At 44.6% G+C, this 72,089-nt stretch overlaps 1 protein-coding gene across 3 annotated transcripts; it reads left to right on the top strand.

The window, feature by feature from the left end:
• The first annotated feature begins 35,094 nt into the window (after positions 1 to 35,094).
• LOC125518663 (protein SHORT ROOT IN SALT MEDIUM 1) lies at positions 35,095 to 47,787 on the top strand. Of its 3 annotated transcripts, XM_048683488.1 has the most exons (24): positions 35,095 to 35,261; positions 35,387 to 35,538; positions 35,661 to 35,768; positions 37,718 to 37,739; positions 37,824 to 38,014; positions 38,108 to 38,128; positions 38,220 to 38,281; positions 38,552 to 39,313; positions 39,401 to 39,446; positions 39,938 to 40,030; positions 40,136 to 40,191; positions 40,311 to 40,419; positions 41,203 to 41,417; positions 41,485 to 41,548; positions 42,050 to 42,223; positions 42,306 to 42,336; positions 42,420 to 43,582; positions 43,696 to 43,770; positions 43,989 to 44,063; positions 44,442 to 44,897; positions 46,320 to 46,559; positions 46,676 to 46,717; positions 46,809 to 46,871; positions 47,428 to 47,787. In XM_048683488.1, the coding sequence occupies exons 2-24, from the start codon at positions 35,461 to 35,463 to the stop codon at positions 47,515 to 47,517; spliced, it is 4,236 nt and encodes a 1,411-aa protein (XP_048539445.1). In that variant the 5' UTR covers positions 35,095 to 35,261; positions 35,387 to 35,460; the 3' UTR covers positions 47,518 to 47,787. The 3 variants fall into 3 exon arrangements, with proteins under 3 accessions (XP_048539445.1, XP_048539442.1, XP_048539443.1); XM_048683485.1 differs by having other exon boundaries at positions 37,718 to 38,014; XM_048683486.1 differs by lacking the exon at positions 38,108 to 38,128 and having other exon boundaries at positions 37,718 to 38,014.
• The last annotated feature ends 24,302 nt before the right edge of the window (positions 47,788 to 72,089 follow it).

Here is a 72,089-nt window from a genome sequence, read left to right as displayed (position 1 = left end):
GAACTCCTTGCTCTTGTGCTTCAAATGATAGTCTCCCCAACACTCAACTCTCTCTCTCAGGTTTGGATTTGGTGGAAAGATGATTTGAGTGGAAAGCAACTTGGGGAAGGCTAGAGATCAAGATTCTTGTGGTTGGAATGGAATATCTTGGTCTCAACACATGAGTAGGTGGTTCTCTCTCAGAAAATGAATGCTGGAAGTGTAGGCACGTTCTGATTGCTCTCTCCACTAATGGAGGATGGGTGGAGGGGTAAATATAGCCTCCACACAAAATCTAACCGTTACACACAATTCACCAAATTCGGTGAGACCGAATCATGAAACTCGGTCAGACCGATTTAGTTCAAAATGTGAACATTAGGATTTCCGGTGGGACCGATATGATCAACTCGGTGGGACCGATGTGCTAGGGTTAGGGTAAAAACTCAACTCGGTTTGACCGATTACACAAACTCGGTGAGACCGATTTTTGTAATAAGCAAAACAAGGAGTTGGGCAAGCGAACTCGATGGGACCGATTGCTTATCTCGGCGAGACCAAAATAATTGCAACATGCAACAGAGAGTTTGCAAGCCCATCTCGGTGAGACTGAAATGATTAGGGTTTCTGGCAGTGGCTATGTCAAGTGAACTCGATGGCGCCGGATAGATCAAATTGATGGGGCCGAGTTTGACTTTTGGTTTGGGACATATGTGGATATGAGAAAGTGGTTGAGGGCTTTCGGAGCATATCACTAAGCATTTTGAGCAAGCAAGCCATTAAGCAACACCCCATCCCATTTTAATAGTATTGGCTTTCCTATGGACTCAATGTGATATTGGATCACTAAAATCAAAATGTAGAGTCTTGAGCTTTTGCCAATCCTTGTCCTTAGCTTCTTGAAGGGGTTCCACATCCTCTTGTCCAAGCCACTCCACTGTTGAACTTATCCGAAATATACTAGGTAAAGGTATTAGTCCAACAAGAGATATGTTGACATTACTTACCAAAATCACTCAGGGAGCACTTGTGCTTTCAGTTAGCTTACCGTAATGATCATTCAATTTATTGCTATTGCTTTCTTCATGTCAAATACTTATTCCTTCGACTATGAGATTATGCAACTCCCGGATACCGGAGGAATGCCTTGTGTGCTATCAAACGTCACAACGTAACTGGGTGATTATAAATATGCTCTACAGGTATCTCCGAAGGTGTTTGTTGAGTTGGCATAGATCGAGATTAGGATTTGTCACTCCGAGTATCGAAGAGGTATCTCTGGGCCCTCTCGATAATACACATCATAAGCTTGCAAGAAAACGACTAAGGAGTTGGTCACAAGGTGATGTATTACGGACGAGTAAAGAGACTTGCCGGTAACGAGATTGAACTAGGTATGAAGATACGACGATTGAATCTCGGGCAAGTAACATACCGATAGACAAAGGAAATTACGTATGTTGTCATAATGGTTCGACTGATAAAGATCTCTGTAGAATATGTAGGAGTCAATATGGGCATCCAGGTTCCGCTATTGGTTATTTACCGAAGAGGTGTCTCGGTCATGTCTACATAGTTCTCGAACCCGTAGGGTCCGCACGCTTAACGTTCGTTGACGATGTAGTATTGTATGAGTTACGTGATTTGGTGACCGAATGTTGTTCGGAGTCCCAGATGAGATCACGGACATGACGAGGAGTCTCGAAATGGTCTAGAGGTAAAGATTGATATATAGGACGATGGTATTCGGACACCAGAAGTGTTTCAGAGGGTACCGAGTACTTATCGGGTCTGCGGAAAGGAGTTTCGGGCACCACCGGCAAAGATATGCGCCTTCTGGGCCAAGAGAGGGAACACACCAGCTCACAAGGAGCTGGTGCGCCCCTATACAGGCCGGCCCTATGAGGAGGAGAAGGAAAGAGGGGAGGGAAAGGAAAGTGTGGAGTAGGACCCCCCCCTTCCTTCCCTCCCCCCCCCCCCCTCTTTCCTTCCACATTCTTCTTACAAGGAATGGGGGCGCAGGGCAAGGAAGCAGCCCTTGGGCTGCCGCCAGGTCTCTTGGGGCGCCCTAGGGGCTGCCTCCTCCCCTCCCACCTATATATACATGGGTAGGGGGTGCCACACAAAGCTAGAACATTGTCTTAGCCTTGTGCGGCGGCCCCGTCCACAGTTTACTCCCTCGGTCATATTTTCATAGTGCTTAGGTGAAGCCCTGCGGAGATTACATCACCATCACCGTCACCACGCCCTCGTGCTGCCGGAACTCATCTACTACCTCGCCGTCTTGGTGGATCAAGAAGGCGGAGGACGTCAACGAGTTGAACGTGTGCAGAACACGGAGGTGTCGTAAGTTCGGTACTAGATCGGTTGGAGCGCGAAGAAAGTTCGACTACATCAACCGCGTTGTGAAACGCTTCCGCTTACGGTCTACGAGGGTATGTAGACACACTCTCCCCCTCATTGTTATGCATCTCCATGGATAGATCATTGCGTGTGCGTAGAAAATTTTTGTTTTCCATGCAACGTTTCCCAACATGATCCACATGACTTTTGTCTCGAATTTCAGCTATGAGTTTGATAACATTCATAGTGGCAACACTACATCAAATAATATTTAGTTTTCTCCTGAAGAGTGTGTATGTGTGGTAATAATTGGGTACATTTCGCAAGTGCTCGAAAGATACAACATATTGGTCCATAGTATTCAAACTTAAGCCGCAACAATAACCCATGCATGTATCATTTCTTTGGCACAATCTCGTCACTTGACAACAAAAGTTTTAGCAAGCAATGACTGGAAGAAAGTGCTTTAGAGCCTTGATGAAGAGACACCCGTGCGCTTTAGTGAGTTACTATAGTATCATGTTGTCTTTAAATACCTTTCACTCCCGTAATTCGTGTTTTCATTTCTCAAGAAAGAAAATCTTTTCCGCGCGTTCCCCGACAAGCACGTGTTAACTAGAGTAAATAGAGTAAGAGTTACTCTATTTTTTTCTAGTTGAGCAAGAGCTTTGTGTTGATTATCTTTGCTTCACTAACACTTGCATAATAACCATGCCATCGCTACAATTATACTAAGTTTTAACATACAAGAAGCGGAGGGCTATCTAGGCATACCAATCGTAAATAAACTAAAACCTTCTCGTTATTTCAAGGACGATTAAGGTTTAATCCTGGGGAGTTGATGAGTGTTTTTTACGCTCATCACACCGTAGTTTAAACCAGTTTATTTCACAAATTCTGAGATATTTCCTCCAATATTGGCACTACGACTAACAAATGCAACATATTGTGAAATCCTCTCTTTATTGTTTTCACGGAAAAAGGCTATATGTGGTGTCAATCATATACAAGGAAAGAAGCAAAATGGAGATAGAAAAAAATCAAGTGGGAGGCGCACCAGGACCAATAGAGCGCAAGGCGGCGTCTGGTATGAGCACACACCCCCATACCATCGCTTATACCAAGTGCACACGACACCGTGGCATCCACCCCAACAAATTTTATAAAGGGATCTTGTTGACACCAGATTTTGGCATGGTCACGAATCCAGGTTTGTATGCAAAAGTTAGAGGCAGCACTTCGCGGGCCGGCCCTGAGTGAGAAAGTATTTGGCCTTTGCTGGCTGAATGAAACCTTGCCGGGGTAAAACCTTGCCGATGTGAGGGCTTGCCGGCGTGGAAAGCTTGCCGGCGGAGAAGCTTGCCGGCGTGGAAAGCTTGCCGGCGGAGAAGCTTGCCGGTGTGAAATCTTGCCGAGGGAGAAACCTTGCCGAGGAGGAACTCTTGCCGGGGTAGAAACCTTGCCGAGCTAGGGAGGAACCCTTGCCGGTGTAAAAACCTTGCCGGGGTGAAACCTTGTCGGTGCGGAAAGTTTACCCGGGTGGAAGGCCTGCCGAGGTGGAGGTTGTGATAGTCAAGCCGACGAGAAGTTGAAGATGGGCTCAGAAGCTAATTCAGATGATCTTGGATGGAGAAATGTCCTACATGGAAGTTGTGCGTCTCGTCGAAACGATTGATTTTGATATAAAGATCGTCTCAATCCGAGGTCGTATGCAAAAGTTAGAGCCCGCTTTTGAGCTCGTTTCCATCCGAGGTTGTTTGTCACCATGAAAAGGACCCTCAAAGTACAGCCAGTTTAAACCGAGCAGTTTTGGAAAGTTCGGATAAATTCAGTCCGAATTTGACTAGGGTTTTGAACGTGAATTGATGTAATTTTCTTGTAAGGAAAGCCTAGATAAATCCTTTGCTTGTACGGGAAGTCCAGCCGCCTCTTATATATGTTGGGGGTGATGGCCGATTGAAACAGCACACAATCAAACAAATCAATATACTACTTTTTCATCTACGTTTTATCTCTCCATCGTTTTTCTTTCTCGTTCTTCACTGTTCTTCGTGTTTGAGAGCTGCGAATTCCGAGGCTCTAGGGGCGAGCGAATCGACCTAGGGCAGCCCATAGCCGCTGCACTCCCTGACGGGGTCCCTCCCGGGGGTGTGGGGTTTTCAGGTCTGCAAAAGTGCCCGTCGACTGTCTTGCGTATCGCACTGTCGGTCGGGTCTCCTTCGACTTGAGTTGCGGTGCATCACCCCCGGCGTCGAGGGTACACGTGACGTGTTCATGTGTCAACACACTTTTTGGTGACTCCGCTGGGGAAAAGATCAATCATCATCATCCACCATGTCCGATCTTCCCAAGCCATCTGAGGTAGACGCTGATAACATCATTAAGCCCAGTCTTGATGAGATATCGGCCGATCATCGCCAAGTCTATGAGGAGTACAAGAAGGCGCACGAGGAGAAGGAATTGCAGGAGTTCCTTGCAAAGTTCAAGAAGGATCGCCAAGGCAACATCACTCCGATTGAAGAAATCAAGTTCCCTCCTCTTCAAGCCGAGCAGGTTAAACCCTCTATAAGTACTGCCTTTTCTCCTGAGTAGTGGGCTGAGATTGAAAGTCGTATTGCTGATGGTAACAATCTAGTCTACCAAACTTTCATAGAAAATACTAATGCTCAGAAGAATACATCTCAATCGTCTAGTGGTAATGATGGTGTAGCTGCTAGTGTGCAAAACCCTAATCTGGCTTTACCTATTGCATCGGCGCCTCCCGTGCCGATGGCTTATTATCCTACCCAAACAATTCAGATTGTGACTGCACCCATCAACCCTATTATGAGCATGCCAGGTTCGGTGGCAACGCCGAACCAAATCATACCTACAGCTACAACCACTCGGCCATTACCGAACTATAGTTCGGCATACATGCCACAGTTCATACCTACTGCTAGTAGTCCTACTCCTCCTATGCCGCTGCCACAAGTTGCATCATCCACTGTGGATGATGGTCTAGCTAATCTTAGAGAGGAGATGGCTAAGATGCTTCGAGAGAATTTTGGAGTTGAGTTACCTCGGAATAGGATTTACCAAAAGCCGTACCCCGAGTACTTTGATGCCATCCAGTGCCCTCCGGGATATAAGATTCCAGATTTTGTTAAGTTCAATGGTGAGGGCACAAAAACCACATGGGAGCATGTTAGTCAATATTTAGCACAATTGGGTGAGGCAGGATCATTGAATGAATTGAAAGTGCGTTTGTTTCCTTTATCATTAACCGGTACCGCATTTTCATGGTTTTCTTCTTTACCACATGGTTCCATTCGGGTTTGGTCGCAGCTAGACCAGAAGTTTCATGATCACTTTTATAGCGGCGACAATGAACTCAAATTGTCACATCTAACATTTGTTAAACAGAAGCATGATGAATCGGTCTCCGATTACGTCAAGAGATTCAGAGAAACAAAAAACCGGTGTTTTAGTTTGGTGATAACCGAGAGGGACTTGGCGGACCTAGTGCTGAGTGGTTTGAGAACTCCCATTAGAGAAAATCTAGAAGGCTATGAGTTCTTAAATATCAACCAGGTCTTACAAAGGGCTTTGGCTCAGGAAAGCCGAAGCAAAGACCTCAAAGAAGTGCATAGATACAAAGCCGATCGTCCAAAGATGAATATGGTGGAATATGATAGTGATCACTCGGACGATGAGGGTGATGTTTTTTCTACTGAATTTGTTTGGCCATCTAAGGCTAAACCCTTTACTTGTAATGATCTGAAACCGATTCATAAGAATCGTGATGAAGAGATGAAGTTTACTTTTAACATTGCTAAGTGTGGTAGAATATTTGATGCTTTGCTGCAGGCTAAGATTATTAGAATATCTCATACTTTACCGCCGTTTGAAGAGCTAAAACGGCGCACTTATTACAAGTATCGTAATTCTTTTTCTCATGCTACTAATGATTGCAATGTTTTTCGACGACAGATACAATCGGCCATTAATGACGGACGATTGAACTTTTCTGAGATGCAAGTTGATAAACAACCTTTTCCAATGAATACCATGGATTTGGAGGGAAAGAAGCTACTCATTCGGCCGGAGGTAGCCGAATCTGCTAAAAAAACTAATGTCATTATTGGTGAGCCCAGGAAAGACAAGGAGGGCAGCAAGGTCTTGGGGAGACATGTTGTGCTTGACAAGCAACCCGGTGGCAAGGAGATAATCAAAATCACCATCATGAATCCTACACTCGGGGGGCAACCGCAAGCGCAAGAAAATACTCGTGTTAAATTTGTCAAGCCCAAAAGTCCAGAAGTCGGCAAGTGGAAGACGAATGAAGCTAAAGTGCAGCGCAAGAAAATCAAGCCAACTTTTGATATGTTGCTGTCCAAGTATGCCAATCATGCAGCCGGTTCTAGCTCTAACCGGTCACCAAATTTGAAGCGCTCAAGGTCACCTCCTCGGGAAGAATTTCAGCATCATGCAAGGCCATATGGGTCGTGGGCGCTGGGACCATGGGTACCACCTCTCCCCTATGTACCATATTACATGGGAGACTTCAATGGAGGATGGTGGCAGCCCCCAATGGCCCCTTATGCTTTTCATCCGGGTTGGGCAGAACAAAGGAGGCCCGTTCATGAGAGACTTTCTTATCCCACACGAGGTCGTTTGAACAATAGTGTCAATCGGCCAGTGCAAGATAATCAAAAAAAGGTCGGCAAACAAGAATGGCGTGTTAAGTCGCCAAGTGCTGCAACACTCGAGTCAAGAAAAGGCAAGGAACAAACCGATGCCGACTCACTCATCTTGGGCACCGAAACATTCACCATACAACAGCCGATTATGCATAGTAATCCGACTGAGCTGATACTTGCTATCGCGCCAAAGCACTCGGCTAATGGCCTTGAAGGAAACACCAACCAAGTAAAGATGAGAGATCCTAAATACACTCAGCCAAAGTGGTGTCCTCCAGGGCTGACAAAAACACAAAAGAGGAAATTACAGAGGTTAAGGAGTCAAAAGATGATAGAACAAGAAGCCGAGAAGCAAAGGGATAAGTTGTTCAATGACACTCGGCCCATGGTGCCTACAAAACAAGTGTGGAGGCCTAAGCAAATACAAGATGCAGTTGCTTCTACACCTATCACAGCAGCACCTGCGCCACCAAAGGAGGACGATGCGACATCTATTACATCGTCTGCGACACTTCTTACTTCTCCTTCACTTGGACAAATTTCAGAATCGGTGGATGCACTTGAAGAAGAGGATGACATGTTGGACTATGAGTCTACGCCGGTTCATGAAGGTATGGATATCAATATGGTATATTACTTACCTGCTGAGTTTTGTGCTGTCAATGAGGAAGGGGAGGTGGCTCAGCTGGATTTTGGCCCTAAAAATGCAATATTCGAGAAGCCAAAAGACCCAGTAACGCATCTGAAACTGTTGTATCTTAGAGGTCATATCAATGGATCACTGCTCACTCGGATGCTTGTTGATGGTGGTGCTGTGGTGAATCTTATGCCGTATTCGGTCTTCAAAAAATTGGGGCTGCATGATGAAGAGTTGATAAAGACCAATATGGTGCTCAATGGATTTGAAGGCAAAGAGAAAACTTAAGCCAAAGGTGTGATGTATGTGGAGCTCACGGTGGGAAGTAAAACTTTGGCTACCGCATTCTTTGTCGCTGAAGTGCAAGGTGACTACAATGTCATACTAGGCCGTGATTGGGTTCATGCAAACCAGTGCGTGCCATCCACTATGCACCAGTTTTTGATCCAGTGGGTTGATGGTGAAGTGGAAGTCATTCACGCGGATAACTCGGCTTGTGTTGCTTTGGCCGAGGCATCGGTGGATTGGCAACACCCAAATGCTACTTGCTTGGCGGGACGTGACTTGTCAGAATTCGATTTTCTCAGCGCAACCAAGAATGGTTTCGTGCCCGTCTCTTTAAAGCCGACTGAATGCAATCGGCTCCAAGGTATGATATGTTTAAATGGATCCTAACTCAGAGTGGTTACAAAAGCGACTTGTAGAATATCGGTCCAATGAGAACGATATGTATGAGTCCATAGAAGAGTTAGATGATATGGATAAATTAGGACAAGGTTTTACATCGGTCGATCCATTAGAAGGGATAGATATAGGAGATGGTTCAACTCCTAGGCCGACATTTGTAAATGCAAATTTGAGAGCCGATCATAAAGCTAAGTTGATCGAGCTATTGAAAGAATATGTCTGTTGCTTTGCGTGGGAATATCATGAGATGCCAGGTTTAAGCCGAGAGCTAGTGGAGCATCGGTTACCTATAAAGGCTGGTTTTAGACCATATAAACAATCGGCCAGAAAGTTTAATCCAAAAACATATGACCGGATCAAGGAAGAGATCGGTCGTTTGCTTAAAGCTAATTTTATTAGACCTTGCAGGTATGCCGAGTGGATTTCTAACATTGTCCCAGTGGAAAAGAAAGGATCCGGCAAGTTGAGGGTGTGCATTGACTTCAGAGATCTGAATAGGGCTACACCCAAAGATGAGTATCCCATGCCAATAGCCGATATGCTTATTAATGATGCTTCTGGACATAAAGTTATTAGCTTTCTAGATGGTAATGCCGGATACAATCAAATTTTTATGGCCGAAGAGGACATGTCCAAGACAGCTTTTCGTTGCCCTGGTTTTCTTGGTTTATTCGAATGGACAGTGATGACATTCGAATTAAAAAATGCTGGCGCCACATATCAAAGGGCTATGAATTTGATTCTTCATGATTTACTCGATGTCATACTTGAAGTCTATATTGATGATATTATTGTCAAATCGGATGCTTTTGAATCTCACTTGGCCGATTTGCGTTTAGCTTTTGAAAGAATGAAAAACTATGGACTAAAGATGAATCCTTTGAAGTGTGCATTCGGTGTGTCAGCTGGTAAGTTTTTGGGCTTCATTATCCATGAAGATGGCATAGAGATTGATCCCAAAAAGATAGAGGCCATATAGAAAGTGGAAGCTCCAACATGCAAGAGAGATATGCAAAAGTTCCTTGGCAAGGTCAATTACTTGAGGAGGTTCATAGCTAATTTGTCAGGGAAGGTTGATGCGTTTACTCCTATCCTTCGGTTAAAGAATGATGTTGATTTCACTTGGGGGGGCAAAACAGCAAGAAGCATTTGATATGATCAGGAATTATTTGTGCACTCCTCCGGTGATGAAAGCACCCAAGCATAGGGAACCCTTCAGGCTTTACATTGCAGTAGAGGAAGGAGTTATTGGTGCTGTTTTGACTCAAGAAACCGAAAGAAAAGAGCATGCTATTACATATTTGAGCAGGCGCTTATTGGACGCCGAGACAAGGTATACATTTATTGAAAAATTATGTCTATGCTTATATTATGCTTGCACAAAATTTAGACATTATTTAGTACCGAGTGCTTGCATAGTAGCTTGTCAGACCGATGTCATTAAATACATGTTGCATAGGCCAATTCTTAGTGGTAGAATTGGCAAGTGGGCTTATGCTTTGATTGAATATGATTTGGTGTATGAATCTCTAAAATCAATGAAAGGCCAAATTGTTGCTAATTTCATTGTTGAACATCGGATTAATGACAAGCATGATATTGATATGAACCTTGTTTCAGTAGTACCATGGAGATTATACTTTGATGGTTCAGTTTGTAGCAATGGCCAAGGTGTTGGTATTGTTTATATATCTCCTCATGGTGCTGTTTTTGAAGCCTCGTGTCGCCTAGAATATTTTTGCACAAACAATCAAGCCGAATATGAAGCATTGTTATTCGGCCTAGAGATGTTACTTGCTATAGGTGTTACACATATTGAGGCTTACGGTGATTCGTTACTAGTAGTGCAGCAAGTATCCAAAGTCTTTCAGTGTTTGGACGAATCACTTAATGTTTATCTTGATAAATGTCTAGATATAATTTTTACATTGGATTGTTTTAGCATTACTCATATATCTAGGCATGACAATTGGAGAGCAAATGAGTTGGCACAACAAGCATCCGGCTATCATGTTGATCATGGCATGTTTCATATTTCTCAAAGACCGATGTCTTGTCTTGCCAATTTAGGAGAGGCCGAACCAGAACCCACTGATTCGGCCCTTAACAAAAAATCTAGTGCAGGTGACAATACCGACTGGAGGAAGCCCATTGTTGATTACTTGTGCAATCCGAGTGAAAGGGTGGACAGGTCTGTTCGGCGTATGGCTTTCAAGTATATAGTGAGAGATGACGGTCTTTATCGCCGAACAGTCGATGATGTTCTTCTAAAGTGCTTGGACGAGGACCAGGCAAGAGTTGCTATGGGAGAGGTACATGAGGGCATTTGTGGCACTCATCAGTCGGCTCCCAAGATGAAATGGTTATTGCGACGTGCTGGGTTTTATTGGCCGACTATGATTAATGATTGCTTCAGATATTATAAGGGGTGTGAAGCTTGTCAAAATTTTGGTGATATTCAATTGGCTCCTGCTGCTATGTTACATCCTATTATCAAGCCGTGGCCTTTCAGAGGTTGGGGTTTAGACTTCATTGGACAAATCCATCCATCTTCCTCAAAAGGGCATCGGTTCGTATTAGTGGTAACTGATTATTTCACTAAATGGTCTGAAGCAGTACCTCTCAAGAACATGACACATACGGAGGTAATTTAATTCATAACTGAGCACATTATTCATAGATTCGGTATTCCTCAAACATTAACTACAGATCAAGGTTCATCTTTTATGTCACACCAAGTCAGAGAGTTTGCCGAATCTTATAATATAAAGTTGCTCAATTCCTCTCCGTATTATGCCCAAGCTAATGGACAAGCCAAGTCTAGCAATAAAATTTTAATCAAGCTCATCAAGAAGAAGATTGAGGATAATCCGAGGAGATGGCATGAGTTGTTGTCTGAAGCTTTATGGGCACATAGAATTTCAAGGCATGGTGCTACAAAGGTGACTCCATATGAGCTAGTATATGGTCAAGAGGCTGTTTTACTGGTGGAAGTAAATTTGAATGCTTTGAGAATAGCCAAACAAAATGATTTATCGGTAGTAGACTTTTATAACTTGATGATGGACAATATTGATGAGGTTGCTGATAAACGTTTGGCTGCTTTGAAGGCCATAGAGAAGGACAAGTTGAGGGTAGCAAGGGCTTACAATAAGAAAGTTAAGTTGAAGAATTTTCAAGTTGGCGATCTCGTCTGGAAAGTAATTCTTCTGATTGGTTCGAGAGACATAAAATTCGGGAAGTGGTCTCCAAGTTGGGAAGGTCCTTTTAGAATTGCAAGAATAGTTCCCAGAAACTCTTATTTGGTGGAATCCGTACAAGGGGCACTGTTACCTCGAGCTCTCAATGGAAAGTACTTGAAGAAATACCACCCAAGTGTGTGGCAAGAAGCCTAAGTGGGCAATGGCCGATATATGATTATCGCCCTTAGCACAAACATGGCCGATACCTGACTATCGTCCTGAGGAAAATAAATGGCCGATGGAGTGTTGACATCGTCCTTAGAACAAACACAATACAAGTTATTTTTCGGCACACAAGCTTTGCCGAAAAACAGGGGGGCATGTGTTGACACCAAATTTTGGCATGGTCACGAATCCGGGTTTGTATGCAAAAGTTAGAGGCAGCACTTCGCGGGCCGGCCCTGAGTGAGAAAGTATTTGGCCTTTGCCGGCTGAATGAAACCTTGCCGGGGTAAAACCTTGCCGATGTGAGGGCTTGCCGGTGTGGAAAGCTTGCCGGCGGAGAAGCTTGCCGGCGTGGAAAGCTTGCCGGCGGAGAAGCTTGCCGATGTGAAATCTTGCCGAGGGAGAAACCTTGCCGAGGAGGAACTCTTGCCGGGGTAGAAACCTTGCCGAGCTAGGGAGGAACCCTTGCCGGTGTAAAAACCTTGCCAGGGTGAAACCTTGTCGGTGCAGAAAGTTTACCCGGGTGGAAGGCCTGCCGAGGTGGAGGTTGTGATAGTCAAGCCGACGAGAAGTTGAATATGGGCTCAGAAGCTAATTCAGATGATCTTGGATGGAGAAATGTCCTACACGGAAGTTGTGCGTCTCGTCGAAACGATCAATTTTGATATAAAGATCGTCTCAATCCGAGGTCGTATGCAAAAGTTAGAGCCCGCTTTTGAGCTCGTTTCCATCCGAGGTTGTTTGTCACCATGAAAAGGACCCTCAAAGTACAGCCAGTTTAAACCGAGCAGTTTTGGAAAGTTCAGATAAATTCAGTCCGAATTTGACTAGGGTTTTGAACGTGAATTGATGTAATTTTCTTGTAAGGAAAGCCTAGATAAATCCTTTGCTTATATGGGAAGTCCAGCCGCCTCTTATATATGTTGGGGGTGACGGCCGATTGAAACAGCACACAATCGAACAAATCAATATACTACTTTTTCATCTACGTTTTATCTCTCCACCGTTTTTCTTTCTCGTTCTTCGCTGTTCTTTGTGTTTGAGAGCTGCGAATTCCGAGGCTCTAGGGGTGAGAGAATCGACCTAGGGCAGCCCATAGCCGCCGCACTCCTTGACGGGGTCCCTCCCGGGGTGTGGGGTTTTCGGGTCTGCAAAAGCGCCTGTCGACGGTCTTGCGTATCGCATTGTCGGTCGGGTCTCCTTCGACGTGAGCTGCGGTGCATCACCCCCGGCATCGAGGGTACACGTGACGTGTTCGTGTGTCAACAGATCTGTATCAGATTCGCAAAGAGCAGACGCCAGAACCTCCATCCTTGCATCAGAAGCCAAGCACAAACCCTAGGCCACCATTTCACACCCCATCTTCATACCCACCACCATCTTCACCATCGCAGCAATCCACCTCCAAGTTATCCACCTTAATAAGCCTTCATGTTGATATCTTCTTCAATGATTTATTCATGTGATTCAATCGCTATGTGTGAGTAATTTGGTAAGGCAATGGGTTGAGGCATAGCCTTGCAACCCGATGTGTTTGTATGAGGGGTCAATGGAATGACTTTGAATGAACATCATGTATGTGTGAAAAAAAATTGCATTGTAGTTGTCTCTTGCCTCTCTCTCATTCTTTGCCCTTGCAGGTACCCGAGATCATGGAGTTTGAGCCAAGAGGAGGTCAGGAGCAAGGAGGACGTGGAATGCTATTCTAAACATCAGTGACATAAAGGTTTAGTATGATAGCATGAAGCCAATCCTTGGGGATACATGAGGTGTGGTCATTAAACACCCAATGCTTTTGTCTGGTTTTATTTTAATTACCGAGGTAATGCCGCTTGACGGATAGGGCATATGGTTGGACAACTGACTCTTGATGCGGGGCTCATTCCATTCAAGACATAATTTGGACACTGTTGGGAAACATAGTAGAAAACAAAAAAATCGCACCTACACTACGCTCACCCAAGATCAATATGAAGATGCATAACGGGTTGGGATCATGGTCGTTACTGTCAGCGAGTTGCAGCGGAAGAAGATCGTGTCGGTGTAGACATACTTGGAGTCCCTCTAAATGTCGATGAACAATCCTTCGAACCGCGCATGAATAGTCTCTCGAGCTGAAGACCGAAAGCACGACCTCTCTACTTGGTTGCAAGCGTGCAACCTTCACGATTTGACAGCACTACGTCGTCCAGAGCTAATCATCATTGGAGAATTAGAGGGAGGAGATTATAACCACACTGGGTTTCTAATTATGAGGATTAGAGGAACTAGGTCTAGTTCTAATTAGATCAGCTAGGATCAGCTAGAACTAGAACTAGATGGGACTATACGAGGCTCCAAAAGTTATGTGTTCTATAGAGCAAAAAACCCTAGTATATATAGGTTGGGAGGAGAGGGAGGGGCGGCCACAAGGGGGAAGGTTTCCCTTCCCCTTCACGCTGGCCAAGGAGGGGGAAACCCCCTCCAATTCGGCCTCCCCTCATCTCTTTCCATGGGAAAGGGGGCGCCACCCATATTGGCCCCTTGCGGCCCAATATGCCTTCCACCGTTTGGCCTTTTAAGGCTTGTTGATATTAAATTAAATATAAACGCCCTCTAAAAATTACTAGATCATATTATATATAATTTAACAGCCTGGGAACACTTACCAACTATATATTAATTATCGGCAATACCCAATATTACCCGATACTCTCCAAAACCCTTCTGGTGACCCCTAAACGCTTCAAGATCCTCTCGAAACTATTTTGAATATTTATGAAATAATTTCACAAATATATTCTCATAACTACCATCCTACTAATACTCAGCATATCATGATTGCCTTAAGCTTGTGACACGTAGGTTCGGTAACTCATAGACATGAACAAAACCCCTTCGTTCAATGAGCGATAGCGGAACCGTGGACGTCCATATCGATCCCTATGAGCACACGAATGATATTCGAGTGAGCCTTTGGTTATCATGTGATGTTCCCTTTGCTTCGCGATACTTCACAAAACCATCGGTATCTTCATGAGTCATCACATGCTCACTATACCGCTATCCTCGTTACCTGTTTTGTTCTTCTTCCTTGTTGTCGTGTTTCGGCATCCCCGTGACGTAGTCACCTATGTTTGCCCAGACAGTGATGGATGCCATCACGCCGAGAGGGCCCTAAGAATATATCTCCACCGTTGGAGGAGCAGATACCACTCTCGAGCTATCTAGTCCCTTGTTAAACTTTCCGATGAACCTGTAAGTTATCTTTATGATCGCCATGTTATAGGAGACGTTTGAGCAACCCTAAAGTCCACCATATGATAAGAAGTGACTACGATACTCTCATGGTCTAGGGAGCAAAAATCACATGTTAACACTCCATGTTATTAAAATTGATTATAGACGATATTATCTCAATTCATAACAAACAAGTTTGGGTCGACTCAATATGATTGTTCTTCCAACGCCATAATCTCAATGTTGTTTTATGACTACCGTTACACTTAATGATATCCTAAGATCTGGAAAACATGATCACCAACAACACTTGAGCTAGTCTTAGAGGCGAGACTATGAATCTTTGTTTTATCTGTTTATCATTTCACACGTGCATATGAGTTTTTTACGGAATCGCATATTCCAGGATCATAACAGTTATAGCATGAAATATAAACATTTAATCATGAATATGGAAATATAATAATACAATATTATTGCCTCTAGGGCATAGTCTCAACAGACACATCCCCCGCTTTGAGTTGTCATAAGCTCATCTTAATGGGTGTCTTCCATAAAACAAAATAGGATCATAACGGTTATAGCATGAAATATAAACACTTAATTATGAATATCAAAATATAATAATACAATATTATTGTCTCTAGGGCGGATTTCTAGCAGACACATCCCCCTATTTGAGTCGTGATAAGCACATTTTAATGGGTGTCTTCCAGAAAACAAATTAAGATCATGATGATTCCGATCACAAACATATGGTTGTAAGAATCAAGTCCTCATACCCATGCCTGTTTTTATTATAAGTGTTAAGGTAACAACAGTGATTATGATCCGGTCTAAAAATTGGAAATTAATACTCTCACAAAAGTTTGGTAGAAACCCTTGCCACAAGTGCACGTCTTCTCGTGGGTTCGATAACTTAGGGTCACTCCTTGAGGAAAGAGGTTGGGAACATTTCTGCTATATGTTACCAGATCACCAAAAGGACTCATCAATTTCATTGTGGTGAAGCTTCATGGTGGGGTTGGGAGCTGAGGGAGTCCTGGATTAGGGGGTCTCCGGACAATCGGACTATATCCTTTGGTTGGACTGTTGGACTATGAAGACACAAGATTGAAGACTTCGTCCCGTGTCCGGATGGGACTCTACTTGGCGTGGAAGGCAATCTAGGCAATACGGATATGTATATCTCCTCCTTTGTAATCGACCTTGCGTAACCCTAGCCCCCTCCGGTGTCTATATAAACCGGATGGTTTTAGTCCATAGGACAACAGATAATCATACCATAGGCTAGCTTCTAGGGTTTAGCCTCTCTGATCTCGTGGTAGATCAACTCTTGTACTACTCATATTATCAAGAATAATCAAGCAGGACGTAGGGTTTTACCTCCATCAAGAGGGCCCGAACCTGGGTAAAACATCGTGTACCCTGCCTCCTGTTACCATCCGCCTTAGACGCACAGTTCGGGACCCCCTACCCGAGATCCGCCGGTTTGGACACCGACATTGGTGCTTTCATTGAGAGTTCCTCTGTGTCGTCATCATTAGGCTTGATGGCTCCTTCAATCATTGATAGCGATGCAGTTCAGGGTGAGACTTTTCTCCCCGGATAGATCTTTGTGTTCGGCGGCTTCGCACTACGGGCCAACTCGCTTGGCCATCTGGAGCAGATTGAGAGTTACGCCCCTGGCCACCAGGTCAGGTTTGGAAGCTTAAACTACACGGCCGATATCCGTGGAGACTTGATCTTCGACGGATTCGAGCCCCTGCTTAGTGCGCCACACGGTCACGATGAGCATGATTTAGCTCTGCCATCGGACAGTGTCCAGGAGATCACGCCGGCAACCGCTCCGACCCTCAATTTGGGGCCAGTTGTGCCATCCATGGACGGGTGGATAGACCCCGCCACGGAGGCAACACTCTCATTGGCGATCGAGCCGAGTATCAACCTTACCCTTCACGGGAGCCGTGATGCCGAACTACCGGATTCCTCCCCGGCCACGGACTCCGAACCGCCTGTGCCCGTGCCTATCGAATCCGACTGGGCGCCGATCATGGAGTTTACCTCTATGGATATTTTTCAGCACTCGCCCTTCGGCAACATACTGAACTCATTAAGGTCTCTCTCCTTGTCAGGAGAGTCCTAGCCGAACTATGTCCGGCAGGATTGGGATGCGGATGACGAAGAAATTCGCCGCCCACCCACCACCCACTTAGTAGCCACGGTCGACGACTTAACCGACATGCTCGACTTCGACTCCGAAGACATCGACGGTATGGACGACGATGCGGGAGACGAAGAGGAACCACTGCCCATAGGGCACTGGACAACCACCTCATCATATGATATATACATGGTGGACACACCCAAAGAAGGCAATGGTGACGAGACAGCGGAGGATGACCCCTCCAAGAAGCAACCCAAGCGCCGACGTCAGCGGCGCCGCTCTAAGTTTCGCCAAAGCAAAAGCGGTGACACCGGCACAGGAGATAATAGCACTCCGGACAGTGCCGAAGACGACAACAATCCCCTCCAGCAAGATTTAGAGTAGAAGGATGGAGAAGCCAACCCTCCCGAGAGAGCGGCAGATGCAGAGGCGGAGGATGATAAGTACATGCCTCCCTCCGAAGACGAGGCAAGCCTCGACGATGACGAATTCGTCGTGCCCGAGGATCCCGTCGAACAAGAGCGCTTCAAGCACCGGCTTATAGCCACGGCAAATAGCCTTAAGAAAAAGCAACAATAGCTTCAAGTTGATCAAGATTTGCTAGCTGACAGATGGACCGAAGTCCTTGCGGCCGAGGAATATAAACTCGAACGCCCCTCCAAGTGTTACCCAAAGTGCAGGTTGCTACCCTGACTGGAGGAGGAAGCACCAAACCCTACATCTCCAGTGTATGACGCGGCTGATCAGCCACCTCGTGGCTGGGACAGAGAGGCATTTCAGCCAAAAGCTCAGCCCGCACCCCGACGTCACTCAAATAAAAATGTCAGGACATGGGGAAATACGCCAGACTTACGTGACGTATTGGAGGACAAAGCAAAACACGCAAGATCGATCTACGGATCGCGAGGGCGCGCCACTATGTGAGACGATAACCGTCACGCCGGATACAGTAAAAGTAAGTCCGTCCGGGCCGAACACAGCGGACAAGACTCATTTGAGCTGCATCGCGATATAGCCCAGTACAGAGGCGCTGCACACCCCCTATGCTTCACAGACGAAGTAATGGATCACCAAATCCCAGAGGGTTTCAAACCCGTAAATATCAAATCATACGACGGCACAACAGATCCTGCGGTATGGATCGAGGACTTCCTCCTGCACATCCACATGGCCTGTGGTGACGATCTACACGCCATCAAATACCTCCCACTCAAACTCAAAGGACCAGCTCGGCATTGGCTCAACAGCCTGCCAGCAGAATCCATTGGTTGTTGGGAAGATCTGGAAGCCACATTCCTCGACAACTTCCAGGGTACTTATGTGCGACCACCAGATGCCGATGACTTGAGCCACATAATCCAACAGCCAGAAGAATCGGCCAGGCAATTCTGGACACGGTTCCTAACAAAGAAAAATCAAATCGTCGACTGTCCGGATGCAGAGGCCCTAGCAGCTTTTAAGCACAATATCCGCAGCGAGTGGCTCGCCTGGCACCTTGGCCAGGAAAAGCCGAAATCTATGGCAGCCCTCACGACGCTCATGACCCGCTTTTGCGCGGGAGAAGACAGCTGGCTCGCTCGCAGCAATAACATATCAAAGAACCATGGTACTTCGGATACCAAGGATGGCAATGGCAGGTCACGTCGCAACAAACACAAGCGCCGCATCAACAACGACAATACCAAGGATACGACAGTCAATGCCGGATTCAAAGGCTCTAAACCCGGTCAGCGAAAAAAGCCATTCAAAAGAAGCACTCCGGGTCCGTCCAGTTTGGACCGTATACTCGACCGCTTGTGTCAAATACACGGCACCCCCGACAAGCCAGCCAACCACACCAACAGGGATTGTTGGGTGTTCAAGCAGGCCGGCAAGTTAAATGCCGAAAACAAAGATAAGGGGTCACATAGCGATGACGAGGAGGATCCCCGGCAGCCGAACACCGGAGGACAGAAGAGGTTCCCCCCACAAGTGCGGACGGTGAACATGATATACGCAACCCACATCCCCAAGAGGGAGCGGAAGCGTGCGCTAAGGGACGTATATGCGTTGGAGCCAGTCACCCCAAAGTTCAACCCATGGTCCTCTTGGCCGATCACCTTCGATCGTAGGGACCACCCCACTAGTATCCGTCATGGCGGATTCGCCGCACTGGTCCTAGACCCAATCATTGACGAATTTCACCTCACTCGAGTCCTTATGGATGGCGGCAGCAGCCTGAACCTGCTTTATCAGGACACAGTGCGCAAAATGGGTATAGACCCCTCAAGGATCAAACCCACAAAAACGACCTTCAAAGGTGTCATACCAGGTGTAGAGGCCCATTGCACAAGCTCAGTCACACTGGAAGTGGTCTTGGGATCCCCGGATAACTTCCGAAACGAGGAGTTAATCTTCGATATAGTCCCGTTCCGCAGCGGCTATCATGCACTGCTCGGGCGAACCACATTTGCAAGATTCAATGCGGTACCGCATTATGCATACCTCAAGCTCAAGATGTCAGGACCTCGGGGGGTCATCACAGTCAATGGAAACACATATCGCTCTCTCCGCACGGAGGAGCACACTGCGGCCCTCGCAACAGAAGCGCAAAGCAGCCTCTTAAGGCAATCCACCAGTTCGGCGATTAAAGACCCGGACACCTTCAAGCGCGCCCGAAGTAATTGGCAACAAGACCGCCTGGCATGTTCCGAACTCGCATAGCAATGCAGCCCCCGCCCCAGCCCCAGCCAAACGGCGAAATCCGTGCCACGCGTACACAATTACGCATTGAAAATACCATGGGCACAGGTGGGGAGGGGGGCATGACTATGGCACGCCCCCAAGACGCGGCTCAACTGCACTAGGGGCTTCCCGCTTTGTTATTTTTCTCTCTTTCAGTACTTTAATCTCTGGAAACCCTGTCCGGAAGTATGATTGCCGGACACATGATGCAGCAACCAAGGAGGCAGGAAGCTACATCGCACCACTGAACTCCCAGGTGGATTCCGATAATGAGTGAAATACTTGCTTTAAATACCATTCCTCAACTTGCCCTTGAAGGGGACATGTCAAATAGTCCTACTTTCTGCTTATCGCACTACTTGTATCATTCTGCTTTAACGCACCTTTTTGAATAAACAATGCATAGCACTAGACTATTATCCCATTCTCTATTCTTCTTTCTCTCTCTATATATATATGTGTGTGTGTGTGTGTGTTCATTCATGACATCCAGCACCCGTACACTCTAGTACGGCCAGTACGCTAGGGGCTTAAGCATACCCCATAATACGGCGTGAGAAGTCCGAACACTTTCGACAGTGCAGCACCCCGAACTTATAGCATTATATGCATCAGCTCCGAATCATGTCTTGGGTCGATTTGCCCGGCTCCCATGTTTTGGTACCTTACGTTCCGCTATATCGGCTAACGTAGCACTGGGAGAACTAGTGCGATTGTGCCCCGGTTCAGCTGGGCTAAGCACCTCAGTAGAGAAAGCTAAAACTGACTGTCATGATAAGGCAAGAGCTGGTCGCTGTTCGAGAGGTTTCAAGTCCCTAAAGACTTATGCCGCTTAGAGTGAGGAGTCTGCTTTGTCCGGCTTAAGGCGTGTATAGCGCCCCGAATTCGGCCTTCCGAATACTAGGGGCTTCGCCAAAATTTAAAATTATAGAATTCTATGGCTAAGTGAGAGTGATAAAGCATTATAGTCCGATTTGCCTTGTTCGTTGTGCTGAGCACCTCCCTCGAAGGACCCAAAAATGGGAAAAAGAGTGCTCAGGTTTATCCCGAACACCCCAGCACTCGTGGCATGGGGGCAGAAGCCGACGACTAGCCATCTCTCAGATTTGATAAACAGCCGAACAGAAGGTAATATTTTAAATTCAAACAAGCGTTGCATAGCGCATATGAACAAGTTTTCATAATACAGGATCACACGAGCAAGTTCATTCAAATATTACATCTTTCGCACACTCGTTCGCTACAAGACGGGCACCCTTCAGGACACCCTCATAATACATCTCGGGGTGGCGATGCTCCTTGCCCTGCGGCGGCCCCTCCTTCACCAGCTTCTCGGTGTCCATCTTGGCCCAGTGCACCTTTGCACGGGCAAAAGCCCGGCGGGCACCTTCGATACAGACGGATCGCTTGAAGACTTCCAGCCGTGGGCAGGCATCCACAAGCCGCCTCACCAGGTCGAAGTAGCTGTTGGGAAGGGAGTCGCCAGGCCACATCCGGACTATAAAGCCCTTCATGGCCTGTTCGGCCGCCTTGTGCAGCTCGACCAGTTGCTTCAGCTGGTCGCTCATAGGCATCGGGTGTTCGCTCATAGGCCTGGTAATACTTCGCGGCATCCGACACGCTGCGGGGCAAATCTGCGAATGCTCCTGGAGAGCTCCGGACTTGGGTAAGTAACAAGTAATTCACTTTCACATACTTGCTTTGCATATTGAATGCCTTACCCGCCGCTATCTTCCTCATCGCCTCAATTTCCTGGAGGGCCTTTTGGACTTCGGCCTTGGCATGCTTTGTGCTCTCGAGGGTCGCGACAAGCTCGGACTCTCGTGTTTTCGAGTCAAGCTCCAAAGCCTCGTGCTTCTTCACGAGAGCCTGGAGCTCTTGCTGCACCTCGCCCACCCGTGCTTCTTGCCTTTCCTGCTCGGTGCGCTCCTTGGCCGCTTTGTCTTCGGCCTTGGACAAGCTTGCTTCAGGGTCGCCACTTCGGTCGTGGCCCCTGGCACATTCATGATGATCCTGTCATTTCGCAACCACATTTTCTTTTATATATAGACAAGGTATTACTTACCTTTGTTCTCCTCGAGCTGCCTCTTGGCAAGGCCGAGCTCTTTCTCGGACCCCTCGAGGTCCTGCTTCAGTGCGGCAACCTCCGCAGTCAGTGCGGCAAAGGTCAGCAGCGAAGCCTGCGTACGCATACAGACATACTTATATTAGACTCCTGCAGATATTATTGATCCTTTATTCGGCTTTTCTTTGTGAACACCAAACAGAGCATCAGGGGCTACTGTCTATGCGGTAATATTTTTCCTATATTTTAAATACTTGCCTCAAAGCCTGTTAGAAGGCTGGCACAGGCTTCAGTCAGTCCGCTCTTGGCGGACTGAACCTTCTTGATCACCGCACTCATAATAGTGCGGTGCTCTTCATCAATGGAAGCGCCGCGAAGCGCTCCCAGCAGGTTGTCCGGTGCCTCTAGATGGACAGAGGTCACCGGCACGGGTGTCTCGCCCCTTTTGGAAGGGGGCCGCCTGCCCGAGTCCAGAACCACTGGAGGTTCCAGCGCGGTGTTCGGTTGAGGGCCGAACTGGGAGCCCCCGGGAGCCTTGCTCCCTTTACTCCTGGAGTCCGGAAGGTCGCCTTGAGGCGCCTCCGGGACTGTCTCCCCCCGGCTCGGTGCCCCTTGAGACAATACCTCGGCATTGTCCGTAGGGAAAGGGGAGGAGGCGGTTGGAAGTGTATCACTATTCATGTCCGACGAGTCCAAGGAACCGTCCGACGATGATACATCGATACAGGCTTGGGGCAGACTGCATAATCATATTCGACGTTAGGAGAAGTAGTGCGACAAAGGTATACTATGAGTTACTCCGGTATCCGAATACTTACGACTTCGCCAGGGGCTTGGCCCTGAGTAGCCACTCGTCTTCATCGTCGGCGGCGGTGGTGAAGCAGTCCGGAAGGAGAGTCCTTCCCTTCTTGGACCCTTCGGCCTCCCCGGTTGGGGCGGCCTTCCTTTTCTTGTCTCCCCCGGCTGAAGGGGGAGAATCTTCATCATCCTTCTCCTCGTTTTCATTGGAGGAGGGTGTCTCAGTGTTATCGGACGATGAGTCCGATACCACCTGGCGCCGGGAACTCTTTCGGGTTCCCTTGGCCTTCTTCTTGGTCTTGTCCGGCACCTCATAAGGAGCCGGAGTCTGCATCTCCGCCGGGATAGCATCCGCAGGGTCTTCGGGCAGAGGGGCCGGATAGTTGATCTGCTCCGATGTCTCCACCCAGTCCTGTAAAAGGCATGGGAGCTCAGACCCCACACATGGTTAAGCTATGGGAAATAAATACCCTGCCAGATGTACAGAACTTACCGGATTCGCATGGCGCTTTGCGCTTAGCCCGCGGTCCTCGGTAAGAGAAGGAGGGACCTCGGCGCCCTTGAACAGCACCCTCCAGACGTCTTTATGCGTCGTGTCGAAGAGCTCGCTGAGAGTCTGGTGCTGGTCCGGGTCGAACTCCCATAAGTTGAAGTCCCGTTGTTGACACGGGAGGATCCGGCGGAAGAGCATGACCTGGACTATGTTGACAAGTTTAAGTTTCTTGCTTCTCATGTTCCAGATACACTTCTGGAGTCCGTCCAGCTCCACCGATGAACCCTAGGACAGGCCCTTCTCCTTCCAGGAAGTGAGGCGCGTGGGGATTCCGGATCGAAACTCGGGGGCCGCCACCCAGTTGGTGTCGCGCGGCTCGGTGATGTAGAACCACCCCGATTGCCACCCCTTTATGGTCTCCATGAAGGAGCCCTCGAGCCATATAACGTTGGGCATCTTGCCCACCATGGCTCCGCCGCATTCTGCTTGTTGGCCGCCCACCACCTTTGGCTTGATATAGAAGGTCTTCAGCCACAGGCCGAAGTGGGGCCGGATGCGGAGGAAGGCCTCACACACGATGATGAACGCCGAGATGTTGAGGATGAAGTTCGGGGCCAGATCATGAAAGTCCAACCCATAATAGAACATGAGGCCGCGGACAAATGGATGGAGGGGAAACCCTAGTCCGCGGACGAAGTGGGGGAGGAAAACCACCCTTTCATGAGGTTCTGGTGTAGGGATGACCTGCCCCGCGGCTGGCAGCCGGTGCGCGATATCCGCAGCTAAGTATCCGGCTCCACGTAGCTTTTTGATGTGTCCCTCCGTGACGGAGGAGGCCATCTACTTGCCTCCCGCTCCAGACATGTTTGGAGAGAGTTGAGGAGAAGGATGTGGACTTGGGCATTGGAGCTCGAGTGCGCGAGAATGGATGAGCAAGGAGGAAGAAGGAGTGGGAAGAAAAAGGCGAGATCTTATCCCTTTATAAGGGCGGACTAAACTATGCGCCCCCACTAGCCTGGTAAAACTCGCTTATCCTCCAAGCGCCGTAAATGATGGCGCGATTGGGTTACCCACGTCCGTATTGATGAGAATCCCGTAATAAGGGGAACACGATCTCTGCTTTGACAAGACATGTCAAGAAACCGCCTCGCGTTATGTGCGGGGCTGGTTAAAGAAAAACGGTTCAAATAATTACCGGGCCATGGCATGATGTCATGCTGCCAAAACGTGTCAGCAGATTAGATTTGTGGAAATATTATTCTCTCTACGGTGGTATGTGAAACTGTTGGGGAACGTAGCAGAAATTCAAAATTTTCTACGCATCACCAAGATCAATCTATGGAGTAATCTAGCAACGAGGGAAGGAGAGTGCATCTACATACCCTTGTAGATCGCTAAGCGGAAGCGTTCAAGTGAACGGGGTTGATGGAGTCGTACTCGTTGTGATCCAAATCACCGATGATCCTAGTGCCGAACGGACGGCACCTCCGTGTTCAACACACGTACAGCCCGGTGACGTCTCCTACGCCTTGATCCAGCAAGGGGAGAAGGAGAGGTTGGGAAGACTCCATCCAGCAGCAGCATGACGGCGTGGTGGTGGTGGAGGAGCGTGGTACTCCAGCAGGGCTTCGCCAAGCACCGCAAGAGACGAGGAGGGAGAGGGGTAGGGCTGCGCCAAGAAGGAGATTGAATCGTGTCTATGGCAGCCCAAAACCTCAAGTATATATAGGGGGAGGGGAGGGGCTGCGCCCCCACCTAGGTTTCCACCCCTAGGGGTGGCGGCCAGCCCTAGATCCCATCTATGGGGGGCGGCCAAGGGGGGAGAGAGGGGGGCGCACCACTAGGTGGGCCTTAGGTCCATCTGAGCCAAGGGTTTGCCCCCTTCCACTCTCCCTTGCACCTTGGGCCTTGGTGGGGGGGCGCACCAGCCCACCAGGGGCTGGTCCCCTCCCACACATGGCCCATGCAGCCCTCCAGGGCTGGTGGCCCCACTTGGTGGACCACCGGGACCCTCCCGGTGGTCCCGGTACATTACTGATAAAACCCGAAACTTTTCCGGCAACCAAAACAGGACTTCCCATATATAAATATTTATCTCCGGACCATTCCGGAACTCCTCGTGACATCCGAGATCTCATCCGGGACTCCGAACAACATTCAGTAACCACGTATATCTATTCCCTATAACCCTAGCATCATCGAACCTTAAGTGTGTAGACCATACGGGTTCGGGAACCATGCAGACATGACCGAGATAACTCTCCGGTCAATAACCAACAGAGGGATCTGGATACCCATGTTCAATCTCCTTACCGGCAAGTCTCTTTACTCGTTCTGTAACACATCATCCCGTGATCAACTCCTTGATCACATTGTGCACATTATGATGATGTCCTACCGAGTGGGCCCAGAGATACCTCTCCGTTTACACGGAATGACAAATCCCAGTCTCGATTCGTGCCAACCCAACAGACACTTTCGGAGATACCTATAGTGTACCTTTATAGCCACCCAGTTACGTTGTGACGTTTGGCACACCCAAAGCATTCCTATGGTATCCGGGAGTTGCACAATCTCATGGTCTAAGGAAATGATACTTGACATTAGAAAAGCTTTAGCATACGAACTACACGATCTTGTGCTAGGCTTAGGATTGGGTCTTGTCCATCACATCATTCTCCTAATGATGTGATCCCGTTATCAATGACATTCAATGTCCATGGTCAGGAAACCGTAACCATCTATTGATCAACGAGCCAGTCAACTAGAGGCTTACTAGGGACATGGTGTTGTCTATGTATCCACACATGTATCTGAGTTTCCTATCAATACAATTCTAGCATGGATAATAAACGATTATCATGAACAAGGAAATATAATAATAACCAATTTATTATTGCCTCTAGGGAATATTTCCAACAGTCTCCCACTTGCACTAGAGTCAATAATCCAGTTCACATCTATATGTGATTAACACTCAAGGTCACATCCCCCTGTGACTAACACCCAAGAGTTCTGGGTTTGATTATGTTATGCTTGTGAGAGAGGTTTCAGTCAACGGGTCTGCAGCATTCAAATCCGTATGTACTTCGCAAATTTCTATGTCATCTTGTAGATGCAACTACTACGCTACATTTGGAGCCATTTCAAATAACTGTTCTACTTGGAGCTATTCTAAATTGTTGCTCCATTATACGTATCCCGCATCTCTACTCAGAGCTATCCGGATAGGTGTTAAGCTTGCATCGACGTAACTCTTTACGTCGAACTCTTTATCACCTCCATAACCGAGAAACATATCCTTATTCCTCTAAGGATAATTTAGACCGCTATCTGGTGATCTACTCCTAGATCACCTTTGTACCCTCTTGCCAAATATGTGGCAAGGCACACATCAGGTGTGGTACTCAGCATGGCATACCGTATGGAGCCTATGACAAAAGCATAGGGGACGACCTTCGTCCTTCCTCTTTCTTCTGCCGTGGTCGAGCTTTAAGTCTTAACTTCATACCTTACAACTCAGGCAAGAACTCCTTCTTTGACTGATCCATCTTGAACACCTTCAAGATCATGTCAAGGTATGTGCTCATTTGAAAGTACCATTAAGCATTTTGATCTATCCTTATAAATCTTGATGCTCAATGTTCAAGTAGCTTAATCCAGGCTTTCCATTGAAAAACACTTTCCAAATAACCCTATATGCTTTCCAGAAATTCTACGTCATTTCTGATCAACAACATATACTCATTAGAAATTCTATAGTGCTCCCACTCACTTCTTTGGAAATACAAGTTTCTCATAAACATTGTATACACCCAAAAACTTTGATCATCTCATCAAAGCATACATTCCAACTCCGAGATGCTTACTCTAGTCCTTAGAAGGATTACTGGAGTTTTGCATACTTGTTAGCATCTTTCAGGATTGACAAAACCTTCCGGTTGTATCACATACAACCTTTCCTCAAGAAAATCATCGAGGAAACAATGTTTTGACATCCTATCTGCAAGATTTCATAAATAATGCAGTAATCGCTAATATAATTCCAACAGACTCTTAGCATCGCTACGAGTGAGAAAGTCTCATCGTAGTCAACTCCTTGAACTTGTCGGAAAACATCTTAACGACAAGTCGAGCTTTCTTAATGGTGATACTTACCATCATTGTCCGTCTTCCTTTTAAAATCCATATGTACCTAACAGCCTTATGACCATCAAGTAGTTCTTCCAAAGTCTACACTTTGTTTTCATATATGGATCCTCTCTCGGATTATATGGCCTCGAGCCATTTTGGAATCCAGGCCCACCATCGCTTCTCCATAGCTCGTAGGTTCATTATTGTCTAGCAACATGACTTCCAAGACAGGATTACGTACCATTCTGAAGTAGTACGCATCCTTGTCATCCCACGAGGTTTGGTAGTGACTTGATCTGAAGTTTCATGATCACCATCATAAGCTTCCACTTCAATTGGTGTAGGTGCTGCAGGAACAACTCCCTGTGCCCTGCCACACACTAGTTGAAGAGACGGTTCAATAACCTCATCAAGTCTCCACCATCCTCCCACTCAATTCTTTCGAGAGAAACTTTTCCTCGGGAAAGGACCCGATTCTAGAAACAATCCCTTATTGCTTTCGGATCTGAGACAGGAGGTACACCCAACTATTTTGGGTGTCCTATGAAGATGCATTTATCCGCTTTGGGTTCGAGCTTGTCAGCCTGAAACTTTTCTCATAAGCGTCGCAGCCCCAAACCTTTTTAACAAATGACAGCTTAGGTTTCTCTAAACCATAGTTCATACGGTGTCATCTCATCGGAATTACGTGGTGCCCTGTTTAAAGTGAATGTGGTTGTCTCTAATGCCTAACCCATAAACTATCATGGTAATTCGATAAGAGACATCATGGTATGCATCATATCCAATAGGGTGCAGTTTATGATGTTCGGACACACCATCACACTATGGTGTTCCAGGCTGTATTAGTTGTGAAAAAATTTCCACAATGTCTTAACTCTATGCCAAACTTGTAATTCAGATATTCATCTCTATGATCATATCATAGATATTTTATCCTCTTGTCACGATGATCTTCAACTTCACCCTGAAATTACTTGAACCTTTCAATAATTCAGACTCGTGATTCATCAAGTAAATATACTCAACATCTACTCAAATCATCTGTGAAGTAAGAACATAACGATATCCACTACACGCCTCAGCACTCGTTGGATTGCACACATCAAAATGTATTACTCCCAACAAGTTGCTTTCTAGTTCCATTTTACTGAAAACGAGGCTTTCAGTCATCTTGCCCATGTGGTATGATTTGCATGTCTCAAGTGATTCAAAATCAAGTGAGTCCAAACGGTCCATTTGCTGGAGTTTCTTCATGCATATACGCCAATAGACATGGTTCGCATGTCTCAAACTTTTCAAAAACGAGTGAGCCCAAAGATCCATCAACATGGAGCTTCTTCATGCGTTTTATACCGATATGACTTACGTGGCAGTGCCACAAGTAGGTGGTACTATCATTACTATCTTATATCTTTTGGCATGAACATGTGTATCACTACGATCGAGATTCAATAAACCATTCATTTTAGGCGCAAGACCATTGAAGGTATTATTCAAATAAACAGAGTAACCATTATTCTCCTTAAATGAACAACCGTATTGCGATAGACATAATCCAATCATGTCTATGCTCAACGCAAACACCAATCTTGATGGTAGAGGGAGCGTGCGATGCTTGATCACATCAAGCTTGGGAAAAACTTCCAACACATATCGCCAGCTCACCTTTAGCTAGTCTCCGTTTACTCCGCAGCCTTTTATTTCGAGTTTACTAACACTTAGCAACCGAACCGGTATCTAATACCATGGTGCTACTAGGAGTACTAGTAAAGTACACATTAACACAATGTATATCCAATATACTTCTATCGACCTTGCCAGCCTTCTCATCTACCAAGTATCTAGGGTAATTCTGCTCCAGTGGTTGTTCCCCTTATTACAGAAGCACTTAGTCTCGGGTTTGGGTTCAACCTTGGGTTTCTTCACTAGAGCAGCAGCTGATTTGCCGTTTCATGAAGTATCCCTTCTTGCCCTTGCCCTTCTTGAAACTAGTGGTTTCACCAACCATCAACAATTGATGCTCCTTCTTGATTTCTACTTTGTGGTGTCAGACATCGTGAATATCTCAAGGATCATCATATATGTCCCCGATATATTATAGTTCATCACGAAGCTCTAGCAGCTCGGTGGTAATGACTTCGGAGAAACATCACTATCTCATCTGGAAGATCAACTCCCACTCGATTCAAATGATTGTTGTACTCAGACAATCTGAGCACAAGCTCAACAATTGAGCTTTTCTCCCTTAGTTTGCAGGCTAAGAAAATCGTCGGAGGTCTTATACCTCTTGACGTGGGCACGAGCCCGAAATCCCAATTTCAGCCCTCGAAACATCTCATATGCTTCGCGACGTTTCAAAACGTCTTCGGTGCCTCAACTCTAAACCGTTTAACTGAACTATCACGTAGTTATCAAAATGTGTATGTCAGATGTTCGCAACATCCACAAAAGACGTTCGAGGTTCAGCACACTGAGCGGTGCATTAAGGACATAAGCCTTCTATGAAGCAATGAGGACAATCCTCAGTTTACGGACCTAGTCCGCATAATTTCTACTATCAACTTTCAACTAAATTTTCTCTAGGAACATATCTAAACAGTAGAACTGAAGCGCGAGCTACGACATAATTTGCGAAGACCTTTTGACTATGTTCAGGATAATTAAGTTCATCTTATGAACTCCCACTCAGATAGACATCCCTCTAGTCATCTAAGTGATTACATGATCCGAGTCAACTAGGCCGTGTCCGATCATCACGTGAGACGGACTAGTCAACATCGGTGAACATCTTCATGTTGATCGTATCTTCTATACGACTCATGTTCGACCTTTCGGTCTTCTGTGTTCCGAGGCCATGTCTGTACATGCTAGGCTCGTCAAGTCAACCTAAGTGTTTGCATGTGTAAATCTGTCTTACACCCGTTGTATGTGAATGTTGGAGTCTATCACACCCAATCATCACGTGGTGCTTCAAAACAACGAACTGTCGCAACGGTGCACAGTTAGGGGGAACACTTTCTTGAAATTATTATGAGGGATCATCTTATTTACTATCGTCGTTCTAAGTAAACAAGATGCAAAAACATGATAAACATCACATGCAATCAAATAATAGTGACATGATATGGCCAATATCATATAGCTCCTTTGATCTCCATCTTGGGGCTCCATGATCATCTTGTCACCGGCATGACACCATGATCTCCATCATCGTGTCTCCATGAAGTTGCTCGCCAACTATTACTTCTACTACTATGGCTAACACGTTTAGCAATAAAGTAAAGTAATTTACATGGCGTTTCTCAATGACACGCAGGTCATACAAAAAATAAAGACAACTCCTATGGCTCCTGCCGGTTGTCATACTCATCGACATGCAAGTCGTGATTCCTATTACAAGAACATGATCTCATACATCACATATATATCATTCATCACATCCTTTGGCCATATCACATCACAAAACACTTGCTGCAAAAACAAGTTAGACGTCCTCTAATTGTTGTTGCAAGTTTTTACGTGGCTGCTATAGGTTGCTAGCAAGAACGTTTCTTACCTACGCCAAAACCACAACGTGAATTGCCAATTTCTATTTACCCTTCATAAGGACCCTGTTCATCGAATCCGATCTGACTAAAGTGGGAGAGACAGACACCCGCCAGCCACCTTATGCAACTAGTGCATGTCAGTCGGTGGAACCGGTCTCACGTAAGCGTACGTGTAAGGTTGGTCCGGGCCGCTTCATCCCACGATGCCGCCGAATCAAGATAAGACTAGTAACGGCAAGATAATTGACAATATCGACGCCCACAACTACTTTGTGTTCTACTCGTGCATAGTAACTACGCATAGACCTAGCTCATGATGCCACTGTTGGGGAACGTAGCAGAAATTCAAAATTTTCTACGCATCACCAAGATCAATCTATGGAGTAATCTAGCAACGAGGGAAGGAGAGTGCATCTACATACCCTTGTAGATCGCTAAGCGGAAGCGTTCAAGTGAACGGGGTTGATGGAGTCGTACTCGTCGTGATCCAAATCACCGATGATCCTAGTGCCGAACGGACGGCACCTCCGTGTTCAACACACGTACAGCCCGGTGACGTGTCCTACGCCTTGATCCAGCAAGGGGAGAAGGAGAGGTTGGGAAGACTCCATCCAGCAGCAACACGACGGCGTGGTGGTGGTGGAGGAGCGTGGTACTCCAGCAGGGCTTCGCCAAGCACCGCAAGAGACGAGGAGGGAGAGGGGTAGGGCTGCGCCAAGAAGGAGATTGAATCGTGTCTATGGCAGCCCAAAACCTCAAGTATATATAGGGGGAGGGGAGGGGCTACGCCCCCACCTAGGTTTCCACCCCTAGGGGTGGCGGCCAGCCCTAGATCCCATCTAGGGGGGCGGCCAAGGGGGGAGAGAGGGGGGCGCACCACTAGGTGGGGCCTTAGGCCCATCTGAGCCTAGGGTTTGCCCCCTTCCACTCTCCCTTGCACCTTGGGCCTTGGTGGGGGGCGCACCAGCCCACCAGGGGCTGGTCCCCTCCCACACTTGGCCCATGCAGCCCTCCGGGGCTGGTGGCCCCACTTGGTGGACCACCGGGCCCCTCCCGGTGGTCCCGGTGCATTACCGATAAACCCGAAACTTTTCCGGCGACCAAAACAGGACTTCCCATATATAAATCTTTACCTCCGGACCATTCCGGAACTCCTCGTGACGTCCGGGATCTCATCCGGGACTCCGAACAACATTCGGTAACCACGTATATCTATTCCCTATAACCCTAGCGTCATCGAACCTTAAGTGTGTAGACCCTACGGGTTCGGGAACCATGCAGACATGACCGAGATAACTCTCCGGTCAATAACCAACAGAGGGATCTGGATACCCATGTTGGCTCCCACATGTTCCACGATGATCTCATCGGATGAACCACGATGTCGCGGATTCAATCAATCCCGTATACAATTCCCTTTGTCTATCGGTACGATACTTGCCCGAGATTCGATCGTCGGTATCCCGATACCTTGTTCAATCTCGTTACCGGCAAGTCTCTTTACTCGTTTTGTAACACATCATCCCGTGATCAACTCCTTGATCACATTGTGCACATTATGATGATGTCCTACCGAGTGGGCCCAGAGATACCTCTCCGTTTACACGGAGTGACAAATCCCAGTCTCGATTCGTGCCAACCCAACAGACACTTTCGGAGATACCTGTAGTGTACCTTTATAGCCACCCGGTTACGTTGTGACGTTTGGCACACCCAAAGCACTCCTACGGTATCCGGGAGTTGCACAATCTCATGGTCTAAGGAAATGATACTTGACATTAGAAAAGCTTTAGCAAATGAACTACACGATCTTGTGCTAGGCTTAGGATTGGGTCTTGTCCATCACATCATTCTCCTAATGATGTGATCCCGTTATCAACGACATCCAATGTCCATGGTCAGGAAACCGTAACCATCTATTGATCAACGAGCCAGTCAACTAGAGGCTTACTAGGGACATGGTGTTGTCTATGTATCCACACATGTATCTGAGTTTCCTATCAATACAATTCTACCACGGATAATAAACGATTATCATGAACAATGAAATATAATAATAGCCAATTTATTATTGCCTCTAGGGCATATTTCCAACAGAAACTTATTTTGCAGGGTCGGACACTATCCTTGTATTCAAACTCTTCTGTGGTGTATTCGGAGGAGGAACCCGCCTTGCAATGCCGAAGATAACACTGCACGCCGGACTCATCGTCATTGAAGTCTGGTTCAGGGACTACTGAGGGAGTCCTGGATTAGGGGGTCTCCGGACAGCCGGACTATATCCTTTGACCGGACTGTTGGACTATGAAGACACAAGATTGAAGACTTCGTCCCGTGTTCGGATGGGACTCTACTTGGCGTGGAAGGCAAGCTAGGCAATACGGATATGTATATCTCCTCCTTGTAACCGACCTTGTGTAACCCTAGCCCCCTCCTGTGTCTATATAAACCGGAGGGTTTTAGTCCATAGGACAACAGACAATCATACCATAGGCTAGCTTCTAGGGTTTAGCCTCTCCGATCTCGTGGTAGATCAACTCTTGTACTACTCATATCATCAAGAATAATCAAGCAGGATGTAGGGTTTACCTCCATCAAGAGGGCCCGAACCTGGGTAAAACATCGTGTCCCCTGCCTCTTGTTACCATCCGCCTTAGACGCACAGTTTGGGACCCTCTACCAGAGATCCGCCAGTTTTGACACCGACAGGAGCCTTCAGCTAAGTTGTGGATATTACCCCAACCTTGTTTGCAAATGTTTTGGTTGCCGCCTTAAAGGGCACTGCTAGTCACGACACCTTGCATCGTGCAAGGGCGTGAGAAGAATAGGGTGAGACATTGTGATGTTTGGGGTGCATCATGCCTGCACATCCAATGGAGACATACCTCCCCCAAAGAAGAGAACTTCGGAAACACATTCTCGTTTCCACTTGCGGTTACTTCTATCCTTGTCTTACTTTGCGCAAGCTTATATTGTGTTGCTTATATTAATCATTGTACTTTTTAGTGAGCTTGTCATATAGGTTATCCACCTAGTTGCATATCTAAACAATCTATTTTCTTATTGAACCTGTATTTGGAAGGGAAGTTAATAATTGTTAATCGCCTATTCACCCCTTCATTAGACCATACCGTTCCTTTTAGGCGGCCACAATGATGCTGCGATAGCAGCCCGACCGCTTCGATGATGTTGCGACAACATGCTTTGATGGCTGTGGTGTGCTTTGATGGTTGCGATGCTACGACGACAACCTGTCCACCTCAATGATGTTGCGACGCTGGCGTGCTTCGAACGATCACGACCATGCAGCGACATCGTGCTTCGACGACAGCAGTGATGCTCCGATGAAGGCCCGACCACTTCGAAGATGTTGCGCCGGCGTGCTTAGGCCATGGCAATGTTGCGACGATGGCACAGATGGTTCGACGATGCTATGACGACAACCTGACTACTCCGATGCTGCTGCAGTGGTATATATGCTTCGACGACGGCTGCGACAATGTAAAGGACACTACTCTAAGCATTGCTATATCAAAGCAACCATTTGGGAGGAGGGATCCAAGCAACCGCGACTCCATTAGCTTGCTAGTACAAAATCCAACAAACACTAACAATCAACGTCAAGAGTATGGTGTTATGGAATTCTCGTTTTGTGCTTGCTATGTGCTTCCGCTTGAGATTATTTGTAACATCACATACATGTGTAGCTACGTGACTAAGCAATAAACATCATGCGTGAAGTAGAAGCAAAATGGAACCGCTAAACAGTCGCGGGGTTCAATCATATCCAAGCGCGCGACTAGATGCTACCATGACCACATGGTCAAATGGGTGGGTTAACTTCACGTGGGAACAGAGTGATGCTTCATGCCACATTGATCAAACAGCGACAGACACGGCTGATGAAGCCAAGAAATCATCGTACTTTTTTAAACGTTTTCCTTGTTGTATCCATGTCTATGGAAATGTTTCACACTATTATTAACCGAATATTTTCATTTAAAATATTAATTTGTTTGAAGCAATTTTAAAATATTAAATGAATGTATTTTTTCTCCGCAAAAGAAAACAATGTATTTTTTCTATTTTTTTAGAACAAAATGTATTTTTTCTAGCGGATACCTGATTTTTTTTGGAACCCTATGGCCAGAAGGCCCACGACGAGTCCCCGAAATGAACGCACTTCTCGTTCAGTCCGACCTTCCTTGATAAATAGGCTAGCCAAGCCGAGCCGCGTCCCTCCTACGGAGTCCCACCTCGCCGCCGCCAAACCCTCGCCCCTCTTCCACCGGAGCCCACCGAGCTCTCCCACTCCAGAAATTCTCCGAGCGGGAGCTCGCCCCCTCCAGCGCTGCGTCCTCCTCCAGCTCCAGAGGTAAGCCCTAGGCCCTCGCACAAATCTTGTGATTCCACTCATCTCCAGCTCGCATCCATGTCTCGGCCGGATTGGTTCTAGTTTGCGCCCTGTTCATGGTGTGATGTCTAGGGTTTGTCTCGCAGGGGCTGGTGTTCGCGAGATTCCCGTTGGTTCCCGCGACCCCGCGCGCAGTATCCCCTGGGCGGGCTCGTCCGCCATGTTTCCGCCCAAAGGGCCCAATCCCTACGGGCAGCAGCCACCGTACGGCGGGCAGCAATCTTACGGCGGCCAAATCGTATGTCTCTCAAAAACGCGCTGATCTGTTATCTGCTTAGTTGTTATATCCAGATGTGTGGCAGGTTCTCATCTTTTATGTGCGCAAAAACCTGCGCTCTTTTGCCCTACTTTTGCGTGCAGCCTGGTAGCAGTGGATTTGGGGCCTCAGCTGCGGCAGGTGCCCGCGCCGGACAGGGTGCTGCTGGGCAGTATGGAGGGCCTTACGCGTCTGTGTATGGCACACAGCAGGTGGTTAACTAACCGCAGTTCGTGAACATTTTTCAGAATTGGTTTCGCTGTGCAATTTGTTACCCTCCTAATGCCATCCATGCTCACTACTGTTACTGTTTAAGTTGCTCTGTGAGTTGTTGTTAGGGGGAATCTTTATAGCAAAGGCAAATAATGAAGGTTATTAGCTGCCAGTTCGATGCCTTTGGAGTGCAAATGGTTAGTAGAACTGCGCAGCTTCATGCTCTCATAAATCTGATGTATCCACATGGACATCTGAGATAAAAGAAAGCACTAGGTTTGGCCAGTGCTGAAGAGGCTGGCCAGGATTATTGGTTCTAGCTCAAATAAAATTATCTAAAATTTTGCTGTCTGAACCCAAGTAAAACTAAGGTGTCCTCCTGGGCCTGATTTTTTTGTTTGTTTATCCTTTCCTTTATCCACATGAAGAGCAATTAGTATCATGTCATACCGGCATTGTGCCTAAATTGTTTTGGAATGTTTAAAAGGTCACTGATTCTGTTAGTCCAAAAAACCTAGGAATTGATAATGGCCCTGTGGGATAATCGTACAAAATAAGAACCAGATATCTACAGATTTTAAAGATAAGTAGCAATGATGCAGCATCTAGCTCATATGCCCCTTTTGAGTGGCTGATGTTATCACCCGTCATAATCTATTAGTCCACACTAGAATATTGCTCTGAAAGATGCCATTCTATAGATTACTCAATGTCCAAAACATACTAGTTATGTATGCGGTATGCATCTTTCTATATATATCCTGATAGTGAGGTTTAAGCTTCAGCTTAAAACTGCAAGAATCTGAAGGATCCCAAGTAAAGGTTGCCCTCAAGCCATCTCCTCCACCTTGCCCCTCCCCTGCATAGGTCTGTCAGATCATGCCCGGACTGTTTAGTGGTGTTAGAGACTTCTGAGGGTTTTTGCAAACTAGATATATTTCTGATTTTCCACCACAGATAGGAAACAATGGATTGATTCTGTAGCACTTATCTACAGCTACATAATCCCAAGGTCAGCATTGTGTTGTTGCTGTTTCATTCTTTGTGCCGCGTAATTACCAGGTGATTTGATGTCTGTTTCATTTTGCAAGTTTTTCTTGTCTCCAAATAAGAATATGGCAAAATATAATAGATCCCACCAATTATCATTTCATTTATGTGAATGCCCCTACCATACTGATTAATGGCAGGATAGAGTAGAATATGGTTTGACCAATTATCATTGCATTTATGACGATCCACCATCAAAACAACCGAGCTTGCACCAGGCATGTCATATTCGATATTTTTGAAACAAGCAATGCTAGAGTGCATATTTCAGAATTTCACAAATTGGGTCCTCTTTTAGATAAGGAGTGCATATTTATGTGAGTTGGCTATGTTAACTGGCTTGGTGTCATAGCAGTACCTCGAAGCAGCGAACAGATCAAGTGCTGGAATAATTTGCTGGCTAGTCCACTAGCACTGTAGTTGGTAGTCACGTAGTATCACACATAGCTTATCTGTATATCAAGGAATCAAATGATTTGGGGAAAAATTAACATAAACATACTCTTTTAGGTTAAGAAGCTGTTCCTGGGCTGAATTTATCTCGTGCGTCATTTAATATAAACTTATATATACTTGCCTTCACATAATATTTGTAATTTTGTGCATTTTATCAGATTTAACGCGTTAAGTCACTTTACCAGTAGTTCGTACCATGAAGAGCGGACACCAGGAAGAGATTTCTGTTAACCATTCATGTCTTTTTCTTTTGCTATTTCTCAGTTTGCACTTTTTAGGCCTTGTCTCAGTGTCCATCTCGTCTCTTTGTTTCAGCTGTATTGTATGTTGATTACTTTCTTCCATGGTCAGATCTCACCTCCTTCTAGTTTCAAGTGGCACAACTGTTTCATGAGTTCTGTGCATGATATCTTAACTGAATATCTGGTTAAACATTTTGCAGGTTGGGGGAGTTGGTGGCAAAGGTCCGGATTCTTCTAGTCTTCCTAGCCTGCCACCTCATACATCTTCACTATCTCAGTCATCCAAGTTCTCATCTGGATCTGCAGGGTCTAACTTGGCAAGACCAAACGATGACTATATGGCTGTGCGTGGATATGCACAGAAGCTAGACCAGTATGGTACCGATTACACATCAGAGAGAAGAATGTATGGTGAACACTCAGCTAATCTTGGCAGGAGGGATGGCCTTACTGATTTGGATAGAAGATATCCTGATCATATACCTGCAGCCCATCAGGTCAATAATGTGTGCTCACTTTTTTTGGGGCTTTCCCCCTGAATTATTTAATTTAGCGAACTTAATCTTATGACCACCTTTTTTATATCTCAGATTCATGACCGTGTAGAGCAGGTAGTGTTCTTTCCCTTGCAAAACTACGTTCTGCGCCATTTAATGCTGTCTGTTATAGCCTATAATTAATTCTATTCTGTTAATTTTTCAGGGTTCAACAATGCGCCATCAGCCACTTCTGAAAGCTCAGCTGGCGCCTGTGTCTGATATGAGGTACGTTAGCTCACAGCCAGAGCCAGGTCATATATGTTGTTCAGGTTTTTTGTCCACATGGTAGACCATAATCATTCTCACTTTAAAAAGTGCATCAAATGAATGACTATCTGCATGTTCCAAACATCTCTTCTTAGGACTAAAATTTGTTAGTTATTTTAATGTATGCCACCGGCACTTTTGGAAAGCTAAAATTTGCGATCCTTCGTGTGTTTTATCACTGCAACAAAACATAGCACATGCACTGAGTAAAGTATGCATTTCTGGCAGACAAGCCGATTACTTTGCAGGAAGGTCCGCTCCAATCCATCAAGAATCTCAGGAAATTGGTACATATGGAAGGGCTGAAGCTGACCATCGCAACTTGTCCATTCTTGGGAATGTTCCATATGGAGGACAACAGACATCATCATTGTTGGGAGGCGCCCCTAGGACAAACATTGATAGTCTTGGCTATGGGCAAGGATCATCAAGCAGTGGTTATGGGATGAGTCTGCCCCCTGGTCGTGACTATGCCTCGGGGAAAGGCCTTCTCCATCCATCTTCAGATTCTGATTACCGTGACAACATCTTACCCCGTGCACGTCAAGGCATCTCCATGGTCGATGAACGTGCAATTGACCGGATTGGTTATCGTCGTGAGCTGGATCTAAGAGATGAGGAACGTCGAAGGGATCTGCTACTTGAAAGGGAAAAGGAGCTTGAACGGGAACGGGAACGGGAGTTGCGAGACCTTCGAGACCGTGAAAGAGAAAGAGACCGTGAAAGAGAAAGAGAACGTGAAAGGGAAAGGGACCGTGAAAGAATAAGGGAACGTGAAAGAGAAAGGGAGCGGGAGCGTCAAAGGGAACATGAAAGAGAACGTCTTCGCGAGCGCCGCGAGAAGGAGAAGGAGCGGAACAAGAAGCATGTAGCTGATTCAAGGCGTGAGCGCACTCCACCTAGAACCCCTGGTGATCGACGACGTTCTTCTTCTGTTAGGTCTGAGAAGCCTTTGCGGCGCCTTTCACCTCGACGTGATGCTGTGCATAGGTGTCTCCATGTTCTCTATAGCTTTGTGGATGCGCTTCGTCTTTGGTGCAGCCTTTTAAACTAACACTTTCGTTTGTTGTCCTGAAGGCATCGTTCACCTATTAAAGAAATAAAGCGAGAATATTTGTGCAAGGTAAACGAACAGTTGTGTTTGTCACAGTGTTCTTGCAAAAATCAATTGATAGTATTAATTCTTTACGTGCCTCCTTGATGCACTCTGGTCTCCAGTTTCCTTCACTGCTGTCCTTGTAAACCCTGAGATCTTTGCAAACTTATACGTCCACTCTCAGAACTAATATCTGAGAGATTCTGGTTCCACTTACCCATCTATCTACACCAATCCTTGTTTTTGCCTTCCTAGCCACTTTCTCTTTTCTGTTGCCACTTGTCTGGAGATCTCTCATTCTTTATTCTTCCAATTTGGATAACTTGTAAGACTATTCACACCTTAAGCATAGATTGCACCAGAGTGGATATGATTGAGCAATCACGGAGATGTTTTCCATCCTCCATTTCTCTCCGCCTCCTTTATATGCAAACATCATATTTAGTATGTTCAGTTATGCAGCAGTTTTAGTCTGATGCCCAATAGGAACTCATTGCTAATTGGGCTGTCTGGTGCAGGTTTTGCCATTTCGTTTGGTGGATGAGGAGAGAGACTGTTTATCTTTGACAAAAAGATATCCTAGGCTATCAGTTATTCCAGATTTTTCTAAGGTTTGACATTCTATTCATGAATGTTGATGATCAAAACTTAACGTGAAATCATGGTACTGTAGATTTTTTTTTGCCTTGCTTATTTGTGATTTACTTGTTCTGTAGATTGTCTTGAACTGGGCTAAAGAAAGCCTAAATCTTTCACTGCATACACCAGTGAGGTATGCTTTTCTATTGGGACTACATAAGTAGATACATGTACTGTTCTATTGGTTTTCTTGCTAAATGTTCTTGAGCTTCCTATTAATGACATGTTTTATACTGTGTTGCTGTAAAATAGCCTGGAGCATGCCATCTGTGAAGATGACGATAAAGCTGATGAAAGCGCACTGGTCTCTTCTGAGAATACATCAAGCACAAAGACCCCTGAAACGATTTGGAATGCAAAGGTCTTTTTGTTTATAATGTTGTGTTCATTTTGAAGTATGAACTATATTAAGTTGTAGTTGATTTGAGTAGTAGCTCCCACAATAAGTAGAGATAGTGTTTATTTGAATGAATTATGTCATTGTACATGCTATAGCAATACTTGTAGAAAGCATGTGGTATATAACTGTCGTGGGCATTAATACTCACTTTGTAGAAAATTATTGCTTGCAAGTACATGAAGTGCAACCTGTGCTGCTGACCTGCACTATCCAAGGGTGTTATGGTCTTCCCCTGGATATCATGCTTGCCCCTCGAGCAATCTTTTGAGAAATGCTGGTCCAATTCTAGCTTTTGGTAGGATGAATTTCCCTTGCATGAAAAATATGTCTTCATCATTCCATCACATTGTGACATAGAGACGTCTCAGAAAATAAAGTTGTGCTAGTACAATTTTATGTTGCATATGTAATCTAGTTATTGCGGTGTTTGTATTTATATGTCTCCATGGTAGTCCCATCGCGTGCTTACCCCCTAGCCTTTGCCTAATCTTTTTTTGTTGAAACTGGAGGAATGTTTCCATTGCATTTACTCATCTGATATTGTAAAAAATCACAAGAGTCTGTCTTGGGATCGACGTTGGCTTGGGTTTTGCTTTTAGTGCTTTTAAGTAATCCAAAAAAGAAAAAATCTATCTCATGTTGGCCGGATATAGAGGCACTTGTTATGCTGTCTTTACCTTACAAGGTAACTCCAACCATCTTGAAGTAATTTCCTTCTGTGCTTACATATATGCCCATGTGCAGGTACTTCTGATGAGCGGTATGAGCAATGGCGCCTTTGCTGACATAACGTCGATGAGAAGTACTGAGGAACGAGTGGTGCACTTGAACAATATCTTAAAATTTGCTGTATTCAAGAAGGATCGTTCACTTCTTGCTATTGGAGGCCCTTGGAATGCAGCACTTGATGGTGGAGATCCAGTGGTTGACTGTTCTTGCTTGATTCGAACGGCTATCAGGTATGCCTTCATCAAGTAAATGTACCATGGATGACTTGCAACTCTGCTAACCCTTCTTCTTGGACAGATATGTGAAGGAACTGGTTCAAGTCGATCTATCTAATTGTACCAGTTGGAATCGTTTCCTCGAGGTACTTCTAAATCTATCTCAGCACCTTCTTGGAACTGTTTCTTGAATATAGTCTTCTTTAGATGGAAAACATCACCCTTCCATGATATACCTTTTATTTAACTGGTCATAACTGGATTCTCTTCTGAATTGTAGAAGCGCAAACACATATATCATTCCAAAACTATATAATGCACATTTGCATTATGACTCTTTACCAATCAGTTTGCTTCTTGTTAAATTGTTTGACATTTCTCTGCTATTTGTGCTTTAAAATCTCCCCTATCCGAAATGACAATATTCCAAAGGATATTTGTGCTAATAACCATCAGAATATTAGACATTATGACTGGTAATTGGTCAGTTGCAACTGCGATATCAAGCCCTATTCGTATGTGGTTTATTGGCTCTTCCATAGGATAATATGAGAGCATTTACTCCAGTAATTAAGTCATTCGCTTTTCAAGGCATGCTATTATTGCTGAAGTCATCAGCATAATGTAATACATGCATTATACTGCAGGTCCATTACAACAGAGTTGGCAATGATGGACTTTTTAGTCACAAAGAAATTACTGTACTGTTTGTGCCAAACCTGTCGGAATGCGTACCATCTATGGATATATGGAGGGACAACTGGATCGCATACCGAAAATCAAAGATAGAAAGGGAGCAGCTGATTATGAAGAAGGAAAAGGTAAGCTTGTGGTTACTATTATAACATACTTTGTTTTCTTCTGAAACAGCACTAATGGTTCTTACTTCCCGTTGCATTTTAGAGCCCAGGTGATCCAAAGGAACAGAAACAAGGTTTGAAAGACCCTCACTTATCATTCACTGCCTTTTCCTTGCCTAATGAATAAAATAATTAATCCTTGTTTATTTGTCAGCAGTTTTAGAGGAGCCAAGCGATGCTAAAAGTGCGAATGATCAATTGAAGGAGGGTGATGGTGCTGCTAAGATTGAGAAAATTGATGCTGATATGGAAATGAAGGAGGGTGATGGTGCTGCCAAGATTGAGAAAATTGATGCTGAAATGGAACTGAAGGAGGGTGATGGTGCTGCCAAGATTGAGAAAATTGATGCTGATATGGAAGAGCAGGGCAAAGATGGAGATGTCAATCTTGCTGGTGATGGTGGGAAGAATCCTGACAATGTTGGGGAGCAAGTTGAGAAGACGGTGGGGGTTGTTGAAGAAAACACTTCTGGTGATGCTTCTGTTGACCATGTCACTGAGGATAAAAAGCCCATGAAAAAGAAAATAATAAAAAAGGTTGTGAAAGTTGTTCGAAAAAAGCCAACTGCTGAAGCTCCAGTGGATAAATCGCCTCAGGTTGACAAGAATGCTGTGGCAGAAACTGTGAGCAAAACCGTCGAAAAGCACATTGAACAGAAAAGTGAGGATCTTGGGAAAGAGAAGGCGGGAGCTGGCATCGTTCAACAGCCTGAGGCTAAGAAAACTGGGAAGAAGAAGGTCATTCGCAGGATTGTTAAAAGAAAAGTTCCTGCTTCAGCGACTGAGCCAACAGCCCTTGCTGCACCTGCTGAGGCAAGTAAACAAGATGTGGATGTTCAGCCGGAGAAGATTGTTGAAGGCGTCACTGATGCTGGGAATTCACAGACTAAGCTGGAAGAAGGATTGAAAACTCCTGCTGAAGATATTTCAAACCAGAAGAAAGAAGAAGGATTGAAAACTCCAGCTGAGGATATTTCAAACCAGAAGAAAGAAGAAGGATTGAAAACTCCTGCTGAAGATACCTCAAATCAGAAGAAAGAACAGGAGCTGGAGATAAAGGGAGACATAATGACTGATGATCAAAAGGCAAATACAGATAAGGTTAACCAGCAGGAAGTTGTGGAACAGAAAGATCCAAAAATTGATGAAACAGACGGGAAGAGTGTCAAGAAAACGGATGACAACGAAACAAAGGATAAAGACCAGAAGATGGACTCAAAGAAAAAGTCGCCCATTGACACCAAAGAAAAGAAGAAGTCTGATGAACCTCCTAAACACCCAGGATTCATTCTCCAGGCCAAAAAGAGCAAAGAATATAAAGTATGGTCATCATGCTATATAGTTATCTTTTTTATTTCATATAATACTATAAACTATAATTCAAGCATGGTCTTATTGCCTACGAGATCTTATTGAATGGTTTTCATTTGCAGCTCCGGTCAACATCCCTTTCATTGGATGGCCTCCTGGACTACACCGCCAATGATACAGAGGAGTCTGTATTTGAGGTCCATTTTCTGCTCTGGCTTCTGTAATAATTTGCTAATTGTCATTACAAGAGATCCCTACCTCTGCATTTTTTTCTTCAGCAAATATCTCTGTCCTGTATTTTTGGCTGCTACCAAATTTATGAGCATATAACACAAAGAAGTTACTAAATTGCTTTTGTGGTGATGCTCATGGGGCTTGACATTTATGATTGATATGTTCTTCTGTTACTTTTCAGCTTTCTTTGTTTGCTGAGTCTTTCAGCGAAATGCTTCAATACAGAATGGGTTGTGTGATCCTGTCTTTTCTTGAGGTAACTTCCTTGTGCTTTGTCTATGCTTTGTAAGCTTTGACACACGATCAGCAGTTAGTTTTTCATTCAAGTCTACTTCCATCTACTTTGAAGTTTGGTAGCCGAGTATGCTTGCAAGAAAAATGTCGGGTAGCTTGGGCATAACTGAGAATCCGACTCCATTCTGCCAATGTTGTTACCAAACTTTAGGATAATTGCTCCCTGTAATGGTCCAAATTGGGACTTGGAAGTTTGTAACCTGGTAGTTCATGGTAACTTTTGTGGAGTGTACTAAAGCAAAGAATTGGTTGCTTCATGAGGGAAGCAGAGCCGCATCCAGTAGGTTTTGGTAGTGATCTGTTTTCAGTTTTCCTCATGTAGCTTGTTTTGTCCGCACAGAAACTTTACAGGCAGTATGTTGTGAGGAGGAATCAACGTAAGCGCCAAAGAGAGGAAGATCTAAAGAAGGAAGACACAATATCCTTGGAGAAGCGACTAAAGACAACTGATGAAAATGTAACTGGAAGTACCTCAGGTAACCCAGGTAAAAATGATGAAACAATAAAAGAGGGTGGAGAAAAGATAATTGGTGATAATTCATCAGCTTCCCATGAGCAACTGGTAAAAGAGGATGACGAGAAGATGAGTACAGATCATGCTGCCCAGGATGAAATGATGAAAGAGGGTGAGGAAAAGATTGACGCAGATCAGTCAGCAGCTGCCTGTGATGAACCTAAAGCTGATGAGAAAATGGAGGAAGAAGATCCTGAATATGAAGAAGATCCCGATGAAGTAGAATATGAAGGCGACGAGGACATGGATGATGCCACTGCTGAAGAGCCGGCAGAAGCACAGGTAATGCACACATATATCCTCCGTACCCTTTTGCACCACACATAATATACACAACTGCGAAGTGACCGTATATTAGCTCGTGTTGCTTAAGAAACTACTCTTTGTATTACCGGATGGTCTTTTCCTTCATAACAGCATGGATGCTTGTTGATTTGCCCATGTTCCCTCATGTAAAATAATGTATTTCTACATGTGGAACATTTCCAATTAGTTCCAACAGAATTAAAGGGTAGTGGGAAGCTGCAAGCACCAACTCATCAAGCTTGTTATGGAGTGTAGTGTTAGCTCACTTGTCAAGGCTAATTGCTCTAGTTTTACGTCTGGATTATATTTGAGAGCTTACACCACTATAAATATAAAAATGTAGATATTGAGATTTCTCTAGTTAAAGTAGTACTCCCTCCGTCCGGGTTTATTGGGCCCGTGAGCCAGCCATCCGCGTCTGGATTTATAAGGCCTTGAATTAATTTCCCTCGATCTTCTCCACTGCATGCGCGCTAGATTCGTTAAAACTTCTGATTAATTAGCTGCATGCAAAACGGCGTGCGCAACCTGCTGCATGCCATTAACTGCCCATAGCGCTGGACGTGGGCATGTATTGGCTGCATGCAAAAGTAAAGCTGGCAACCGGCTGCGTGCTATAATTACAAGCCAATCTGATTGGCCTTTCCCATGCTTCAAAATCACACATAATTAGCGTTAATGTCTTGCCTTGGTACCTGAGTTTTGGCTAGCGGGCCTAAGGCTAGTCATAGGAGTAACTTAGGTAGTAACATAGCGCACTTCGAGAAATTTTTGCTTATGTGGCACGTAGTTAATGAGAAGTGGTAACATAGCGCTTCTCAAGACAAGATGAGTCTACAAGCCATTAAATGAAGCCACATATGACACCACTAGTATGTTACTTTGCACTATGAAGGTGGTAACTTAGACTAGTGTCAGATGCATGACACTAGTATAAGTTACTTCCCACTATGACCAGCCTAATAAACCCGGACGGAGGAAGTACGTAGGAATCACTGATTTGGGGATGTGGGCACTGTGATGATGGGACACGCGACATGGATATGGCATTTTTCAGAAACAGCCTTATGGGGATATCTTGAGTTTATATAAATAATTCAAAAAATACAGCAGTAAGGGTAAATTTATATTTTCAAGATGTGAGATCAAAGTACTTCCTGTTTGTTTTCTCTCTACTGCCTTTTCAACGATAGAAAATTCAATCAAGTTAAACAAAGAATAAAGGTAGAGCTACTAGCTTACTATCGTGGATGAGTACATGCTAGCAGCCGAGCAAACAAAGAATAAAGAGAACAAAAAGCGGAGAAAACATAGAAGGAATGTGTGCTTGTAGGTGCTGTGAAACTAGTTATGGGTAAACTGTGCTTACCTTTGTCTATTCATTAACCTCTGCTGCAGAATGAGGATAACTCAAACGAAAGAGAAACCAAGCGAGAAGAGGTAACTGCAGAAGATGATGGAAAGAGGACAACGGAGAATCTTAAGTTGGAAAAAGCAGAAGAGGACAAGCAGTCTGTAGCAGAGAAAGGAGATTTGAAAGAAGTTGAAGAGAAATCTGTTGGTAAGGAGGGAAAGATATCTGGCTCACAAAAAGGAGATTCAGCGAAACATGATGTGGTTGATAAGGACCTGTTGCAGGTACATTTTGCTGTTGCCTCGTATAAGAGATTAGGAGTTGCATTAAAAGTTAAAACTCTGTCTGTTACATGGATCCCAGGTTATTGCTAACATATGATGTTCTTTTCCCTCTATAGGCTTTTAGGTACTTCGACCAAAACAGAGTTGGTTATATAAAGGTAGTGTAATAAGCGATACCGTTGTTCTTTTGGAAGCAATTCGTCATTTGGATACGTGAAGACATTATTCTTATAATTTTTACAAATGCAGGTGGATGATTTAAGGTGCATCCTTCACAACTTGGGGAAATTTTTATCCAACAGGGATGTGAAGGTCAGTCACTTGACTCTGTTCATTGAATTCCATACTATCTTTTTTACCATATCTTCTGGAACTTGATACTTATTTGTTCCAATCTGGTCTTGAAATTTCACCCACTAATTAACTTACCACCTCTTGCTGAAATGCTCCTCTGATTCAAATGAATTCTATAGGATTTTTGGAGGATTTGTATCCTTAGGTCCTTTGATTCACAGTATTGGAATCCTTAGGAATTTTAAAGAATAAAATTGTATATATGATTTAGTAGCAGTTCTGTTCTCACCTCAATATGGATACCTTTTAACTTCTGGTTAGCTTGATAGTATACGTCTACACCCTAGATTGGTTATAGGTAACTATTAACGATTAGTGAGTACACAATGGAAAAAAATAAGGTGTATTTGTCAATTGGATATACTTGCACTTTTGGGGGTGGTGAGCTGCAGCATGCATACGTCGTGTGGGTTTTACATCCTGCAAAACACTAATAACGGTTCTTGTTTTGATGACCATCTTTTGGATGTTTTTGACCGGCATCTAACGCTGGCATGTTGTTCACTGTCTGCAGGACATGGTTCAAATTGCTCTTGCTGAGAGCAATTCTGCAAGGGATGGTCGCATTATCTATACAAAGCTTGTCAAGAAAGCTGACCTCTGATCTGGACCTGGTTTTGGCCCTAGCAGCTAGTTGAGTTATGGAACTTGTTTGTTGGAGATTCTTGACAGTGAATCGATGATCAATGGAAAGTCACCCGAGTAGTGTACTTCCATGTAGCTGGGAGCTAGTTTTTGTTTCTTTGAATGAATATTTGTTAATGAACTGATATCGTTTGTATGTTGACCTACTAGGAAAATTTCATTAGATTTTTTTCACACAGCAAACATAATGGCCTAATAATAATAACATTTCCTGGTGTTGTATTTTTTATTTTCTTTTGGCGCCACACAATTAATCTTGTGTCAACTATGCCAGGTTGGGAAAACATGAGAATATGACTAGCTACTAGTGTAGTATAAAAGAAAAAATACAATCTCTGTACACTAATGTAAGATGTTTTTGTAGTTCAATTTGAACTGCAAAATTGGTCTTAAATTAGTTTATAGAGGGAGTTCCAATGCTTGATATGCAGGAGTTCCAATGCAAAAGTCTTAAAAAGCCCGTAGTTGAGAGCAAGAGAGTAATGGCCAAGTGTACCCCCATGCTATAACTAATCTCGCAACAATAATCCGAGGCGTCATTGATGCATGAAGCTTGCTCTTCAAAGTAGTCCACTTGATTCATTAGCGATGCCGGGACAGCGGAGGCCCCTGTGAATGTGTCCATGTTAGTGAGGTCCATAAGTAATACTGCCTCAATCGAGAATTTTTATGAAAATGTTTCATTTGCTTCTTTTCAATGGAAGTTTCATTTTTCCAAAATGTATCTTAATATTTGGCCTAATTCGTCTTCTGATGATCGATTCAACCTCTGATCAAAAAGATAGGATCTTTGGTTCTATTTCATCTCTTCAAAAATATTTTTGCAAGCTGTTTTATATTGTGGGGTGGAGATAGTATTTAGGCCCAAACATGATACAAACCCATGTATACACATCAAGCCCAACTAGCAGGGAAAACAACCCGATGACTAGGTTTGTTTGCATGCATATTTTTCTTATACATCTAGATCATTTTTCGTAAATAATAAATATAGATCCGTATACATCAAGAACATTTTTTACATGTTTAATCTTTTTAAAAAATACTCCCTCCGCCCCAAAATTCTCGTCTTCTACATACGGATGTATCTAATACTAAAATGTGACTTGATACATTCGTATTTAGACAAATTTAAGACAAGAATTTTGGGACAGAGGAAGTATATGATTAACATTTTCAAATACAATGATTAGCATTTTTTCAAATACATGTTTTGATGTCTACTTGTGCCATACACATGGTACATTTTTTGTATACATCTGAAACATTTATTTTACACTATATGTTTAAAAAAAATTAAACACATGTTTTTGAACATTGTTTTTTGAATATGTGTTGAAGCATTGTTTTCAAATTCTATCAACATTTTCTATAAGTTGCACCAACATGTTTTTAACATTGCACACACATTTTTTTTCAAAATTAAGGGATTTTTTAAAAATATATATGTATTTTAGTTTTGTTAATGTAACAAAGAAAAATAAAAAAAAGGAAAATGAAAAAAACAAAATCGAGTGAACGAACGATATAGTATATATAACGAACTAAAAAAATCGAACCAACAACGCTATTGGGTCGGCCCTTTACCACGTCGCTTCAGGCGAGAAGTTGCTCAAAAAAAGTCACCCCCTCGTGGTTCCTCAAAAAGAAAAAAAGTCGCCCCCCTAGTCTGCTCGCCGCGTTGTCTCAGATCAACCGATCTTGCTAGGGAGTCTGATGCCGCTCTCCGCCGGGCACTACAGACATGTTTGGTTGCTTGCATATAGGCCAACCAGGCCCGTGCAGGAAGACTGTGGCCCGTTTGGTTGCCTGCGTTCATTCTTGGGCTTGCATAGCACGAAACTCAAAGCACCTCTGGCCTGTCTCGCTGGGAACGCTGGAATCGACAGTTTCTCCAGAGCTAGGCACGTGCAATGCACGTGGGCGACGAGGCCTGCACGCGAGGAGCCACACTCGAGAAGCCGCGTTGCTTCCCGAAGTCCCAACAGTTATTCCCCTCACTGCTCACTCTCCCCTCTCCCCTCTCTCCACTCTCACTAACGGCGGCGGCGGCGACTTTCAGCACATCGAAGAACAACAAGGCGACCGCCAGCCCCTTCATTGGCATCTGCATCATCACCTCCCGCACTTTGGCAATGGCAGTAAGCACTTTTTTCACCTCCCCACGTACTCATTCGCATTCCATTCGCGTTTAGGTTCGATCCGCGTTATGGGAATGGGGAATCGGGGTAAATAGCCATATGAGTGATCATAACATCATCACGAGTTCGTAGTACCGACGGATTTGAGGTCACTGATCGGAGTACAAGGGTAATGGGTATTGGGGATAAATCTTACACAGTAGTCCTAGATCTTAGCCTCGACGACCCTAGAGGCGGTTGGAGCGGCGGGTGCCCTTGCCCTTGTTCTTCTCCTCGAGCCGCACCACCGTATCTCCTTCCTTGCCGGAGTCCAGATCGATTGTCATGCTTTGTTACACCGGGTGGCAAACCCGGTCAACAATCTCAATCCATGATATATGCAAAAAAAGATCGGTATGCTTCGGTGTCCTGGCTTCGGCGCCCTTACTACCATCGCAGCCGCAACTTCTTCTACCTCCATCGCCATCGCTTCTTGTTCCTCCTCCACCGCCATCACAGTCCTTGTCGTGAAGTACGCTGCGACACAATGGTCATGAGGGCGCCTGTACTCTCTGTACTTGGCCCACCTTGACCTCTGTTGAGCGTCACTGGAATCGGCCTGATTCATGGCCCAACGAAGGATGTCGACTAACATAGCTGTAGCGATCCGATCCCAATGGATTGAAGTCTCTGTGGTTAAGTGTCATCCCTGGATCGGTATGCTGACACACACAGTACTCGAGGAATTATAACAGAGTTCAATCACACACTTATTACGTCGAGGTCCTCATAAAGAGTGATGTATTACAATAATATGGCTGAAGGCCATCTAATAAAATAACTGCGGAAGCTTCGAAGGTAAATGAGTCCTCCAACTCCACGGCAAAACTGAGTGCATGACAACGACCTATCGCATCTTACTCTTCGTCTGAAAATTCTACAACATGAGACGTTGCAGCCGTGTAGGTCAGCACATGGAATATGCTGGCAAGATCACACCATAGAGCAATGATGAAATAGCTATCACTACATGCATATTTGGCTCGTGGAGACTCTAAATTTAACATTTGCATAAAGCTAATTTTTCCCTACAACAAAGGAATAGATTTTATTTAACTACCATGTTTAAACCATTATTGAGAAGGTTCCCCCAACTCAGAGCCAGAATTACCATGTAACAATATTAATAACTCAACAAATTTATTAAGTAAAGTGATGATATCAATCAATAATTCATATACCAGATACTCAAGATGTCCATAACCGGGGAACCGACTAACCATGATTAGTTTATACACTCTGCAGAGATTTATGCACTTTTCCCCACAAGACTCGACCACCTCCAAGATCGGAAGATCGAGACATAATCTTTCTGAAGCATTAACTCTTTACTCTGGGTAGACAGTTACACCTACTTTCCCCTACATCTGCTAGCCTACCACTGAAAGAGGTCACACAACTTACTCAACTATGCCAGAGCCCATAATGGCTTGTGGCTGCACACGGAAGTTTCTAGCATGAATAATCTTATGATCCCTTTGAGCCTGGGTGGCATTCCATAGGATGATCACACGAGTACTCCAGGATACCCTAGGACAACACTGGCGGCTACGGCGGCGGCGGCGGCAGCGGCAGGCGGCATCGGCGACGACTGCGGGAGGCGACGGGCAGCTAACGAGGGGAGGAGGGGCCGGGGGGGGGGGCTCCGGTATTTATAGGCGGGAGGGGGCGGCTCCGGGGTGGCTTGGAGGAGGGGGCAAGGCGGCGGCGAGGCGGCTCGTGGTCGAGACGGGCACGACGATGGTGGCGTGCTCCGGTCGGACTCCGACTCAGGGTCGGTGGTGGCGGCGGCCTGGGCCAGTTGGGCTTCGGCCCAGTTCGGTCAGAAGTTTTTTTAAAACATTTTCCGAAAATACGAAAATAGGGAAAACCTAATAAAAATATTTTCAAAAATTCTAGAAAAAATCACAGTCCCTCCTAATTAAATGGGTTAAAGTGATCATTTTTCTGGACCTAAATGCCTAAAATAAAATAAACATTTTTAGTACTAATACTAATAAATAAACTTGCAAATAAAATCCAAATAAAATATATTTTTATTCAAAATTAAATTCCCAATATTTTCTTGCTGTTTTGAAGAAGTCATATTATCTTCTCTCATTATTTTATTTATTTTGAAATAATTGGAAAAATAATTTCAAATAAAACACTTTGATCCAATTTGCCAATTTTGAAAATTCAAAGATGGATTTTTGTGAGAACCTGCAACTCTCTCATCCGGTCCTTGAGTTGCTTAAGGTTTCTAGGATCAAAATTCCAAATAAAACAATTTCAAAAAAATGCAAAAATTATGGATGCATATGATGATCTAATGAATAACATTCAAATTGAAAATTGGGATGTTACAAACCTACCCCCCTTAAGATGAATCTCGCCCTTGAGATTCAGGTTGGCTAGCAAAAAGGTGTGGGTGGTCTTTTCAGAGGTCTTCTTCTCATTCCCAGGTGGCTTCCTCCTCGGTATGGTGGCTGCACTGAACTTTGCAAAACTTGATAACCTTGCTGCGGGTAACTCGGTTGGCAAACTCGAGAATCTTGACGGGTTTCTCCTCATAGGTCAGGTCACTCTCCAACTGAATTGCTTCCAGGGGCACTGTATCTCTCAGAGGAATATCGGCCATATCTGAATGGCATTTCTTCAACTGGGAAACATGAAACACATCGTGAACCCCTGACAAACCTTCGGGTAATTCCAACTTGTAGGCAACTTCGCCCATACGCTCCAAAACTCTATATGGCCCTACAAACCATGACGCTAACTTTTCCTTAACTCCAAACTGTTTAACTCCTCGAAGCAGTGACACACGAAGATATGCTCTGTCTCCAACTTCATAGGTTACATCCTTGCGTTTAGTATCGACATAACTCTTCTGCCTAGACTGGGCTACCTTGAGTCTATCACGAATCAACTTGACCTTCTCCTCAGACTCTCTGATTAAATCTGGTCCGAACAATTGTCGATCCCCAACTTCATCCCACATCAATGGTGTCCTGCACCTCCTTCCGTACAAAGCTTCGAAAGGGGCCATCTTCAAACTAGCTTGGTAGCTGTTGTTGTATGAGAACTCTGCGTAAGGCAAATTATCATCCCAACTAGATCCATAATCTAGCGCACAAGCTCTCAACATGTCCTCCAGAATCTGTTTGACTCTCTCGGTCTACCCATCTGTCTGTGGATGAAAGGCTGTACTGAACTCTAGCCTGGTACCCAAAGTCTGGTGCTACTGATTCCAAAACTTCGAAGTAAACTGTGTTCCTCTATCTGATACGATGGTCCTCGGAACTCCATGCAGACATACGATCCTGGTCATGTATATCTTGGCCAACTTCGCACTCGTATAAGTGGTTTTCACTGGGTTAAAGTGAGCCACTTTGGTCAAGCGATCAACTACAACCCAAATGGAGTCATATCCTGAACGTGTCCTGGGTAATCCGGTGATGAAATCCATGCCAAGCTTATCCCACTTCCATTCGGGTATCGGCAAAGGCTGAAGTAATCCTACTGGTTTATGATGCTGTGCCTTAACTCTCTGACATATGTCGCATACTTCTACATACTCGGCGATATCCTTCTTCATACCTGTCCACCAGAAACGTTCCTTCAAGTCCAAATACATCTTGGTGTTGCCTGGGTGAATCGAGTAAGGCGAATCATGAGCCTCCTGAAGAATTAACTTCCTGATCTCAGGGTCACTGGGCACATAGATGCGATCCTCAAACCATAAAGTTCCGTATTCATCCTCACGAAAACCTTTGGCCTTTCCTTTACTCATCTTTTCTTTTATCTCAACAATTTCCTTATCAATCTTCTGAGCTTCTCGAATTTTTCCCAACAAAGTGGGCTGAAGTTCCAACGTTGCAAAAAAACCTCTCGGAACTATCTCCAAGCGAAGTTCTCTGAGATCATCGTCTAACTCCTGAGGTAACCCTCCGGTTATGAGAGTATTGACATAACTCTTGCGGCTTAAAGCGTCAGCTACAACATTGGCCTTTCCTGGGTGATAATGCAGTTTCATGTTATAATCCTTTATGAGCTCCAACCATCTCCTCTGCCTGAGGTTCAACTCCTTCTGCATGAAAATGTACTTCAAACTCTTATGATCCGTGTAAACATCACAACGATTTCTGATAAGAAAATGCCTCCAAGTCTTGAGCGCATGCACTACGGCTGCTAACTCCAAATCATACGTGGCATAATTCAACTCATGAGGTCGAAGCTGTCGTGAGGCATATGAAACAACTCTTCCTTCTTGCATAAGAATGCCTCCAAGTCCCTGGCGAGAAGCATCGTAATATACTTGGAAATCCTTGCATATATTCGGAAGAATTAGCACTGGGGCTGTAACCAAACATTTCTTCAACTCCTGAAAATTGGCCTCACACTCCTCGGTCCATTTGAACTTGGTGTACTTCTTCAATAACTCCGTCATGGGCTTCGCAATCTTGGAAAAAATTCTCAATGAATCTCCGATAATATCCCGCGAGTCCAAGGAAACTTTGTATCTCTCCAACTGAGGTGGGTGCCAACCACTCGGTGACAGACTGAACCTTGGAAGGGTCTACTACTATACCTTCTCCTGATATAACATGTCTGAGGAATCCGACTACCTTCAACCAAAACTCGCATTCGCTGAACTTGGCATATAGTTGATGTTCTCTGAGTTTCTCGAGAACCAAGCGCAAATGTTCCTTGTGTTCTTCTTCATTCTTTGAGTACACCAATATATCATCAATGAACACTACAACAAACTTATCCAAGAACTCCATGAACACCTTATTCATCATACTCATAAAGTAGGCAGGGGCGTTAGTCAAACCAAAAGACATGACCGTGTACTCATATAGCCCATACCTTGTGGTCAAAGCTGTCTTAGGTATATCCTGTTCTCGGATCTTCAGCTGGTGATATCCTGATCGAAGATCGATCTTGGAGAAAACTTTAGCTCCCTGTAGCTGGTCAAACAAATCATTGATCATCGATAGATGATATTTGTTCTTGATTGTCACCTCATTCAATGCACGATAATCAACAACCATTCTCAAGGATCCATCCTTCTTCTCAACTAAGAGCACTGGGGCTCCCCACGGTGATGAACTTGGGCGAATGTAACATATCTCCAATAACTCCTTAATCTTCTTCTTAATTTCCTCCAGATTGTTTGCGGGCATCCGATACGGTCTCTTGGATATTGGTCCGGTGCCTGGCAACAGCTCGATCAAAAACTCTATGTCTCGGTCTCGTGGCATGCCTGGTAATTCCTCCGGGAATACATCGGGATAATCATTCACAACTGGCACTTCCTCCTGAACAACTCCCGAGAGTGAATTTACTTGAGTCCTCCTTGGTGCATGCCTAGACACATACTTGGTCCGTTTCCCCTCTGGGTGGTGAGAAGAATTGACTTACTAGCACAATCGATGTTTCCTCCATACTTCGATAACCAATCCATGCCTATTATTACATCCAATCCTTGTGCTTCCAAAATAATGAGATCCGTGGGAAAAACATGCTTACCTATGGTCAATGGCAACTGATAACACCCCCGGCTAGCCATACACGCTGCTCCTGGTGAGCTCACTAACATAGGTGACCTAAGGGCTACGGTTGGCAACTTAAACTTGTCCACAAATCCCCTTGATATGTATGAATGCGATGCACCAGTGTCAAAAAGAACAAGGAATGTAAATGACTTAATCAAAAACTTACCAATAACTGCATCAGACTGCTCTTCAACTTCCTCCATGTTGACGTGATTCACCTGACCTCTGGTGAAGGGATTTGGCTTCTTTCCTGAGATTCCATTGCCATTGCCATTCTTTGCTTCAGGACACTCAGTGGCGTAGTGCCCTGTATTCCCGCACTTGAAACAAGTAATGTGACCCAGATCCTTCTTGGCGGGTGTCACGGGGTTGGAACGACTCTGACTGTTGTTTCCTCCACTCCCATTACCATTCTTTGGGCCACTGTGGTTATGTGTATTCCCTCCATTGTGAGAATGGCCTCCATGGTTATGTCCTCCATGGGTATGATGAGTGTGTCCTCCCGAGTATGGGGAATATTGGGGCTTCTGCTGAGCTCCGGAGTTGTACTTCCCCTATCCATACTTCCGCTTGCGGTTCTCTATCTGCTGCTGTTTGCCTTCAATCATGAGGGCCCTGTCTACCAGCTCCTAGTAGTTGGTGAATGTTGCCACCATCAACTGCATACTCAGCTCATCATTCAACCCTTCAAGAAACTTCTCCTGCTTCGCGGCATCTGCGGCCACATCATCTGGGGTGTAGCATGCTAACTTGCTGAACTCATCCATGTACTGCGCCATAGTACGATTCCCCTGGCGTAAGTTGCGAAACTCACGCTTCTTCATACTCATGGCTCCAGCTGAGACATGTGAGGTGCGGAAGGCCTACTGAAACTGATCCCAAGTAACATTGGCCACGGGGAAAGTGGCGGTGTAGTTCTCCCACCATGAGGCTGTGGGTCCATCCAGTTGATGTGCGGTGCTACCTTTTGAGCATGCGTTGGTTTTCCCTTGAAGAGGAAAGGGTGATGCAGCAAAGTAGCGTAAGTATTTCCCTTAGTTTTTGAGAACCAAGGTATCAATCCAGTAGGAGACTACACGCAAATCGCCTAGTACCTGCACAAACAAATAAGAACCTTGCAACCAACGTGATAAAGGGGTTGTCAATCCCTTCACGGCCACTTGCAAAAGTGAGATCTGATAAAGATAATAATATAAATATTTTTGGTATTTTTGTGGTCTATATTGGAAACTTATTTGATGTAAAGTAGACCCGGGGGCCATAGGTTTCACTAGTGGCTTCTCTCAAGATAGCATGTATTACGGTGGGTGAACAAATTACTGCCGAGCAATTGATAGAAAAGCGCATAGTTATGATGATATCTAAGGCCATGATCATGAACATAGGCATCACATCCGTGTCAAGTAGACCGAAATGATTCTGCATCTACTACTATTACTCCTCATACCGACCTCTATCCAGCATGCATCTAGAGTATTAAGTTCATAAGAATGGAGTAACGCATTAGGCAAGATGACATGATGTAGAGGGATAAACTCAAGCAATATGATATAAACCCCATCTTTTTATCCTCGATGGCAACAATACAATACGTGTCGTTTCCCTTTCTGTCACTGGTATCGAGCACCGCAAGATTGAACCCAAAGCTAAGCACTTCTCCCATTGCAAGAAAGATCAATCTAGTAGGCCAAACTAAACCAATAATTTGAAGAGACTTGCAAAGATATCAAATCATGCATATAAGAATTTAGATAAGAATCAAATAATATTCATAGATAATCAAGTTCATAAACCCACAATTCATCGGATCGCGGCAAACACACCGCAAAAAGAGTTACATCGAATAGATCTACAAGAAGATCAAGGAGAACTTTGTATCGAGATCCAAAGAGAGAGAAGAAGCCATCTAGCTAATAACTATGGACCCGAAGGTCTGTGGTAAACTACTCACACATCATCGGAGAGGCTATGGTGTTGATGTAGAAGCCCTCCATGATCGAATCCCCCTCCGGCAGATCGCCAAAAAAGGCCCCAAGATGGGATCTCACGGGTACAGAAGGTTGCGGCGGTGGAAAAGGTGTTTCGTTGCTCTCACCGAAGGTTTCAGGGTATAAGAGTATATATAGGTGAAAGAAGTAGGTCGATGGAGCTGTGAGGGGCCCATGAGGGTGGGGGGCGCCCCCTCCTGCCTCGTGGCTTCCTCGCTGCTTCCTTGACGTCCACTCCAAGTCTCCTGGATTTCGTTTGTTCCAAAAATGATCCTCGCGAAGGTTTCATTCCGTTTGGATTCCGTTTGATATCCCTTTTCTGTGAAACACTGAAATAGGCAAAAAAACAGCAATTTGCATTGGGCTTTCGGTTAATAGGTTAGTCCCAAAAATAATATAAAAAGGTATAATATAGTCCATTAAACATCCAAAACAGATGATATAATAGCATGGAATAATCAAAAATTATAGATATGCTAGATACATATCAAGCATCCCCAAGCTTAATTCCTGCTCGTCCTCGAGTAGGTAAATGATAAAAATATAATTTTTGATGTGGAATGCTCCCTAACATAATTTTCACTGTAATTCTCTTTATTGTGGCATGATTTTTCAGATCCAAAATATTCAAGATAAAAGTTTAATATTGACATAAAAATAGTAATACTTCAAGCATCCTAACCAAGCAATTATGTCTTATGAAAATAACATAGCCAAAGAAAGCTTATCCCTATAAAATCATATAGTTTGGCCATGCTTCATTTTCATCACACAAAATGCTCCCATCATGCATAACCCCGATGACAAGCCGAGCAACTGGTTCATACTTTTTAACGCGCTTCGGCCTTTTCAAACCTTACGCAATACATGAGAGCAAGCCATGGATATAACACTATAGGTAGAATAGCATATGATGATGGGGGTTGTGTGAGGAGACAAAAAGGAGAAAGTCTCACATTGACGCGGCTAATCAACGGGCTATGGAGATGCCTATCAATTGATGTCAATGCGAGGAGTAGGGATTGCCATGCAACGGATGCACTAGATCTATAAGTGTATGAAAGCTCATCAAAAGAAACTAAGTGGGTGTGCATCCAACTTGCTTGCTCACGAAGACCTAGGGCATTTTGAGGAAGCCCATCATTGGAATATACAAGCCAAGTTCTATAATGAAAAATTCCCACTAGTATATGAAAGTGACAAAATAAGAAACTCTCTATCATGAAGACCATGGTGCTATTTTGAAGCACAAGTGTGGAAAAAGGATAGTAACATTGCCTCTTCTCTCTTTTTCTCTCATTTATTTATTTGGGCTTGTTTGGCCTCTTTCTTTTATTTCATAGTCTCCATCCTTCTTTCCTCACATGGGACAATGCTCTAATAATGATGATCATCACACTTTTATTTACTCATAACTCAATGTTACAACTCGATACTAGAACAAAAATATGACTCTATGTGAATGCCTCCGGCGGTGTACCGGGATATGCGACGAATCAAGAGGGACATGTATGAAGGAATTATGAAATTGGCTTTGCCACAAATATGATGTCAACTACATGATCATGCAAAGCAATATGAAAATGATGGAGCGTGTCATAATAAACGGAATGGTGGAAAGTTGCATGGCAATATATCTCAGAATGGCTATGGAAATGCCATAATAGGTAGGTATGGTGGCTGTTTTGAGGAAGATATAAGGAGACTTATGTGTGATAGAGCGTATCGTATCATGAGGTTTGGATGCATCGGCGAAGTTTGCACCAACTCTCGAGGTGAGAAAGGGCAATGCACGGTACCGTAGAGGCTAGCAAATTGCGGAAAGGTAAGAGTGCATATGATCCATGGACTCACATTAGTCATAAAGAACTCATATACTTATTGCAAAAGTTTATTAGCCCTCGAAGCAAAGTAATACTAAGCATGCCCCTAGAGGGATAGATTGGTAGGAAAAGACCATCGCTTGTCCCCGACCGCCACTCATAAGGAAAGCACTCAAAGAACACCCCATGCTTCAAATTTGTCACACAACGTTTACCATACGTGCATGCTACGGGACTTGCCAACTTTAACACAAGTATTTCTCAATTTCACAATTTCCCAACTAGCATGACTCTAACATTACCACCTTTATATCTCAAAACATCTATCAAGTATCATAGTATTCAATGCACTCTATATGAAAGTTTTTATCATACCCATCTTGAATGCCTATCATATTAGGACTAATTTTATAGCCAAAGCAAATTACCATGCTGTTCTAAAAGACTCTCAAAATAATATAAGTGAAGCATGAGAGATAAATAATTTCTACAAAATAAAACCACCACCATGCTCTAAAAAAATATAAGTGAAGCACTAGAGCAAAGTTATCTAGCTCAAAAGATATAAGTGAAGCACATAGAGTATTCTAATAAATTCTGATTCATGTGTGTCTCTCCCAAAAGGTGTGTACAGCAAGGATGATTGTGGTAAACTAAAAAGCAAAGACTCAAATCATACAAGACGCTCCAAACAAAACACATATCATGTGGTGAATAAAAATATAGCCTCAAGTAAAGTTACCGATAGACGAAGACGAAAGAGGGGATGCCTTCCGGGGAATACCCAAGCTTAGGCTTTTGGTTGTCCTTTAATTTTACCTTGGGGTGCCTTGGGAATCCCCAAGATTAGGCTCTTACCACTCCTTATTCCATAATCCATCAAATCTTTACCCAAAAACTTGAAAACTTCACAACACAAAACTCAACAGAAAATCTCATGAGCTCCGTTAGTATAAGAAAACAAATCACCACTTTAAGGTACTGTAATGAACTCATTCTTTATTTATATTGGTGTTAAACCTACTGTATTCCAACTTCTCTATGGTTCATACCCCCCGATACTCGCCATAGATTCATCAAAATAAGCAAACAACACACAAAAAACAGAATATGTCAAAAACAGAACAGTCTGTAGTAATCTGTAGGTTTCGAATACTTATGTAACTCCAAAAATTCTACCAAATTAGGAAGACCAGGGTAATTTTTATATTAATCTACTGCATGTGGAATTGATATTTTATATTTATCTGGTAAAAAATGAAAATTATTCTCGTGAGCACATACTTTCTGTTTTTTTCCAGCAAGATCAAACAACAATCATCTAAGAAGATCTTAAAGGCTTTACTTGGAACAAACACTAATTAAAGCATAAAAACACAATCATAATAGAGTATAGATGATTTATTTATTACTAAACAGGAACAAAAATCAAGGAACTAAAATAAAATTGGGTTGCCTCCCAACAAGCGCCATCGTTTAACGCCCCTAGCTAGGCATGAAAACAAGAATAGATCTAGGTATTGTCATCTTGGTATGCAATCCATAAGTGGCTCTCATAATAGATTCATAAGGTAATTTAATTTTCTTCCTAGGAAAGTGTTCCATGCCTTTCCTTAATGGAAATTGGAATCTAATATTTCCTTCTTTCATATCAATAATTGCACCAATCGTTCTAAGAAAAGGTCTACCAAGAATAATAGGACATGTAGGATTGCAACCTATATCAAGAACAATGAAATCTACGGGAACATAATTCATATTTGCAACAATAAGAACATCATTAATCCTTCCCATAGGTTTCTTAATGGTGGAATCCGCAAGATGCAAATTTAAAGAACAATCATCAAATTCACGGAAACCTAGCACATCACACAAAGTTTTTGGAATCGTGGAAACACTAGCACCCAAATCACATAAAGCATAGCATTCATGATCTTTAATCTTAATTTTAATAGGTTCCCACTCATCATAAAGTTTTCTAGGGATAGGAACTTCTAATTCAAGTTTTTCTTCATAAGATTGCATTAAAGCATCAACGATATGTTTAGTAAAAGCTTTGTTTTGATCATAAGAATGAGGAGAATTTAACATGGATTGGAACAAGGAAATATAATATATCAAAGAGAAATTATGATAATTAAATTCCTTGAAATCCAAAATAGTGGGTTCATTGCTATGTAAAGTTTTGACCTCTTCAATCCCACTTTTACCAAATTTTGCATCAAGATCTAAAAACTCCGAATCATTGGGATGCCTTTTAATTAAAGTTGACTCATCTCCAGTCCCATCTTTATCAAGATTCATATTGGCAAACAAAGACTTAACAGGAGACACACCAATCACCTTTAGATCTTCATCATTATTATCATGAAAACTAGAAGAACACGCTTTTACAAAGCAATCTTTTTTAGCACGCATCCTAGTGGTTCTTTCTTTGCACTCATCAATGGAAATTCTCATGGCTTTGAGAGACTCATTGATATCATGCTTAGGTGGAATAGATCTAAGTTTCAAAGAATCAACATCAAGAGAAATTCTATCCACGTTCCTAGCCAACTCATCAATCTTAAGCAATTTTTCTTCCAACAAAGCATTGAAATTCTTTTGCGAATTCATAAATTCTTTAACACTAGTCTCAAAATAAGAGGGCATATTATTAAAATTTCCATAAGAGTTGTTGTAGGAATTACCATAATTATTAGAGGAATTACTAGGGAACGGTCTAGAATTAAAGTTTCCTCTATAAGCGTTGTTACCAAAATTGTTCCTACCAACAAAATTCACATTCGTAGATTCATTATTATTCTCAATCAAAGTGGACAAAGGCATATCATTAGGATCAGAAGAAACACTCTTATTACCAAACAATTTCATAAGTTCATCCGTCTTTCCACTCAAGACATTAATCTCTTCTATCGCATGAACCTTTTTACTAGTATATCTTACGGTGTGCCATTGAGAATAATTAACCATAATATTATCTAGGAGTTTAGTAGCTTCTCCTAAAGTGATTTCCATAAAAGTGCCTCCCGCGGCCGAATCTAAAAGATTTCTAGAAGCAAAATTCAATCTAGCATAATTTTTTTGTATAATCATCCATAAATTCAAACCATGTGTAGGGCAATTATGTATCATTAATTTCATCCTCTCCCAAGCTTGTGCAACATGATCATGATCAAGTTGCTTAAAATTCATAATATCGTTTCTAAGAGAGATGATTTTAGTGGGAGGAAAATACTTAGACATAAAAGCATCTCTGCACTTATTCCAAGAATCAATACTATTTTTAGGCAAAGAAGAGAACCAAGTTTTAGCACGATCTCTAAGCGAAAATGGAAATAGCTTCAATTTAACAATATCATTACCCACATATTTCTTCCTTTGCATATCACACAAATCAACGAAGCTGTTTAGATGGGTAGCGACATCTTCACTGGGAAGGCCAGAAAATTGATCTTTCATAACAAGATTCAACAAAGCGGTATTGATTTCATAAGATTCAACATCGGTAGTAGGAGCAATCGGAGTGCTAATAAAATCATTATTGTTGGTATTGGAAAAGTCACATAATTTGGTATTATCTTGAGCTATCGTGACGAACAATCAATCCAACACACAAGCACAGAAGAAGTAAGCAAAAAGAGACGAACGAAAAAAGGGCGAATAAAATGGCAAAGGTGAAGTGGGGGAGAGGAAAACGAGAGGCAAATGGCAAATAATGTAATGCGAGGGATAAGAGTTTGTGATGGGTACTTGGTATGTCTTGACTTGTGCGTAGATCTCCCCGGCAACGGCGCCAGAAATCCGTCTTGCTACCTCTTGAGCATGCATTGGTTTTCCCTTGAAGAGGAAAGGGTGTGCAGCGAAGTAGCGTAAGTATTTCCCGCAATTTTTAAGAACCAAGGTATCAATCCAGTAGGAGACTACACGCAAATCGCCTAGTACCTTCACAAACAAATAAGAACCTTGCAACCAACGCGATAAAGGGGTTGTCAATCCCTTCACGGCCACTTGCAAAAGTGAGATCTAATAAAGATAATAAGATACATATTTTTGGTATTTTGTGGTATAGATTGGAAAATAAAGATTACAAAATAAATAGTAAACTAGAATTATAGATTGGAAACTTATTTGATGTAAAGTAGACCCAGGGGCATAGGTTTCACTAGTGGCTTCTCTCAAGATAGCATGTATTACGGTGGGTGAACAAATTACTGCCGAGCAATTGATAGAAAAACACATAGTTATGATGATATCTAAGGCAATGATCATGAATATAGGCATCACGCCCATGTCAAGTAGACCGAAACGATTCTACATCTACTACTATTACTCCACACATCGACCGCTATCCAGCATGCATCTAGAGTATTAAGTTCATAAGAACGGAGTAACACATTAGGCAAGATGACATGATGTAGAGGGATAAACTCAAGCAATATGATATAAACCCCATCTTTTTATCCTCGATGGCAACAATACAATACGTGTTGTTTCCCTTTCTATCACTGGGATCGAGCACCGCAAGATTGAACCCAAAGCTAAGCACTTCTCCCATTGCAAGAAAGATCAATCTAGTAGGCCAAACTAAACCGATAATTCGAAGAGACTTGCAAAGATATCAAATCATGCATATAAGAATTCAGAGAAGAATCAAATAATATTCATAGATAATCAAGTTCATAAACCCACAATTCATCGGATCTCGGCAAACACACCGCAAAAAGAGTTACATCGAATAGATCTCCAATAAGATCGAGGAGAACTTTGTATCGAGATCCAAAGAGAGAGAAGAAGCCATCTAGCTAATAACTATGGACCCGAAGGTCTGTGGTAAACTACTCACACATCATCGGAGAGGCTATGGTGTTGATGTAGAAGCCCTCCATGATTGAATCCCCCTCCGGCAGATCGCCGGAAAAGGCCCCAAGATGGGATCTCACGGGTACAGAAGGTTGCGGCGGTGGAAAAGGTGTTTCGTTGCTCTCACCGAAGGTTTCAGGGTATAAGAGTATATATAGGCGAAAGAAGTAGGTCGATGGAGCTGCGAGGGGCCCATGAGGGTGGGGGGCGCCCCCTCCTGCCTCGTGGCTTCCTCGTTGCTTCCTTGACGTCCACTCCAAGTCTCCTGGATTTCGTTTGTTCCAAAAACGATTCTCGTGAAGGTTTCATTCTGTTTGGATTCTGTTTGATATCCCTTTTCTGCGAAACACTGAAATAGGCAAAAAAACAGCAATTTGCATTGGGCTTTCGGTTAATAGGTTAGTCCCAAAAATAATATAAAAAGGTATAATAAATCCCATTAAACATCCAAAATAGATAATATGATAGCATGGAACAATCAAAAATTATAGATACATTGGAGACGTATCATGCGGCAAAGCGCACCTTCTCAGCATCCGTGCAACCTGCGGTGGTCAGCTCCCTTCCAATCTTGCGGGGCCTGTCATCAGCAATAATCGGCTCGGTGCTGCTAGAGAACACCAGCGGATTCAACCTTAGGAAACGGGCTAGGTTGTCAACTGGGGGTGGTGGCGGTGGGTTGTTGTTGTTGCATTGGTTCTGGACGAGCAACTGCAGCAAGGCATTCTGCTGTTGGATCAACTGGGTGAGCTCCGGCGGGAAAACGAATCCGGGGTCACGTCTCGGAGGCATCTGATAGGTTAGAGGGGTGAGAATAGAATATAATAGGGTCTAAAGAGATATTTCACTACCCATATGCACATGAGACAAACATATTCAATTCACACCACTCAATTCAAACAAGATTCATACAACGATCTAGCTACTATTACAAAATATTACGAACGATTTCTAACTACTTGGGAGAATTCTAATAGTAATATGGTGGTCGACTAGAAATTTTGATCAGTGGAAGACTCCATAATATCAGCTCCTGCTTCGTCTTCAAAATCATCAATGTCCTCGTCATCTCTATCTTCTTCAGCGTCACTGTCGGTGTTGGTGTCATCAAGTATGATGTAGTCTTCAGAACAAATGTCTACTTCAGGCTCCGATTTCACTACAAATATTCCTATCTTCTTCCTCAGGTCTTCATTATGCTCCAATAGCACAGCAATCTCCTCTTTGTATCCATCGCGTGTCGCTTTGAGTTCCTCTTCTAGCTCCATATTCTGGGTTATCACCTTCTTCGTATCTATCATGTTAGCGCACATCTAGTTCTCATAGCGACGAATGTGCTGGTTCAACTCCTGTATGTAGGCTGCAATAGATCTATCCTTACTAGTGCGAATTATCTCCCATTGCTCATCTCGGCGTCCACATATATGGTAGATGGTGTCTTTAAGATCCTTATTGTACACCTCGCCTATGCGTCCAATGGTGATGTGGGCGGCCATGCTCTTTCCTAAACTCCAGGTTGGTGCATCAAAGGAAAACTCGATGTGCTCGGTAATTGGCGCAAAAGTCCTTCCTGGAACACGAACTTGAATCATCCAGCGCTCCTCTTATGGTAAAGTGTGACACCCCAAAATTTTAACCTTGTTTTACTAATTAAAATTTTGCCAGGAAAATTAAACTTTTCATTTTTCTGGGTTTTCTTTGATTTCAGTACCATCCTTTCTTGGATTTTTATGGAGTTTTATCCCAAGTGAAAGTTTCCAAATATATTACTGGACTTGTTTTCTCCCTCGAGAAAAACATTTCTCTTAAAAGTGGATTTAATTGCATAACTAATTCTCTCTGAGATTTATTCCTTGAAATGATTTTTTTTAAAGTTTCAGGACCCAATTTGCACTGCAACCTCTTGATATATTTATCTAAAATTCCAACCAAAATTTGGAGATGTCATGTGATGTTTTTGAATCACTTTTATGGAAAAATATAATTCATTCACTTAATATTTTGAGCTCTACACCAAGTTTTAAAATCTGGTCCAGTGAGAATTTTTAGTGCTTGCAACCATGCCCTTTTCTTTCTGTCCAAAAATGATGTTTTGCAAAACTTGCACTAACAAGTTTCTGATTTTGTCAAACTAACCTCACCACCCTCTCTTTCAACTAAAGAGACCCCAATCTGGAAATTTGGGCCACCCCAAGAGTTGCCTAGATGTACTTAGCATTCTGTCGAACACCTTGAGTGTATGAGCAGATTTGGCATGATTATTGGTTTGCTTTGTGATCTTGATCATCTGGCCTAACAACCATGTCCATTGAGCTCCTAACTAACCCTAACCCAGGCCTGCTAGTCCCCAGCCCCAACCTAATCCTCTAGCAAGCTCTGGCATTGTGTCGAGCATGTAGCGTGCGTGCGCTGGGCGTGCCCAGAGCGCACGTTTTGCACGCGCGCGCACCGAGCCGCCGCGTCTCGCTGCCACCCGACCCGTGCCCGTGCTGCCCCTTGGCCGCCCACGGACAGTGCCCCAACTCCTCCCGCGCCGCAGAGCCGCCTGGCCCCTCCTCCTGGCGCCCACAGCGCCACCGACGCTAGCCACCGACGGCCGCAGCAGGGCTCTGCCGTGGACGGCGCCGCCCAAGCCGCAGCAGCGCGCCAGCTGCCCCCTTTGAACAGCCCGACCTCATCTGCAAGGCCGTCCGCTAGCGCACGTCGTCGCCACGTCGCTTGCAGCAACAGGACGGCGGTCGCCGACGAGCTTATCCACGGTCGCAGCGAACCGACCTCGTTGCGCTATAAAAGGAGGCCCCCGAGCTCCTCCGAGCACCCAGGCAACCTCAGGCCACTCCCACAACACACCCACCGCCCGAAATCAATGGGGGAAAGCCATCTTCTCCGTCTCCGGCCAGTTCGGTCGCCGCCACGCCCCAACCCCGTCCGTCGCAGCCAGGGCCTCCCCCGCCTTTCCAACACCACCGCTCGACTCCCCTTGACCCTGCGGAGCTACCTAGCACCTCAAACACGGTCGGGAGCCACAGTATCTCAGAGCCCCAAACTTTCCCGAAGCTCTCTCCGCCGCGGAGCTCGCCGCCGGCGATTCCCTCCGTCCCCGCCAGCCAGTCGACCACCGGGAGGACCGCCTAGGAGTGGCGGATCCATCCCTGGCCTCGGATGCCCTCGAGGAGCCCCCATTCACCGGCGACGATCGCCGGAGTCCCGCCCCCGCTCAGGCAGAGGAAAGGAGAGGGAGTGGAGACCAGTCAAACCTGACCAGTTGTGACACTCCAAAAATTTTAATTGGTTTTCATCAAAAGCTTTGTTGAATTTTTATTAAAAGAAGGCATTTAAAATTTCTTTTCCAGAAAACCTTCCTCTTAAAAACTTCCTTTTCTTTGGCAAGGATTTTATTTTTCTTCAAACTATGGTGTTTGATATTTTGAAACTTCTCCTCTGCTGGTTCCCTCTCAAATTATTTTGGGAGTTTAATCTTTTTCTTTTAAAAAGAAACTCTATGAAAATTTGGGATTTTCATATCTTGTTAAACCACCCATGACTTTGTATTTTGTCCATGTGGTAAAACCTCTCCAAAACCTCCCCTCCTCCTGGTAATTAACCTAAGTTCTCTGTCCCAACTCATCCAAGCAAGTTTTGGATTTTATTCTAATTATTTTTCCCCTCAAATCATTTCTGAAAATTATTTGGAGCCTGAGAGATTTTCAAAGCAAGTACCCTTTTTCATTAGAGTTTTGACCTCAAACCAACTCTCCTGGATAGTCCTTTGAACCCACAACCCAGAACCATCTTGATCCACTCCTCCTCTTTTCAATTTTTTCAAAATTCAGTCTCTGCAAGTTTGGACCAGATTTGCCAAATTTGGTGAAATTCATACCTACACTTCTCCAAAAATTTCACCAAAAATCAGGCAGCCTACTGGAGCAATGAGAAGCCACTCCACCAAAAATCAGCTCAAGGAAAAATCCCTACATGCCTAGATCATTCTGTCGAACACTTGGCGTGCACTGTTGCTGTTCATATTCAGAAAAATTCAGTTTTCAGTGTCGTTTTCGTCCGTCAGTTTCAATCACGCGTAGACAGTGCGCTTGGCGCGTTGCACGCGGCTTCTTCTCCCTGGCCAGCACCCCCGCACACGCGCTTGGCGTCTTCCCGGCGTCGGTGGCGCCCTTGGCCGCCCGCGCCGGCGTGTCTTGCGGCGGCCGATCCCCCGTAGCAGCCGACAGGGGACGGAACGGTGGCTCAACGCCGTTCGGCGCCGCCCAACGCCCCTCTGCTCTCCGCGTGGCCTCATGCATGCCAGCGCACGCCCGTGGCACCGTCGCCGTGGCCCGGCAAGCACGGAACGTGCTCCCTGCCGCCGACGGGCCCGCGCCGCCCCGTTCTGTCGAACTCGCCCATAGCACCAAATCCCAGCCCGATTAGCACCTAAATGGAACCGGTGGACCTCAACGACGACGCCCAACTCCCTAATCACCCCCGACCAAGCCCTGCGCCGCTGTAACCTTCACCGGAGATCCCTGTTCACGGCCACCGCCTCGGACCGCCTATAAAAAGGGCCCCCGAGCTCACCCTCGAGCACGCACCACCTCTACACCTCACCAAAGCCCCGCCAGGCCACTAGGAGGACCTCGAGGAGGTCTCCTCCCCCAACTCCGGCCGCCCCGACCCGCCTCGGCCTCCACCTCGATTCGCTCCGGTGAGGCCGTCACCGGCGCCCAAATCTTGTCTATAGCCTCCTCTAGCACCCAGTAAGCTAACGCCAGCATCAATTTGTCCTTCGCAGCTCTCTCCGACGAGTCCCTCGACCACCCGAGCTGCCGTCCGCCGGAGCAAGGCTCGCCGCCGACGTGGTACTCGCCGGCGACCACCACCACCACCAACCGACGCGGAAAGGTGCCCTGAACACGGAGGTACCCTCCGATCCCCCTGCCTCGCCGTGGATCGCCGCCGGCGACCACCGCGGCTCTCGGGCACCGGCGAAATCTGCCGCCCCGTTCGTATATTCAAACCTGACAGGCGGGACCCACCGTCAGCCTCTCTGTCATTTCTAAATGAATCGTTTTCTGAAAACGCCTTCGGGCAAAATACGTTTTCCCCGCTGGGCTGGCGTAGTTGCTACTGAAACGTTTTCTGTTTTTATAAGCTGGCCCCTGGAAACTTTCTGTTTCATTACAGATGAGTCCTTGGACAAAAACCTTTATAACTTTTGAACAGAAAAGTATTTTTGATTGATTCTTTTTCTGTCCTCTTTAAAATTTTGTCTAGTTTTTTATCAGATTTATTTGAAAATTATTTGGAATATTTTTTGTGCACCTCGTGGTATTTACGATAGCGCATATATTTTCTTTATAACGTAGATACCGAAGGAGGTGACGGAACCGCAAACTTCACCGAGCTAGGCTCCGACTACTCCGAACCAGGCAAGCATGTTTGAACTTTTGATATGATGAGTGTCTTGGCATGTTTTGCATTTTAGTTAGTCTCATGGCATGTTGATGAGCATACCGATGAACGTTATTTCCATGCATTGTTGAGGTAAGTGAGTTCGATGATCCATAAGTGGATGGATGAGAGTATGAATGGCCATGTGTTGGCATGAGGATGGGTAAGATGGCAGTGTTGTAGCATGCCAGTCTTATGCCAGACTATATGACTTCAGTGTCAACCCGTATCATTCCAGTTCCTACCATTCTTCCTTCCCTGTACTACCACATGTTCTCCGTAAGGAGTATGGCGTAGTAAGTTGCAAACCGCTTACCTGGTACACACCAAAAGGAGAGGCCGTGATGATGGTTCCATGGCCCTGGATTAAAGCCAGTCATCCGGTCAGGGGGCATGGGTGTTTCCGGTTGGGACCGAGAGGGGGGCACCCCTTAGAGCGCGCGTATATAAATTTGATCCCATGCTATTCGAGATTGTGATCTCCCCGTCTCAAAAGTTTTCTTGGACGATGTCTAGGGTGATTCCTAGCATCGAGAGGTAGGATGGGTGTGTACTGGTTAGCTGTGTTTTCTTCCGAAAAACCGTAAACGGAACTAGTCCTTCGTGACTACGGAAATCCGTTGGCTGTGGGAAATTTTTGTACAAACTCTGCAGAGTCATATATTCCTTGAATCATCTATTCCATGTCCAAGTTCAGTATTATCCTATCCTGACAAGTGCCAGTTTTGATGACAGAGACTCCGGTGAATCACATGAGTGCTAAGTCCGGTTAAATGATTTTTATTCTGTGGATGGACTAACCCGTTTATTTTCATGGATTGAATATTTATTATGAGTATTAGTTCCTTGTGAATAAAAGCCCTTTCTGCGATGTCGCTCAGACGTCCGACTGTGGCATTGTTATTATTTACTTTCTTATAAAGCCCTTTCTGCGATGTCACTCAGACGTCCGACTGTGGCATTGTTATTATTTACTTTCTTTTAAAGCCCTTTCTGTGATGTCGCCCCGACGTCCGACTGTGGCATTTCTTTTAAAGCCCTTTTTGTGATGTCGCCCCGACGTCCGACTGTGGCATTTCTTTAAAGCCCTTTCTGTGATGTCGCCCCGACGTCCGACTGTGGCATTTCTTTTAAAGCCCTTTCTGTGATGTCGCCCCGACGTCCGACTGTGGCATTTCTTTTAAAGCCCTTTATGTGGTGTCGCTAAGACGCCCGACTGTGGCATCATTTCCTTATATTTATTTGTTCACCTTTCGAGGCGTCGCTTCAGACACCCGATCGGTTTTCATTTATGTTTTGTTGGGATTTCAGGCGGACTACCGCCGTTTCCCTTTTACTTACTTCGTTATGCTAATTTTTGTATGTACATTGGTGAATTAATCGTGACGCATTCATGCATGCATTTGTTATATCTTACGTCCGAACTGTCTTGCGAGTACTTTCAAAGTACTCACTGGCTTGTTGATTTGGCCAGATGCTGACGAAGGCGATCTCATGGATGAAGAGTTCGATAGCGAGTCCGACGCCTAGAGCAATCCCAGTCAGTCTCGTGCGACCCTGGATTTGGTCACTGTATTATATCCGCTTCCGCTACCAAATAAATTCATCGAGCCTCACCTCGACGCTCGATGAGATGCCAGTTTTAGAGTCTTGTATCTCACTCCCCGCTGTGTTTTTCCACCACCGCCCTATCCTCGAGTCAGTAGTATGCCTCCACACCACTATGTCATGTCTGCCATTATGTATAATTATTGGCGTGCTTGTAATAATTTGGTTGAGCTACCGTAGCTCGACCCTGTAATATATTTTATGCTACTGGCTTATTGTATCAAGAATTTTGTCTACCGGTAAGGAGGATTTTCCTCATACTGGACCCAAAAGATTGGTTTCTCAATAAACATTTTTATTGGAAAACTGGTCGTGACACCAGTGGGCCCGCTGGACCCACTGTCAGTGACCACGAGCCGGTCCATGCTGGATAAGTGAAGACGTAAACCCCAGAGTACGTCTTCGCTACCCGGAAAGCGTATTCCTTTTGAAACGTTTTCTTTTATGCTTTATTTTAAAAACAGATTTGACCAAAACTTTGACTGGCTATAACTTTTAAAATATGAATCCAAATGACTTGAATCTTTTTCTGTTGTTCCTCAAATATTGTCTAGTTTATTTTCATATTTATTTCAAAATTTTCCAAGCAACTTTTTGTACTGTTTTTAAACTATGTGTTAATTTAAATATTTCCAAAAATAGGATTTGTGGGAGAGAGAAGAAAACTTTCAAAGTTTTGGAATGCACCCTGACTCTCCACACCTTGAAGGCAAGCATTTCTGAACTCAGGCATAATATTATCGTGTGTTGTTTAGTACAATTACAACACCACCGTGACACGTAGTATCCGTTATGTGTTTGTGACGATATGATCATACGCTTTCAGTGCAAAGATGAATTTTTTCGCTGTTGGCAATGGACATACTTGTGATAGCAATCACCCTCATATGCCTCTCATGCCTACCGGGAAAGATCCGGGAAAGTCTCTGTCTTGGGTAGACACGAGCTTGTCCCTCGTCGAGACGGTTATGACCGGCGGGGCAGGGGGAGGTATGATGAGTGGTGGTTGTGTCTGATGGATGTGAAATATTATCCTTGAGCTAATCATGCAGGAAATACTTAAGCCTCCTGAGTCGGCCGT

This window comes from Triticum urartu, chromosome 7A (genome assembly GCF_056163025.1).
Source record: "Triticum urartu cultivar PI428250 chromosome 7A, HENAU_Tu73, whole genome shotgun sequence".
Lineage (NCBI taxonomy): Eukaryota > Viridiplantae > Streptophyta > Magnoliopsida > Poales > Poaceae > Triticum > Triticum urartu.
This window is presented reverse-complemented; position numbering and strand designations above follow the sequence as displayed.

Bases quoted from the DNA above. Each gene is read 5' to 3' on its own strand.
- LOC125518663 (XM_048683485.1), top strand. From the start codon at position 35,461: ATGTTTCCGCCCAAAGGGCCCAATCCCTACGGGCAGCAGCCACCGTAC. The intron at 38,015-38,107 runs GTCAATAATGTG...TTTATATCTCAG, and splicing joins ATATACCTGCAGCCCATCAG to ATTCATGACCGTGTAGAGCA. The intron at 43,771-43,988 runs GTCCATTTTCTG...GTTACTTTTCAG, and splicing joins CAGAGGAGTCTGTATTTGAG to CTTTCTTTGTTTGCTGAGTC.